Below are 60948 nucleotides of genomic sequence, written 5' to 3'. Positions count from 1 at the left end.
AAATCTTGTGGATTTCTTAGGATCTTATTGAAAGGGAGTACGGTATCAGTGACCACATTTCAGCTGTCAAATCTAGAGCATGTTGGAACCCATTGGTTTTAGGTTACCCACTCCAGCAACACAATCCCCCATATCTGTAGCCCGTACACAGGAGAGGCCACGAGAGAACTTAATTATTGAGGGTTTCTCATTGTTGAATAGCAGAACATCCTGCAAAGTCTGAAAGTGAAATATGTCTTGTCTTTTTACACCGATATCAGATTATTCAGCAATTCTCATTGAGCATTCCATTGTTGTTTGAGACGAGGCCCATAGCAACGTGGTGTCGAATGAATGCATTGTCGCAAATAATAAACATGACGTCATGCATTGTTCATGACGTCATGTTGATTTTATGTTCCACCAACAGAGCAACTCAACTATTGTCTGCATACTGTCACTTCAGAAAAAAGTGCTGAGTCATGCCTTTAACGCCCCCTACTGGCAAAATGGTCAGGATGTATTTTGTAAGAAATATGTTTTTGAATAGCCCAGACATAATGCAAATGTTACAAGTATTCAAACCATATGGACCTTTCGGGGTAAATAAACATACCCTATCTCTTGGACTAACCCTGGACATCAGGAAACCCTCGCCAAAGCTCGGGGCCCACAAAATAAATCCACTCCAGACAGATAATCCATAATTCCTTGACACGCGAGACCGGTCCCTCAATGGGTAAGTATGCTACAAACTTTCTTTTGGCTGTGTTGACCCTCTGGATCAAAGTTATCTTGTAATGTTAGGCGGCAACAACAAACTGTATTGCCCAATTTCATGCACAGAGCACAGGATATGGAATATGAACTGCTAGACGTATGGAACTTTACCGCTGTCAGCAACATGGCGAGGTAAGATTTCAATCCCCAAAGATTGGAGGTGGGATTGTGTTTCTTATTTTATTGATTGAATTATTTGTGTATATTTAGCAGTTATCAACTACCACGGGGAGTTATTCTAACGGTATGGATTGGATCAATTGAATTGGGTATAAAATGGTCACGAAATCATGTTTAGTCAATACAGAGCTGTTTTGTCCAAAAGGTGAAGGCAAGGATTTTTTGTTTATATCAGAATAAATCCCTCATTTAGTCATTCGGTTATATCTGTGTCATTGCTTTTGTTTTAGGACTGAAAATATCTTTATTGTATTGAAACATTTGTGAATAATTTGCACATAACCTTGGAAATGTTTTTGAAAAATAAATACAGGAACTACGGTTATAACGAACTCGATGGGACCACTAACTTTAGTTTGTTATAACCGTAGTTCGTTATAAGCATATATACAGCATAACTATAGCAACTAGTCGGGACCAAAAAATCAGTTCGTTATATCCGTCAGTTCGTTATAAGCGTGTTCGTTATAAACGTACATATATAGCCAAACTGTAAACAATTTTATTTTGTTCTCGGACCTACATCAAACTATCCAGAGGTCCGTCAAGAGAGGGTGCATTTTAATGACTTGATGTAGAGAGTTCAAAGTGAATTCACCCAGTAGGATTATTTCTTGCTACGTGATATCTTAACTGGATTGGCACAAATATTTCAGGCTGCCTGGGGGGTATTGAGATATAACATAGACGTTAATCCAGCGTTGGCTTAACGTAAGTAATAACGTTGGTCCAACGTCTGACTGCTTGCAGGGGCGGTCGGGTAGCCTAGTGGTTAAAGCGTTCGCTCGTCACGCCTAAGACCTGGGTTCGATTCCCGACATGGGTACAATGTGTGAAGCCCATTTCTGGTGTCCCCCGCCGTGATATTGCTGGAATATTGCTAAAAGCGGCGTAAAACCGTACACACTCACTCACTCTGACTGCTTGCTGATGTGTATCTGCAGATCATGTTATCAGAACACCAAATAATTCCCGGAATAAAAACTTGGAAACAATCATAAATTTGAAGAAAAGGTTTTTACATACCATTTATTGAACTTGAAACATACCATGCTATGACATAATAAGAAACAGGAACATTATATCAACAAACACGAATCCTGCCATTGTATTCTCTCTCCAGCATCCATGGACCATGTGACCCATGAAGATCTGGGGTAGAATAGGTCTTCAGCAATCCGTGCTTCCCCTAAAAGGCGACTGTGCTTGTCGTAAGAGGAATCGGGTGGTCAGGCTCTCTGACTTGGTTGATGCATGTCATCGATCCAAATTGCTGTTGACATGCTCTGCCACGTAAGCAAACATGTACAGGCAACAGCATACAAACATGTACAGGCAATAGCTTACAAACATGTACAGGCAACAGCATACAAACATGTAGTATACTGTACTACCTAGCAAAACGAGATATCTCATAATACATCATCAAGACTAATTGGTGTGCCTTCTTCAATAGCCATCTGGTTTACAATATTTAGAGAATAATAAACTAGACCTACGACTTAGCAATTGAAAGCTGATAGATTTTTAATAGCTCCGTGACCCGTGAAGATCGATATCCGGGTTAGAATAGGTCCTTAGCAATCCATGCTTTCCCTAAAAGGCGACTATGCTTGTTGTTAAAGGCGACTAACTGGATCGGGTGGTCAGGCTCTCTGACTAGGTTGATGCATGTCATCGATCCCAATTGCTGTTGATATGCTCTGCCACGTAAGCAAACATGTACAGGCAATAGCATACAAACATGCACAAAGAGTCAAGGAACCAAACATATGTAGGCTATTTTGGTAATAATTTCTTTTGTTTCATTGCTCTTCAAATCAAGCGTAACGAGTGAGTCCCAAATACTGATATACAGTTTGTTACCATAGTGAACCATGTCAAAAGTAGACTTTGACAAATGTGACACATATCGTGAAACGTTTGTTTGTAACGAAAATACACTAATTATCTTGTCATTGATATAGTAAAGAACATCTTGGTTTGGTTCCAAAGTCATTGTATTTACTTTTATAAGGTTTTTAACAATTGTATGCATGTTGTTACCCTCATAACTAACACTAATCATTACTTTTGTAAGAATAGAAATGTACAAGTTCTTTCTATTTTCATCAACAACAATGTCTGTGGCACCTTTATACTTTTTTGTATTGATAACCTGTGTAAGATTAGCACCCGTGGTTGTCATTCTATAAATGGTAACTCCATGTCCGATTACATTTATGAAAACAAGTTGTCTGCTCTCGTCGACATCCATATCTTTAACGCGCAGACGAAGCTTGAGAGTAGACAGTTTACCATCATCTAATGCACAGGCCTTCATGCTTTTTCTTTTTGGTATAGCAATTAGGACCGTTCTACGAATAGACAAATACAATAATGCTCTCACTTGACAACTGATCAAACAAGGGTAATAGGTGGAAAATGAGGAAGTGTTCAAATGTAGCTGTCTCAAGTGTGTCTGGCCTCTTCCACTTGGTTTGGAAATCAGTAGTCGAGACCTTGTTTCGTCTCCATCCTGAATGACTCTGAACTGTTCTGCAGTGTTATTGTATCGTCTCCCTTCAAAGGCTAAAAAAGAAGAAAAACAGAATCTGTGTTTGTATCAAATCCACGCCGGATGTGTGAAACTACATACGATGTATTTTCTGTAATTTACAATCCTCTAATGGAAACGCTTCCATATAGGTTTGGGTTATAAAAAATAGTATTGTTCTAAAAATAAAATAAATAAATAAAACAATGCTCCAGAATTGATTAAATTATTGTTCCAAGTGAGTTTCCAAGGGTGATGAGGTGTCTCTGAGACCAGTGGACTTGTCCTGATCTCTCTCCCGGCCCTGCCCGTGAGTGAGTGAGTTAGTATGGTTTTACGCCGCTTTTTAGCAATATCCCAGCAATATCACGGCGGGGAACACCAGAAATGGGCTTCACACATTGTACCCATGTCGGGAATCGAACCCGGGTCTTCGGCTTGACGTGCGAACGCTTTAACCACTGGGCTACCCGACCGCCCCGCCCTGCCCGTGTCAGATATCCATTGTGTTTCTGGATGCTCTTCATAAAAAGGGGGCGGTCGGGTAGCCTAGTGGTTAAAGCGTTCGCTTGTCACGCCAAAGACCCGGGATCGATTCCCGACATGGGTACAATGTGTGAAGGCTATTTCTGGTATCCCCCGCCGTGATGTTGCTGGAATATTGCTAAAAGTGGCGTAAATCCATACTCACTCACTCACTTTATAAAAGATGCCACACAGAACAGTGTTTATATTAAATACACATAATTATGAATACCAAATTTTTCAGGACATATTTGCTTAATAAATATTATGTCAATACAATTAGACATCAACACATCACATTGCTTCGGGACTAGCTATTGGCATTCTCTACTATACTGTTAATTAATCACTTCAACAGTCCTTGTAAAGAGCCACAGTGTTAAGTGTATTCGGGGATATGACACACGGGTAGTGCACCGTGTTAGCCATCGTACGAATAGGTCTTCAGCAACCAATGCTTGCCCTTAAAGGCGACTATGCTTGTCGTAAGAGGCGACTAACGGGATCGGGTGGTCGGGCTCGCTGACTTGGTTGATGCATGTCATCGTATCCCAATTGCGTGGATATAATCTGTGATAAATCTAGTTATTTTACTGTCCATCGTTGACAAGTTTTTATTTGGTTTAAATATATGCATTATTTATGTACTTCTCGTCACGACATAGCTTAAAATACTGCCGATGTGACGTTAAATATTAACTCACCCACTCACCCAATTGCGTGGTTCGATGCTCATGATGTCAATAACTGGATTGTCTTGTCCAGACTCTATATTTAACAGACCGCCGTCATATAGCTGGAATATTGCTGAGTGCGGCGTTAAACACCAAACAAACAAACCGTTGTTGCACACATGCTCTCTACTCTGGAATTCCATTGTCTTACCTTTGTGGTGCGAAGACGCTCTAAATGAGTCCATGTTAGTACCTTCGTCTGCAGTAATGACTATTTATGACAAGCATTGATTGTGGGGCGCTATATGACAATGTGAGCTAATATGGGGAGTAAGGTGAGTGAGTGAGTGAGTTGGGTTTAACGCCGCTTTTTTAACATTATTCCAGTTATATCACGGCGTGTCCGCTTAATTTGGGAGGAAAGCCCGAAGTGATGCAGGTCTCAGACGTGTACCACTTCGGTGAAACCCACGAGCACGGGTATGGTGCTGACAAACCTAGAAACATAATTGGGGCGAACCGGGATTCGAACCCACAATCATAGGTTTCTGGCGTGCCCAAGGGACGCAACTCTGCACAGCAAATCGCGGCGCCTTAGACGACTGGGCCACCCGTGCCCCCTGGGGGGTTAGGAAGGTTCGCTGTATCACAAGGATGTTTAAGATATTAAGACCATATTGGTCTTTTGTTGAGCTGTTTCAGGAAACAGAGTAGAGCTATTGTTATGAAACGGAAAAATCACTTACATGTCTGACACAAGATAATCTTGCTTTTGGTAATAAACCTTATCGACGTTCTTGGACAAGACGTGTCTGTCAAGTAGTATATAGTGGCCCAACACCCAGTAATAGGGGGGTCGTTTGCTTTTGGCTCCATACGAGCTTTACCAACAGAGCAAGCAGTGACCCACACGAGAAGCATGCAGAGAAGAGGAGACGCCCAAAGAGTACGACACTCCATTCTTCGTTGTTCTGAAATGCAAATTATACAATCGATAAATTGTCCCAAAGTGAAGATATTGCATGTCTTCTCCAAAATACATGTGCGCTTTGAACCCGTGAAGATCCGGGGCAGAATAGGTCTTCAGCAACCTATGCTTGCCGTAAATGGCGACTATGCTTGTCGTAAAAGGCGACTAGCGGGATTGGGTGGTCAGGCTCGCTGACTTGGTTGATGCATGTCATCGTATCCCAACTGCATGGATCGATGCTCATGTGTTAATCACTGGATTGTCTGGTCCTGACTCGATTATTTACAGACCGCCGTCATATAGCTGGAATATTGCTGAGTGCTGCGTAAAACAACAAACCAACCAACCAACATCTGCGCTTTGAAGAACGTGTATCACAGTTCAAGTAATGTGAACCATCGATGTTATATATAGAGCATCTCACCCGAGTGTCTTTTGAGCCTTGCCGAGGTTTTTTCCACTTTTATCAACGAGTGTTGATATATTTGATATCAAAGGGCACGAGGGTGAGATTTTATTTATCATCCAACATCATTCGTCCAACTTTTTAAGTTTATAGACAGTAATAAGCAGTGTAAGGGAGCGTCCGGGAGAATGATACTAAATAATAAAGTGTATTCTATATAATTGTGTTCTTGTATTAATTATTAAAAAAAATAACATATAGCTGGAAAATAATTACACACACCACTATTCTTTTTGAATGGTGAATCTGTGACGGAAATACGATTTTATTTAATTCGAACTGACGCGGTGGTCGTAACTGAGTCTTTGAAGGATACGATGATTAATATGATTTTATCATTTCCCTTATTTTTTGTCGGTAGTATATTTTTCATTTCAGACCTCCTAGCCAGAAGTACAAAAATAATATGTTCAAATTTCGAACAATTTCATAATTTTTCCGAATTCAAGCAATCTTCACTATTGGTGATTCGTTAGCACACGATTTGATATAGTCGGAATCACATAATTGTTATGGAAACGTTTTTATTGCTTTTATTTACATCACATTCAACGGGACGATTTCATGTTATGTGCAGTGCAGCGATCTGTGTAATATTTTTGAATCATTTGTTCCCGTGAAGGATATAATGGAACAATAAACAGAAAATGAAGCGACGAAACCCTTTCCATATCCAATAGATTGGTTCCGACTATAGCATGAACATGTTTATGAGGTGAGGTGAGGTGAAATGGGGTTTAACGTCGCGTCCAAGATTATTGCACTTATATAGCGACGTGCATGTACGTGTGTGTGTTTGTGTGGCTGCTTGTACTAGTCCGGACTGATGCCGATTTATAGTGCTAGCTCACTGAGATACCATGCTGCAGTTTAACACGAATACCCAACTCAGGCACAGTATACTGACTCCGAGCCAACCAGTCCTTGTTTTAGCCCCTTAATGCCGAGCGCCAGACAGGGTAACAACAAGTACCATCTTTTAACGTCTTTTGGTATGACGCGGCCCGGGATCGAACCCCGGACCTTCCGCTCTCCGGGCGGACGCTCTACCACTAGACCACGGAGGCGGTCGAACATGTTTATGAATCACAAACAAATAGTGATGATACCAGGTGTTCGTGAAAAGGTGGGCGTATCCTGCCCCACCGGTGGCACCCGTCATATAATCTTTGTGTAGTTCATATTAGAATAACAGGCAGTGGCTGTCAAATGCCACCAAAACCTTAACGCAGTCTTGAGTCATGGGGCGGAGAATTAGTACTACCATTATTCAATGGTAGTGAAAATTCAGTCGGAAGTGGTTGATAGTAATGTTATAATATTTGAGAACACGACGTCAACAAGCAACAAAATAGCTTTTAAACAGTCCCTGAATTGCAAACGGAACGAGGTCAGCACTTGCTTTGGAAAGGCAGAAAAGTTGGAGGTGTGTGTGTGTGTGTGTGTGTGTGTGTGTGTGTGTGCGTGCGTGCGTGCGTGCGTGCGTGCGTGCGTGCGTGCGTGCGTGCGTGCGTGCGTGTGTGTGTGTGTGTGTGTGTGTGTGTGTGTGTGTGTGTGTGTGTGTGTGTGTGTTTAAATCCTGATATGGTACTTGTTCAGCACCCGTGAAGATGTGAAGATCCGGGGTAGAACGGGTCCTCAGAAACCCATGCTTGCCGTAAAAGGCGATTATGCTTGTCGTACAGGCCGCCGTCATATAGCTGGAATATTGCTGCGTGCGGCGTTAAACATCAAACAAACAAACTTGTTCAGCGCTTGCCTGATTGTTTTGAAATTATAAACCTGAAACGAAACAGCACAAAGAGGGGGAGCAAGAACCTACCAACTGCAATTGGAGCTGCAATATTCTAGCTATATAACGTCTGCATGTCGAGTGTCGAGTGACCAAACGGAGAGGTGCACTGTTACCTTTAGTCTTCCTCGTGCACGGTCAGGATAACTACACAACGAGGTATCCTATTTAATACAGGTATTTGATATTGTATCGAAATAATACATGCATTAATGTGTTGAAAGGATTCAGGGCCCCGTTCCACAAAGCGATCTTAGAGCTAAGATTATCGTTACTCCCATACTTTAACACAGACTTACGACAGTCGTAACACTAAGATCGCTTTGTGGAACGGGCCCTAGAACAATAAATATACACATCATATGTCACGTGAACAATCTCGTAACACATTCCTCGTCGCAGTACTTACAATTTTGAACTTGATAATACACGTTAGAGTAGTCTCCCTTCGACCAACGGGTCAACTGTAGGGTAGTTCGTCCAAGGTCGACTCAGTGTCCTGAAAATCAGGCGTGCGAGCTCATGGAAAAGACCAAACTATTTTCCAAACTCTCAACACCAAGCGTTTGAGTAAAATCAATAGCCTATCGACACGTGTCTCGCGCTGATTCCCTTACTTTTAAACCCTTCTATCTCTGACGCTTTGGTTTCGTCCGAATGCATGTTTCGTCTCCTCATTACGCCGGTGACGTCTTTCATCAACCTTTTATTGGAAAACGTGAATCATTTACGTGTTAAATAACCAAATGGCGACAATCGCTGAGTTACGTCTTTCAAATACCAGACCGCCTCCGTCGTGTAGTGGGAGAGCGTCCGCCCGGAGAGCGGAAGAACCGGGGTTTGATCCCAGGCCGCGTCACACCAAAAGACGTTGACGTTGAAAGATGGTACTTGTTGTTACCCTGTCTGGCACTCGGCATTAATGGGCTAAAACAAGGACTGGGCGGCTCGGAGTCAGTATACTGTGTCTGAGTGGGGTATTCATGTTAAACTACAGCATGGTATCTCAGTCGGTTGGCACTATCAATCGTCAGTGAGACTGGTACAAGCAGCTCCCCCCTACACACACACACACACACACACACACACACACACACACACACATGTACAGATACACCTACGCGCTATATAAGTAATCTTGAACATAATTTCACCCTCATATCACTGATGGATTCATGATTTGATACAGGCGGAATCGCTAAAGAGAACTTTGCTTTCAGCGATTTCTTATGATTATTGAAAAGGTTTTGTCGCTATTATTTACATAACAATCAACAGGACGATTTCTTTGTGTGCAATGCAGCTATCGATTTGTCATTGTTAAATCAATTTGACCCGCGAATAATTTAACATGATAGAAGGATACTGTAAACACATTTCGTAGCTTCCTAAAATGGAACGTTTAACAGCAAATGAAAAGCATCCTCAACTGGATAATAATTACAGTGTGTACATAGCGGTTTTCTCGTCAAAACAGGGGAATTAGTCAAAAACACAAGCAGTCCATTCACCACCATGTCCTCAAAGCTTCTTGTGATCCAGTAGTCCAAGATGACCTTGACCTTTGACAGACAGCACCAGCAATATTTGTTTACTTGTTTGTTGTTTAACGCCGCACTTAGCAATATTCCAGCTTAATGTGGAAGGAAAGCACGAAGTGGTGCAAGTATCAGACGTTTACCCCTCACACGAGCAGGGGTATGGTGCTGACCAACCCAGAAACATAATGTGGGTGAACCAGGAATCGAAACCACAATCATAGGTTTCTAACCTGCCCAAAGGTTGTTGGTTGGTTGGTTTGTTGTTTAACGCCGCACTCAGCAATATTGAAGCTATATGACGGCGGTCTGTAAATAATCGAGTCTGGATCAGACAATCCGGTGATTTACATCATGAGCATCGATCCACGCAATTGGGATACGATGACAAGCATCAATCAAGTCAGCGAGCCTGATCACCCGATCCCGTTAGCCGCCTCTTAGGGCAAGCACAGTCGCCTTTTACAGCAAGCATGGGTTGCTGAAGACCTATTCTACCCCGGAATCTTCACGGGTCACTTTTCAAACTGAAAAGGTTGTAACACACAATCAGAATCAAACAAATCATGTATCAACACAGAGATATGAATCAAATGCTGAGAATAATAGTGACCATTTTTAAGAAGCTATTTTCGTTTTCCTTTCTTAGAGCAATAAATTTCTCGATTTAATACACACATGTGTTTTAGTACGAGATATGGCTCCTGGGTTTCTGCTCAAAATGTATTTTTGACCCTGCAGACATACTCTCATCTTCCCGAGGCAAGGGAGTTAACTACCTGGACTTATACAGTCAGTTAACTCCCTTGCCTCGGGAAGATGACATACTCTCCTCTGAAACAGCTTTGGACGTTGTGTGTATATCAGTTTGTCATATTATGAGGACTGTTGAGTGTTTTGTGAAACACTTGAAATGTATTGTATAGCAACGTCTATGGCATATATGAAGGTCAGGGTTGAATCTTGTGTAAAGGATATTCAGCTGTGTGTATTGAAACAATGTTCCACATATGATATTCACTCTTAAATATTATGATATTCGTTGCTTGGTTGGTTGGTTGGTTGTTTAACGCCGCACTCAGCAATATTCCAGCTATATGACGGCGGTCTGTAAATAATCGCGTCTGGACCAGACAATCCAGTGACTAATATTATGCGCATCGATCCACGCAATTGGGATCGATGACATGCATCAACCAAGTCAGCGAGCCTGACCATCTTTTATGAAATTCACTCCTACATACTTAGAAAGAGTGTGTTAATTTAATTACAGTTTATACATTTCTTAATTATTTTGTCTTCGTTATTTATTCCGCACCGTATTAGTTTTCTTATGCCTGTTTTGCCGTTCCGACAATAATTGTGACATTTCTCATGTATTCATTTAATTACTAGGGGTGGGAGCGGGGGTATAGGCTGGGCAGAAACATGTTTACGAAAGTGGATACAGTAAACTACGGTTATAACGAACTCAAAGGGACCACTTATTTTAGTTTGATATAACCGTAGTTCGTTATAAGCATATTAACAGCATATATACAGCAAATGGCCGAGACCAAAAATATGTAAGCGTGTTCGTATGAAACGTAGTCTACTGTATTGCTGACTAAACACTGAAATCTTACATGTATGAGTTAGCTTGCTTTTCCAAAATCCTCTGTCTAGTGCCTGTCTCAGCTTAATATCATGTCACACGGTTAAGTATTGATGCGTTTAAGGTATTTATATTAACATTAAGGAAGCTTAACACGGCATAAATACAGAATAAGGACATGCTAATAAATAAATAATAATATTAAGGAATTGCAGTTAATGACGCTATTAATAAGGAATCGTAATGTGCACAGACATACCTCGTTATATTAACGAATTTCATAATAATGAAGGCATTACATGAGCGAAATGTGGAAAATAACTCTCTGATAATACTGATATGATTTGAGTTTGTTTCAGCGCTACTTTGAACGGTATTGTCAACTTTCCAACCATACCAAACCTGAACAATACTTTCATTTAATTGAAGATCGCGTTGACTTCGATGACACTTCGGCTTCCAAATGTCACTTAAAGATTTAATAAGTTTGTTATATCATAGTTTGTCAACTTAACTTTACTTCCTATCCCAAACTACCACATAGTCATGAAATACTTAAATCTTGCGGTCTTGGAGGCTTGTCATTTATGTTCAGAAATTCATTTTAAAAAGATATGAACAATTAAAATAGCATCATAAAATAGAACAAATATACAGTATATACATGTATACAATATATATATTGAAAATACTATAAACCAGACTGGTAGGCCCAGTCGTGAGGCGCCGCGATTCGCTGTGCAGAGGTGCGTCCCTTCGGCACGCCAGAAACCTATGATTGTGGGTTCTAATTCCGGTTCGCCCCGATTATGTTTCTAGGTTTGTCAGCACCATACCCGTGCTCGTGGGTTTCACCGAAGTGGTAAACGTCTGACACCTGCATCACTTCGGGCTTTCCTCCCACATTTAGCTGACACGCCATGATATAACTAGAATATTGTTAAAAAAGCGGCGTTAAAACCCAAATCACTCACTCACTCATTAGAGAAACTTTTACGCACGGATGTTTTGTATATTTGTTTGTTGTTTAATGCCACAGTCCAAAATATTGCAGCGATGTAAACTGCCTTGTACTCGGCATTAACGGACAAAAGAACGACTAGTCGACGTGGAATTAATTTGGAGTTACTGAAATAAACCTAAAGTAACCAGAGTAAAAAAGAGATTTCCAGTTTTTGAAATAGCGAGAAAATAATTCAAGTAATAAGAAAAAATTGAAGCAACGAGAAAATAATCGCAAAAGCGAGATAATAATCGAAGCAATATGAAAAAAAATCGAAATTTCTTGTTATTGAGATAAACTTGAAATAACGAGAGAACATATTCGCAGTAACGAGAAAAAATCTCGTTATTTCAATTTTTTTAAATACAGATGAAAAAAACCCGAGAAAAGTATCGTAGTTACGAGAAAATAATCGAAGTAACGACATTGCTGAAGTATCGATGTGGCGTCAACTTTTAAATCACTCACTCACTCTTTAAAAATTCCTATGTTTGTAATGAGGATTCGGTGGTCACAATGTGTGACCTACTTCACCACCTGATTGTGTGTCGTCATTCTATGGCGTCGTATGTAGTTGCCCATCAGTCACTGTTTCGCCTGGGTTGCTGGTGTGATGAAGATGGCATATCGCAAACAGTCACATAAGACACGTTCACAAACGATAACGCTTTGTTGGCAGGACAGGCCGCCTCCTTGGTCGAGTTGATGGAAGTGGAGAGTGGAAGGTTTGTGGTTCGATACCCTGGCAGCGTCATTCCAAAAGACGTTCAAAAGTGGAACATGTTGTTACCCTGCCTGGAACTCGGCATAAATGAAATAAAACAAGTTCAAGTTGGCGGCATCTTCCCGAGAGAACTTTTATGGTCAGTTAACTCCCTTGCTTCGGGAAGATGAGTCGACTCGGTCTCAGTATGGTGAGGTAAAATGGGGTTTAACGTCGCGTCCAAGATTTGTTCACTTAAATAGCGACGTGCATTCACGTTATGTGTGTGTGTGTGACTGCTTGTACTAGTCCGTGCTGATGCCGATTTATAGTGCTCGTCCACTGAGATACTAACAGTTTAACATGTATACCCCACTCAGACAGAGTATACTGACTCCCAGCCCCTTAATGTCAAGCGCCAGACAGGGTAACAACAAGTACTATCTTTAAACGTCTTTTGGTATGACGCGGCCGGGGATCGAACCCCGGACCTTCCGCTCTGGTGGACGCTTTACCACTAGACCACGGAGGCGGTCCGGTATCAGTATGATGTGTCTGCGTGGAATACCCATGCTAACTGCAGCATGCAACACACACGTGGATGCTCGTTGCTATATAAGCGCAATAAACCCAATTTCACCTCAAATGTTAGCAAGACAACTTTGTGTTCGACCCGTGAAGATCCGGGGTAGAATAGGTCTTCAGCAACCCATGCCGAAAAGGCGACTGTGCTTGTCGTAAGAGGCGACTATATAACGGGATTGGGTGGTCAGGCTCGTTGACTTGGTTGATGCATGTCATCGTCATCGATGCTCATGATGTCAATCACTGGATTGTCTGATCCAGACTCGATTATTTACAGACCGCCGTCATATAGCTGGAATATTGCTGAGTGCGGCGTTAAACAACAAACAAACAAAAGCGCATTAACCGATCACCAAAACGCACCTGCGTATTATTTTGAAACAGACTTGGGAAAAGATCGTCACACAACACAAAGGTTTCAGCCTTAAAATAAGCACAACATGGCTGTGACAACATGACAAGAGTCTGTTTACAACAGCTGCCATGTTTCAGCAGATGCAGAATCGGAGAAAAACACAAACTTTAATAACATGCCACATTTAAGTGACGGTATCTTCAAACAACTGGTGACAAGAAGGGTGGTTTATTAAGCGATGTGTAAACAATCCCAACTCAACCCATGTCTCCACAACATGTCAGCGTCACGTGCTGTAATTAATGGACGCGCTCGTTAAGGTCCCGATGTTTTTTTATAACACGCCCTGATCGAGCATATAAAATAATTTTTCGGTTTTTATCAAAATCTTATTATTCGAAATAAGTGAAATGACATAGATCTGTTGGGGGTCATATTCCAAAACACGTATCAAATTGGGAAATCACATGGGACTGTGAAAATTCCATTAATGTTATCGAGAATTATGAAATTATTAATTGTGAAGTGTGAACAAGGAAGTTGATAAATATATTTGTGATGAGTGAGTACATGGTTGAAGCATATCGTTTATGTCACATTGAAACGTATCCATCTGCGGTTATTCCTAGTAGATTATTGCATTGAATCAATACCCATTGTCATTTTAAGCATACAGAGAGTGAACGTAAAATATTTTATTGGTGACTTTTCTTCAAAAGACAAAAACAAATTTTTAATATGGAGGTTTGAACAATGAAGTTGTTAAACATGATTACTGCATAAATACCTGGCTGAAGCATTTCTTAAACGAATACGCACGACATGCTCATCTGTTCGCGAACACCTGCCGTCATAATTATTTGATAGTGATTCATAACCACATTTTTTAAAGAAGAGTTGTTTTGGATTAGTAACAGTTAGGACAGTAACTGTTGTCTACACTTGTGGTCTACAGACAGGTGTCTACATGTGTGATCTACAGACAGGTGTCTACATGTGTGGTCTACAGACAGGTGTCTACATGTGTGATCTACAGACAGGTGGGGCGGTCGGGTAGCCTAGTGGTTAAAGCGTTCGCTCGTCACGCCGAAGACCCGGGTTCGATTCCCGACATGGGAACAATGTGTGTCTACATTTGTGGTCTACAGACAGGTGTCTACATTTGGGGTCTACAGACAGGTGTCTACATTTGTGGTCTACAGACAGGTGTCTACATTTGTGGTCTACATGCAGGTGTCTACATTTGTGGTCTACATACAGGTGTCTACATTTGTGGTCTACAGACAGGTGTCTACATTTGTGGTCTACAGACAGGTGGCTACATTTGGGGTCTACAGACAGGAGTCTACATATGGGGTCTACATACAGGTGTCTACATTTGGGTCTACAGACAGGAGTCTACATATGGGGTCTACATACAGGTGTCTACATTTGTGGTCTACAGACAGGTGGCTACATTTGTGGTCTACAGACACGGGTCTACATTTGTGGTCTACATGCAGGTGTCTACATTTGTGGTCTACATACAGGTGTCTACATTTGTGGTCTACAGACACGGGTCTACATTTGTGGTCTACAGACAGGTGTCTACATTTGTGGTCTACATACAGGTGTCTACATTTGTGGTCTACAGACACGGGCCTACATTTGTGGTCTACAGACAGGTGTCTACATTTGTGGTCTACAGACAGGTGTCTACATTTGTGGTCTACAGACAGGTGTCTACATTTGTGGTCTACAGACAGGGGTCTACATTTGTGGTTTACAGACAGGTGTCTACATTTGTGGTCTACAGACACGGGTCTACATTTGTGGTCTACAGACAGGTGTCTACATTTGGGGTCTACAGACACGGGTCTACATTTGTGGTCTACATACAGGTGTCTACATTTGTGGTCTACATACAGGGGTCTACATTTGGGGTCTACAGACAGGAGTCTACATATGGGGTCTACATACAGGTGTCTACATTTGTGGTCTACATACAGGTGTCTACATTTGGGGTCTACAGACAGGTGTCGACATGTGTGGTCTACATACAGGTGGCTACATATGGGGTCTACAGACAGGTGTCTACATTTGTGGTCTACAGACACGGGTCTACATTTGTGGTCTACATACAGGTGTCTACATTTGTGGTCTACAGACACGGGTCTACATGTGTGGTCTACATACAGGTGTCTACATTTGTGGTCTACATACAGGGGTCTACATTTGGGGTCTACAGACAGGAGTCTACATATGGGGTCTACATACAGGTGTCTACATTTGTGGTCTACATACAGGTGTCTACATTTGGGGTTTACAGACAGGTGTCTACATTTGGGGTCTACAGACAGGTGTCGACATGTGTGGTCTACATACAGGTGGCTACATATGGGGTCTACAGACAGGTGTCTACATTTGTGGTCTACAGACACGGGTCTACATTTGTGGTCTACATACAGGTGTCTACATTTGTGGTCTACAGACACGGGTCTACATGTGTGGTCTACATACAGGTGTCTACATTTGTGGTCTACATACAGGGGTCTACATTTGGGGTCTACAGACAGGAGTCTACATATGGGGTCTACATACAGGTGTCTACATTTGTGGTCTACATACAGGTGTCTACATTTGGGGTTTACAGACAGGTGTCTACATTTGGGGTCTACAGACAGGTGTCGACATGTGTGGTCTACATACAGGTGGCTACATATGGGGTCTACAGACAGATGTCTACATGTGTGGTCTACATACAGGTGGCTACATTTGTGGTTTACATACAGGTGTCGACATGTGTGGTCTACATACAGGTGGCTACATATGGGGTCTACAGACAGATGTCTACATGTGTGGTCTACATACAGGTGGCTACATTTGTGGTTTACATACAGGTGGCTACATATGGGGTCTACAGACAGGTGGCTACATTTGTGGTTTACATACAGGTGGCTACATAGGGGGTCTACATACAGGTGGCTACATTTGTGGTTTACATACAGGTGGCTACATTTGGGGTCTACAGACAGGTGGCTACATTTGTGGTCTACATACAGGTGGCTACATATGGGGTCTACATACAGGTGTCTACATTTGTGGTCTTCAGACAGGTGTCTACATTTGTGGTCTACAGACAGGTGTCTACATTTGTGGTCTACATACAGATGTCTACATTTGTGGTCTACAGACAGGAATCTACATGTGTGGTCTACATACAGGTGTCTACATTTGTGGTTTACATACAGGTGGCTACATTTGTGGTCTACAGACAGGTGTCTACATTTGTGGTCTACAGACAGGTGTCTACATTTGTGGTCTACATACAGGTGTCTACATTTGTGGTTTACATACAGGTGGCTACATTTGTGGTCTACAGACAGGTGTCTACATGTGTGGTCTACAGACAGGTGTCTACATTTGTGGTCTACATACAGGTGTCTACATGTGTGGTCTACATACAGGTGTCTACATGTGTGGTCTACAGACAGGTGTCTACATTTGGGGTCTACAGACAGTGTCTACATTTGGGGTCTACAGACAGGTGTCTATATTTGTGGTCTACAGACAGGTGTCTACATTTGTGGTCTACAGACAGGTGTCTACATTTGTAGTCTACATACAGGTGTCTACAATCTGTGGTCCACAGATCCCCTACACCACGGAGGCGGTCTCCGAACAGACGCTCTATCCACTACACCACGGAGGCGGTCTCCGAGCAGACGCTCTATCCACTACACCACGGGGGCGGTATCCAAACAGACGCTCTATCCACTACACCACGGAGGCGGTCTCCAAACAGACGCTCTATCCACTACACCACGGAGGCGGTCTCCGAACAGACGCTCTATCCACTACACCACGGAGGCGGTCTCCGACCAGACACTCTATCCACTACACCACGGAGGCGGTCCCCGAACAGACACTCTGTCCACGGAGGCGGTCTCCCTTATTTACTTTCATGGCAACAAAAGTTCATGCTTAGTTGCAATTAGGAAAAGAAAGAAGTCAAATATTGCAGCAACTGATTGTAAAGAAAATATTGAATGAAAGTAAATTTGGTAAATAATGTAAACATTAAATAAATTATATTATTTATATTTATAAAATATTTAGTTTAATATGTCCATGTCCCAATGCCGAATGCCACGTTTTCAAACTTTGAATTAAACAAAAAATAAGAAAAGTATTCTTACGCAGTGAACAATTTTGCAGGCTTCGAAAGACACATTTTTCAACCAATCTGTTTGAGCAATTTTATAATTGTTACAGAAATAGTAGCAGATATGTTTTGGTTTCTTTACGTTTTAATCATACTGTTTGTTAGCTCAGTTATTTCATCCATTAAAAAGTTAAAATACAGTCGTCATGCTGTGCAAAAATATAATATTTTTTGACAAATTGAAGGATTGGACCGTCCTCCTAGATGTAATAATTCATACATCGAATGAAGAGAAACGATAAGCAGACAAGAGTACTGTCCCTTTAGTGTACCGGAAGTTATAATAGTGTCAGCTGCCAGCTGTATTTGTGGAAGTGGTCCGTGTTTAGTATGGAAATTTAGCGTTTTGGTACCCTCTATTTACAGTTTTCACAATGATAAAGGCCATTCTTGTATTTAACAACCATGGGAAGCCTCGAATGAGCAGATTTTATCAGCACTACGTGAGTACATCGCTTCCGTCTTTACTCTATCATATTACACATGATTTCTGATTCTGATTTCAAATTTTCCACTCTGTAAACTGAAATGTTTTGTAGCAGTCGTTATCATTGACGGTTTGACGATTTAAGATGATTAGTATGTCATACAGATCATTTTTCAGTCGTCAATAGACTTCCTACTGTTAAAACTAGATCCTATTTATGAAATGACACACCCCTTTTTCAATATTTTCTATTCGAGTGTCATCTGAGTGTAAATAAATTTCGAAGAAACAGATTATTTTTCATTTTACTGATGATGATAGTGGTTAAATTTGTTTTATTTTGCATCTGAAGTGCATGCAACACATGCACTCTCCTTCCCGAGTTGATTGCGGACACAGATATCTGTACAGCAAGATGTGACAATATCTTACTCAGTCCATTCAAAAAAGTATACTGTTTTCTTCTATTTCATGTTTGCACAGTCTACACATTTAAATAAAATATGTTATGAAAATGGTAACTTTCATTGAAAAAATATCATTAAAAGTGAAAAATTATATCTCTTGTTTACAATGGTTGTACTGTTTTGACGTGCAGACATCGACCCGAGATTACCAGTTGTCAGACTTTCATTTTTGTGGAAGCCTCAGTGACTGAGTGGGTTAGATCCCTGACTTTGTGTGCTGGCAATTAAGTGCCTCACTCTGGCAGTGTGGGTTCAATTCCTGGATGTGACTCAACCCTAAAAAGTATTAGAATCTGTACATTACTAAGAAAGTGTTATCCCAAATTTAACATTTGTTACATTTGACCACTTTCTAAATGACATTTGTGTTCACAGCTTTCAACCGTGTTAGCCATGCAAATTTACACTCGTCGGAAGGGTACACAAAGTATGTGATCTAAACTATCAGTTGTCGGACTTACATTTGTGGAATCCTCCATGGCTGAGTGGGTTAAATCACTGACTTTGTGTGCCCGTGATTAGGTGCCCCGGACTAGCAGTGTGGGTTCGAATCCCAGATGGAACTCTACCCAAAACGTTACTAGAATATGTACTAAGAAAGTGTAATCCCAAATATGACATTTGTTACATTTGACCACTTTCTAAATGGCATTGTGTGTTTACTCCTGAATATCTGGTCTAATATTTGGAAATACAATTGTCTCATTTAATCAGTACTTTATTTCAGATAAAACTGGAGTGTCCAGTATTTGCTATTGTTAAATATATTAACAAAGTCCCTGTTTTCAAAAATACCTCAGACAGCTGACAAGGTAAGGATGTCATCTGTTTGATGAGTCCACGCCCTATGTTCTATGTTCTATGCTCTATGCTCTATGATTACAAAAAGAACATTCCTGGTACACTCTTATAATTTACAGGTCATGCTATTGCAGGCACTGGCTTGGAACAGTATTCACATCAGTTATAATTATAACACTGCATGTTGAATCTTCATGTTTATGTCCTGGTTGCCATGGTTACAGGCGGAAGACATTCAGCAGCAAATCATCAGGGAAACATTTCATCTCGTGTCAAAGAGGGACGACAATGTCTGCAACTTCCTGGAAGGGGGAACGTAAGGATGTCTTCAATGTCAATCTGACTTGACTTCAGATTATTCTTTCAATCAATGTACTAACACTGTCTTGTATGCTAGGTTAAAACTGACAGTTTCATGCTGAAATAATTACATGTTTATAAGGTGTCTGGGTTTCTACAAATTGGTTTTCAGATCCACTGTTGTTACCATTGTTTAACCATTTCCAGATTCTTTTGCTTTAACAGACCCCTGTGGGTATTCTAGGTTAGAATAGTATGAGGGTAACGCTATTTTTCAGGGCATTATCATTTGCAGAAGCCCGAGGTCTTCCATTAACTGCCTGACAAAGGAGGGCAGTTGAAAAGACCAAGGGCTTCTGCAAATGATAATGCCATGAAAAATAGCATTTCCGTTATTATTGCTAAAATGGATGGAATTTTTTATCAAATAAAAAGAAACAACAATCTACTGCAATCAACACGAATGTCACTGACCCCTTTTACAAATATGGAAACGTCATAGAAAAAAACAGATGACGTCACTATTGAACGTGATGTCACCTATCCTATCCTATGACGTCACCTTACAACGGGCTTGATAATGGCCCGGCTTTAAGCAATATGAGGGCATTGTCAAGTCACAGAGGCCCGCTCATTTCTGATAACATGCGGGCGGTTTAATGATAATTCTATCCATTTTAGCTATAATTCCCGAATAACCTATGTTAGTCGTAAGAAGCAACCAAGAGGATTGGGTGGTCACAGGCTCAGTGACTTGGTTGATAGTGTTTTATCAGACCCCAACAGGACCCCTGAAGATTTCGGGGTAGAATAGGTCTTCAGCAACCCATGCTTGCCGTAAAAGGCGACTAAAGTTGTAGTAAAAGGCGACTAACGGGATCTGGTGGTCAGACTCGCTGACTTGCTTGATGCATGTCATCGATCCCAATTGCACAGATCGATGCTCATGATGTCAATCACTGGATTGTCTGGTCCAGACTCAATTATTTACAGACCGCCATCATATAGCTGTAATATTGCGGCGTTAAACAACAAACAAACAAACAGACCCCGACAGTGTTGATCATTGCTCTCAATATCGACTACTGGATTGTCCAGACTTGATTATTTACAGGCCCAAGGATTTATGTAGTATTCCAAACAAAAAGCCCATGACTCACTCATCCTTGTCTTCTCCCCTGCAGGGGCGGTCGGGTAGCTTAGTGGTTAAAGCGTTCGCTCGTCACGCCGAAGACCCGGGTTCGATTCCCGACATGGTGAAGCCCATTTCTGGTGTCCCCCGCCGTGATATTGCTGGAATATTGCTAAAAGCGGCGTAAAACCACACTCACTCACTCTTCTCCCCTGCAGGCTCATCGGAGGCTCTGATTACAAGTTGATCTACCGTCACTACGCCACGCTGTACTTTGTGTTCTGTGTGGACTCCTCGGAAAGCGAGCTGGGGATTCTAGACTTGATACAGGTCAGTATACTGACTCCGAGATGACCAGGCCTTGTTTTATCCCAGTCGTCTGAGGCACCGCAGTTTGCTGTACAAAGTTGCGTCCCTTGGGCATGCAATGAACATGATTGTGGGTTCGAATACTGGTTCGCTCCGATTAATTTTTCTAGGTTTGTCATCACCATACCCTTGCTTTGTATTTCATCAAAATGGTAAAGGTTTGAGACCTGCATCACTTTTGGCTTTTCTCCCACACTGTTCAAAGCGGCCTTAAAACCAACTCACTTACTCGCTTAATGCCAAGCATCAGGCAGGGTAACAACAAGCACCATCTGTTAACATGTGTTAGTATTATGCAGCCAGGAGACTGAACCAGTGACTTTCAGACGCTCTATCCACTAAAGGTAATCACAATTTATGGATGACAACTTCTTTAATTATTGTAAAGGCGGGGTTCTCATGTGTTCTGTCCATCATGTTTCATGTGTTCTGTCCATCATGTTTCATGTGTTCTGTCCATCATGTTGCTACAGTATCATCTTTCTGTTGTCATTACTTAACCTGCTCATGTTATCCCACTCATGCATGCAATTGTTGTTTCTGTTAATCCTCTACTGTTAATCCTCTACTGTTAATCCTCTACTGTTAATCCTCCACCTACTGTATATATTCTGTACTTTGTCAATCATTCAGTCTTGCTTGACATCGGTACAAGGATCTATACCGAAACATCGCCTTCACCGTAATTAAGGAAGTTGTTATCCATAAATTGTGTCTACTTTGTCATCCGTCAACTTCTAAGTAATGTCTATCAAACTATTCAGCTCTATCCACAAGATCAGATTGAGGTTACTACTGGTATTATGGAGTTACATTTTGGCTGGACTGAGTCCATGCATAGTCCCATCAAAATCGTGCAACGAAATCGAAATCCGGTTTGTAAAACTGTCATGCAGATTTTGGTTGATTGAAAGATTTGCAAGACATGTGCACCGCCAACTCGTTGTCAATAGATCTTTTCTAAATCTCTGCATGTTTTAATCACGGTGCTTACATGATTTGATGCACTTCATGATGTAAGACACGTTTTATCACAATATAGATCTTGATTATCGCTCAGATCGTCTTGACTGGGCGCAGCCATTTTATTTGAAGCAAATGCAAGTGATACGAGAGGTGGCATCTGATTGGTCAATTGGAAAGGCATGGAAGGGACATAACTCGATATAGCCTCAGGTGGCGCTACGATCGAGCCCAGGAATTCCAGCCCAGTTCGGCAAGGGTGGAAACTGGACTTTTAAAGTCAGTTAACTCTATTGCCTTGGGAAGATGGACTCGCTTTCACTAATTTTAACTCATGTGATTATAAACTGAATTCAAGGCAATTGTGAATTTGACACATGCAGGTTTAAATAGTGATAAATATACTGTTTTGGCAAAACATTTGTATACAGATATCTCTATACAGTTATATCACGGTGTGTGAGCTTAATGTGGGAGGAAAGCCTGAAGTAATGCGAGTCTCAGACGTTTACCACTTCGGTGAAACCCACGAGCACGGGTATGGTGCTGACAAACCTAGAAACATAATCGGGGCGAACCAGGATTCGATCCCACAATGGTCACTGACCTCCAGTTTGTGAATGAATTTCTGTTTAGATTTTAGGTTAAAAGTTACAAATAATAACAGAATTTGTTTTGTTATTTTACCCAGTATACCAGAACTATTGCAATATGTATCCTTTGGAATAAATATTCCATTATACCAATATTCCGTGCAATCCTATAAATATCGTACTTTGCCAGGACTAAATTGTGAGTTCGACACAACTGGGGTTCGGCACATCCAAGTGCGTGAGAACTGGGGTTTGACTGTACGTCATAATTTGTGTAGGTGAAGGGTAGCCTAGTGGTTAAAGCATTCACTTGTCACGCCGAAGACCCGAGTTTGATTTATATTCCCACATGGTCGCAATGTGTAAAGCAGGAATATTGCTAAAAGCGTAAAACCCAAATCATAATTTGTGAGAGCAAAAGGACGAGGCAGGTGTAGGTGTAGCTCTCCTTTACTAATCTGACATAAACTTGAATATGTTGAACATGTTATTTGCAGGTATTTGTGGAGACGCTAGACAAGTGTTTTGAGAACGTCTGTGAGCTGGACTTGATCTTCCATGTAGACAAGGTATGTGTCCGCTTCCCTCTCAGCCAGTGGAATCTGTCCAAATCGGACTCTGTCAAATTCGGATTTCGGTGAACTCCAGACTTTTTCGCCAGTCCCCTCAGTTCCTTAACAAACTATCATTACTCAAACTGACCTAAAACTCTCTGATTCAGACTTATCATCAAATTGTACTCTGTCTGGCATATCCCGTGTAGACCTGGGTTAGAATTACAGTATTCGTCGTAATAAGCGCCCCGCTCTAATAACCACCCACAGCGATATTTGCTAATATATTGGCTAGTGAACAATCCCAATTAGCACCCCTTCCAATTGATCAATGTACATAAGACTTATTTATTCGTGTATAATACGCACTTGTGTGTTATATGCACCCTTAATTATGGGCAATTAAATTCTGGAAATATATATCTGTCGTATATAAACATTTCAGGCTGTCAGCATAAACAGCGAAATTTATCTTTCAACTCTGTTTTTTTCCACCAAAATACTATTCTAATAAGAGCCCCCAATTTCTAATTTTGAGAGCGCCCTGGGCGCTTATTACGTCAAATACAGTAACCTTCAACATGCCATGCTTGTCTTAAGACGTGACTAATGAGATCGGATGGTCAGGCTTGCTGACATTTGTTGATGCATGTCAATGTATCCCAATTGCGTCGACTGATGCTCATGATGTCAATCAGTGGATTGTATGGACCAGACTTCATCATTTACAGACGGCCATCATATAGCTGAAAAATTGTCCAAACAAACAAAACAAACCTTTTATTGTGGCTGTTTGCAACCTACTACACTCTAAATTAGACAGCTACAGCTACAAACGAACATTTTGATCCAATTCCTATGATCTGGGGATGCATCTACAAGACTCATAATTCTCATTGAGTAATCTCCTTTGATGTATGGACCTGTAAGTATAGCAGTATTGTCATGTCATTCAACATGTTCAAGGGAAGATGGGGTAGCCTAGTAGTTAAGGTGTTTGCTCATGTCGCCAAAAATCAGGGTTTGATTCCTTGCATGGATACAATGTGTGAAGCTCATATCCTATATCCCGACCTGTGAAGATCCGGGGTAGAATAGGTCTTCAGCAACCCATGCTTGCCATAAAAGGCGACTATGCTTGTCGAAAGAAGCTGGATCGGGGGGTCAGGCTCGCTGACTTGGTTGATGCATATATATCCCATTTGTGTGGATCAATGCTCATGATGTCAATCACTGGATTGTCTGGTCCAGACTTGATTATTTCCAGACCCCGTCATATTTCTGGAATGTTGCTGAGTGCAGCGTTGAACAACAAACAAACAAATCCTATGTCCCATGCCATAATATGGCTAAAATATGGCTGAAACTGATGTGAAAACTATGACCAGTCACTCGCGTATGAGTGATACATTGATTTGATAGTTAGTTCATTTGAAATTAGCTCCTTTGGAAATTGTTGACACTGCCAATAAAGTGGAAGAGGTGTTATTGCTTCGTTTCACATAATTGCAGAAATAAAGAAAATAAAAATAATCCCTATTATAGCAAAATATAACACTTGCTCCTCAATTTGCTTGCCAAGGGCACCAAGTTTTTGGATGCTTGATAAATCCCTACTCACTCACTCACTCACTCACTCACTCACTCACTCACTCACTCACTCACTCACCCACCCACCCTCTCACTCACTCACTCACTCTCACCCACCCACCCACTCTCTCACCCACTCTCTCACTCACTCACTCATTCACTCACTCACTCACTCACTCTCACCCACCCACCCTCTCACTCACTCACTCACTCACTCTCACCCACCCACCCACTCTCTCACTCACTCACTCACTCACTCTCACCCACCCACTCTCTCACCCACTCTCTCACTCACTCACTCACTCACTAACTCACTCTCACCCACCCACCCACCCACTCTCTCTCTCACTCACTCACTCACTCACACTCTCACCCACCCACCCACTCTCTCACCCACTCTCTCACTCACTCACTCATTCACTCACTCACTCACTCTCACCCACCCACCCACTCTCTCACTCACTCACTCACTCACTCACTCACTCACTCTCACCCACCCACCCTCTCACTCACTCACTCACTAACTCACTCTCACCCACCCACCCACCCACTCTCTCTCTCACTCACTCACTCACTTTCACCCACCCACCCACTCTCTCACTCTCTCACTCACTCACTCACTTTCACCCACCCACCCACTCTCTCACTCTCTCACTCACTCACTCACTCACTCACTTTCAGGTCCACTACATCCTGGCGGAGCTGGTGATGGGTGGGATGGTGCTGGAGACGAACATGACGGAGATTCTCACCCGCATCGAGGAGCAGAACAAGATGGAGAAGCAAGAGGTAGCCACACAAATATTGCTCAGTCACCCAAAACAGTCTGCTTTCACTGATCAGAGTGCCCCACACCTTTGCAAAAATAAGTGCAGAAACAATATTTAATTTCTTGTGTTTTATAAAATGATATTGTTAGTTTTAATATTGCTAAAAAGTTAGTCTTGGTTCTCAGGCACCGCCTGCATCATCATGAAGTTTGTTGCAAGTTTAGTATTTATTTCCATTGAAAAAAAATAAATTAAAATTAAAAAACCTTATGCTTGCATACTAGTTTGAACAAGCAACAACAAAAAAACACCACCCGCATACACAATATTTTCAAAAGTCATTGTCTGAGAACCAATTCTTTTATCTTTTCAAGCTGATCCCTTTGTTTTTATTTTTGCATCGTATGCATACATGTCGTTCCTCCAACACCAGGCAGGGCCATGTATAACTCACAGAAGTCAAATGAGCCTCTCTCTTTGACAATGTGTGGAAAATGTAAAACCTAGACTTTGATTTAGAAAAGTTGCCTCTCTTGCCTCAGCAGATGTGAAAACTAGACTTTGATACAGGTGAGTTTACTCCTGCTTCGGGAAAATGTCAAACCTAGACTTTGATTTAGAAAAGTTGCTCCTCTTGCTTCGGCAGATGTGAAAACTAGACTTTGATTTAGAAAAGTTGCCTCTCTTGCCTCAGCAGATGTAAAAACTAGACTTTGATACAGGTGAGTTTACTCCTGCCTCGGGGAAATGTCAAACCTAGACTTTGATTTAGAAAAGTTGCCTCTCTTGCCTAAGCAGATGTAAAAACTAGACTTTGATACAGGTGAGTTTACTCCTGCCTCGGGAAAATGTCAAACCTAGACTTTGATTTAGAAAAGTTGCTCCTCTTGCTTCGGCAGATGTGAAAACTAGACTTTGATTTAGAAAAGTTGCCTCTCTTGCCTCAGCAGATGTAAAAACTAGACTTTGATACAGGCGAGTTACTCCTGCCTCGGGGAAATGTCAAACCTAGACTTTGATTTAGAAAAGTTGCCCTCTCGCCTCAGCAGATGTAAAAGCTAGACTTTGATTTAGAAAAGTTGCCTCTCTTGTCTCAGCAGATGTAAATACTTGACTTTGATTTAGGCGAGTTGCCTCTCCTCCCCCGACCGATGTGAAAACTAGACTTTGATACAGGAGAGTTGCCTCTCTTGCTTCGGCCGATGTAAAAACTAGACTTTGAAGGGAGCTGCCTTTCTTGCCTCAGGAACATGGAGAAGTTAGACAATTGTGACTTCTTTAACACTCCTTTTTCACGACATCCAGCATCAGCAGTGAATAATTCCTTTTTCGTAAAACCTGGGGTTAGCAAATCATCTTTGCCAAACAAATCCTCCCTCCCACAATATCAAATGGTTGGTCCCCCAAACACAAGAGTTATTTTGTATGGTATTGACCATAAATGGACAACTCGGTGTTTCAGGCGGGCATTGCTGCAGCTCCAGCTCGAGCTGTGTCGGCCGTCAAGGACATGAACATTCCACAGAAGATCAAAGACATCAAGCTCCCGGACTTGCCATCAATAGGCAACCTCAAGTTCTAACCGACCACATCGTGTCTATGTACTTCACTCGTATAAGTCATGTTGTTGCTCTCAAGTTGAAAGTTCATCGATCATTGTCAGAAATTAAGGGGGTTCCGGTGTGCCTGGGTTCTTCTTGTATGGTGTCTAGGCAACCTCAAGAAGTTCTTTTATATAAGCTATTATATAATTATTTGTTGAATCACAGATGTCTTTTACAAAGCCAGATTTCAGAGGAAGGAATAAAATAGCTCTTCAGCTCTCTCTGATTTTAAACGGGATCACAAAATGCTTTTACATGTACTACCTGTTGGTGATAGAATGATCCACCATCTTTAGTGCCAGTATTTGCTGGAAGCTTCAAGTTTTTTCTCTGAAGACAAAGGGAGTTACTTTCGTCAAAGACTGTGTATCAAGACAAGGGACATAACTCTTTCGCTACGATTTGTTGACTGAACGATTTGGTGAAATATTATTAATTTTTTTCTAATTTTCAGCAAAAATATATTTCAACAAATAAAAAAAAAAGGGCCTAAAGGTTTTGAAAAGGACCCAGTGACTTTCATCCTTTATTCCGAACATGGATCAGGATGAAACTATCCTTATTTCTGACCTCGTTTCACTTGTCCATATCATGTGTTGTGCTGAAGTAGATCAGGACAGTTAATGACCAATTGTGAATCTTGAGAAACATGTATATTTGTGTATACTATGTGCAATCTACATTGTGTGTCAGTTGTCGAAAGTCATTTGGTGTGGAGTATGATCAGTAATGGGACTTGTTGTCACTTGACATAGCCAGGGCCAGATGCCAGGGCCTCCTGTGAGCAGGTGCCCTTGTGTGTTTCCATCAATTAAAGGCAGATCACATCTCCATCTTTTGTGTTCTTTTTTGGCTCACCTGACTGAACTTTTGTCTGGCATCTGTCAGACTGGTGAAGGTCCGGGGTAGAATAGGTCTTCATAAACCCATGCTTGCCGTAAAAGGCGACTATGCTTGTTGTAAGAGGCGATTAATGGGATCGGCTGGTCAGGTCGCTGACTTGGTTGAGACCCGTGAAGATCCGGGGGGAAAATGAGTGTTCAGCAACCCATGCTTGTCATAAAAGGCGACTAACGAGATCAGGTGGTCAGACTTGCTGACTTGGTTGATGCATGTCATCGTTTCACAAATGTGTGGATCAATGCTCATGTTATCAATTACTGGGTTGTCTTGTCAACAAACAAACACAAGCATACAAAGGTAGACTCCATGCCCTGTTTGATACTTACTGTCAAGTAAGATTTTGTTAGTTGTTTAACACTGCTCTCAGCAAAATTCCAATCAGTGGTCTGTAAAAAATTGTGTTTGGACTTTTGATCCATTGATCGATATTGTGAGCAACAATCTTGGCAGACAAATTGGGACTTAGACAACAATTACACACTTCAAGCGTGAAAGAGGGGCGATCGGGTGGCCCAGTGGTTAAAGCGTTCGCTCATCACACTGTAGACCCGGTTTGATTCCCGACATGGGTACAATGTGTGAAGCCCATTTCAAGTGTCCATCGCCCTGATATTGCTGGAATATTGCTGGAATATTGCTAAAAGCGGCATAAAACCATTCTCACTCAAGTGTGAAAAACACAATTGCTAAAGGTAGAGATGGCGAGTGATGCACACAATACTCACACGAATACAGCTTGAAATAGTTTGTTAAACCTTAAACTGCCACGAGGAATATCAGTGGGGAGCACTATCATTAGCCTGGACAAGTACAAGCATGCACACACTAACGTCTTTATATATAAGTATTCATTAAGTACAATGATCTTGAACGCGTGACGTTAAACACCATTTTACCTCGCCGCGAAACGTTAAGCATTGGAAGCGTAGTAAAATCATAGCACATTCATTGCAAACCATCGAGACGCAGTGGTATTTTATAATGCTTCGATAATGTCGTTACAGTCCTGAAGAAGCTTGGCGTTTATGTCCCTCGTCAGGATCCGCTGGTTATAATTCAAGTCTGTCGTACCATATCGATGCTCACAGTTTTCGCCTAGGCAGTAAACTATGCGATCTGCGTCAGTGTGTGTATTTCTCCAATATTAAGTTGCCAGAAGTAATACTGTTCGAAGCCGCACACAGCAATATTTCACCTACATTACTGCGGTTTGTAAATAATTGAGTCTGGACCAGACAACCCAGAGCAACACAATGAGCATCGGTCTATGCAATTGGGATACGAAGACACAAGACATGCATCAACCAAGTCAACGAGCCTGACCACCCGATCCCGTTAATGACCTCTTACTACAAGTTTAACCCGTGAAGATCCGGTGTAGAACAGGTCTTCAGAAACCCATGCTTGCCGTATAAAAGGCGACTATGCTTGTCGTAAGAGGTGACTAATGGATCGGGTGGTTGATGCATGTCATCGTTTCACAATTGTGTGGATTGATGCTCATGATGTCAATCACTAGATTGTGTGTTCCAGAGTCAAATACTTACAGACCGCCGTCATATATAGCTGGAATATTCCTGAGTGCTGCGTTAAACGACAAACAAACACATTTCAAGAGGTAACTAAAGGGATCAGGTGGTCAGGCTCGTGACTTGATTGATGGCATGTCATCGTACCCTGACGACATTGATCTTTGTTCTCATTGTCTATCACTGTCATGGTATCAGTCACTGGATTGACTGGTCCAGACTCGATTTTTTAACTGACCGTCGTCATATATCTGGAATATTGCTGAGTGCGGCATCACACAACAAACAAACAAACAAATAAACCCCTGCTCGTGGGTTTCAGCAAAGTGGGAAGTTTCAAACAAACAAACAAATACTACAAGCATGGGTTGCTAAGACCAATTCTAACCCGGATCTTCACGAGCCTTAGGGATACAGACAAACTGGGGATCAGGTGGTCACATTGTGTTGCCCGTTATGTTATGTTATCGACCTCTCACAAATGGTCTCGGGTGGTGGGGTAGCCTAGTGGTTGAAACATTTGCTCGTCACTCCAAAGACCCAGGGGGCATGGGTGGCCCAGTCGTCTAAGGCGCCGCGATTCGCTGTGCAGAGTTGCGTCCCTTGGGCACGCCAGAAACCTATGATTGAGGGTTCGAATCCCGGTTCCCCCCGATTATGTTTCTAGGTTTGTCAGCACCATACCCGTGCTCGTGGGTTTCACCGAAGTGGTAAACGTCTGAGACCTGCATCACTTCGGGCTTTCCTCCCACATTAAGCCGACACGCCGTGATATAACTGGAATACTGTTAAAAGCGGCGTTAAACCCAACTCACTCACTCACTCACTCGATTCTCCACAAGGGTACAATCTGTGAAACCCTTTTCTGGTGTCTCCCGTCGTGATATTGTTGGAATATTGTTCGAAGCGGTGTAAAAGTAAAACCATACTCACAAATGGCCAACACAGAAACCACCAGGAGAGGAAACATTAATGGCGTGTGTGTATCTTATGAGTGAGTGAGCATGCTTTGCCACTGCTGTGAACCGTATTTCAGTCAAACCATGGCGTGTCAGCGTGAGAATCACACTTCCAAAACAGCTGCAGTCCAACCCCCTTATCTCGAACCTAGCGGGACTGTGTTGTAACTTCGAGATATCCGGACATTTCTGTAGTAAGGTCAAATATTGGAACGACTCCAAGGTTCGAGATAGTGCCATGTATATTGTTATCTGGATTTCAAGATAAGCGCGCAAATGTACATGTAATTACATAGTGAGGCGGTCGGGACCGGAGAATAGGTTCAAGATATCGGTACATTCGAGATAAAGAGGTTCGACTGTATTTGTTTTTGTAAGGCCTAGGAAAACTCATTCTTTCACAAAGATGAGCGCCAACACACACATAATTTTTACAACTATAATGACTTGGTAGAGGTTACTTTTCTTTTTAATGATTAGTTTTACAAACTGCATTGATTGCATTGTTAACATGCCACTAAATTTTTAAAACAAAGTCCAAATTTTAACAAAATTACATTTTTCCCAACTTTCAGAACAAAGATAAACCCTACCCCCATATACATTTATTTTATCGGTCGTTGTCGGGTAGCAAGGTGGTTAAATCGTTGTCTCGTTGACGTCACCCCGAAGACCGGTTTCGACCCCCCGCATTGTACAGTGGTGTTGGTTTGGGATAGGGGGTGTTGTATCGAAAACATTCGAACCTGTGTCGAACTCTTGGGGACCTGGAAAAATGTTCGAGTTTTCCGGTGTTCGAGACTTAATTTGGATATTTGGGTTTCCCAAAGGGTTCGAGACAACCGGGAATTCGACACATCCAAGTTCGACACAAAGAGTTTCGACTGTACTTTTCAGGCATATTCATTCCGAACGCTAGATATCGTCAATAATATACAAATAAAAATGTGGACAATTTTACATAGAATAGGGCGGGGTATAGAGTAAGGGGGAGTTTTTTTTCAAGGAGGTGGATTTACACCGGGTGGAGAGGGCATTTAATTTGTGGAATCGGTCATTAATTTATTTGTGGAATCGGTCATTAATTTACGAAAAGAAATCGCCTTATATTAGCACTGTTTGCTTTAAGCCTTAGTGGATATGCTCCTGAAGTCTACATAGCGCCAATGAGTTAGTGGCAAGATATATATATATAACGTGTCTGAAAGTTATTTGAGGTAAATAAGGAGCACAAACTCAGGGACAAAATCCAGGACGGCACGGTTGAATAACAGTCGACACGTCGGTAGGCACGTGACAGAACGCACATCGGGACCGAGCAGCGATATCCCTGTTGCGGAGACCCCATCTGTGGCTGACTGCTGTCGGCTAGTATTCACCGTCGACGTGGTCGTTGGTCCTTTCGTCTGACCTGCGTCATTTCGGGATTTCCTCCCACATCATTCTGACACGCCGTGATATGACTGGAACATACCGTATTTCCTCTATTAGACGCCGGGCCTCTAATAGAAGCCGGGTCAATTGTTCAGTGCAAAAAATAGAAGCCGGGCCTCTAATAGACGCCGGATCGATCAATTGATACAATTAATGATCCCTTTTTGGATATCCCTACGGATATCTACGAACACAAAATATTTCTATTTCGTGACGATTCGGGACATTCGTGGTCATAGTGAAATGGGGGTATTAATAGAAGCCGGGCTTCCAATTGACGCCGGGTCAAAGGTAGTCCGAAATAAATAGAAGCCCGGGGGTCTACTAGAGGGAATACGGTACTGTTCAAAGCGGCGTTTAACCCATCTTACTCGCTTCTGTAGTTGTAAAGTGTGTAACGGTTAACTTGGGTTAGTTATGGTATCGCTCTGTATCCCACGGACTTCGATAAACGCCGGTCTGAACAGTATTTTAGTTATATCACGTTGTGTCAGATTAATTTGACAGGAAAGACCGTAGTGACGCAGTTCTTTGACGTTTACCACTTTGGTGAAACCCACGAGCAGGTATTGTGCTCACGAACCATGGATCATAATCGGGTGAATCTGGAATTCGAACCCAGGACCATATAGTCTTCTGGGACGTCTAACGGACCCAACTCTGCCCAGCGAAGGCACCGAAGACCAACATGCAAAGCATCCAATAGTTAGGGGAAACTGTGGAACTATGTTAGAATGTGTTTTTACTAATATATGGGGACTGATGATGATGATGATGATGATGATGATGGTGTTGGTGTTGGTGTTGGTGCTGGTGCTGGTGCTGGTGCTAGTGGTAATGAGTGAGTATGGTTTTTCGCCGCTTTGTGCAATTTCCCCGCAATATCACGGCTTCACACATTGTAACCATGTCAGGAATCGAACCTGCGTCTTCGGCGTGACGAGCGAACGTTTTAACCACTAGGCAACCCCACCTCCCTACAATACGAATGGACCCGTGTAGAATAGGTCTTCAGCAACCCATGCCTCTAAGAGGCGACTAACGGGATCGGGTGGTCAGGCTCGCTGACTTTGTTGATGCATGTCATCGTGTTCCAATTGCGTGGATCGATGTGCATGATGTCAATCACTGGATTGTCTGGTCCAGACTCGAATATATAGCTTGAATATTGCTGAGTGCGGTGTTAAACAACAAACAATATGGTTGACAAATGCGAGTTGTATGAAAAAGACAGAGATTTTATGCATTCATTCCTTTCTTGTAATATGTTTTATCAATCTCATCAAAATCTGAACTTGTACTCCGATTTCAATTAGATTGATATACTTTACTAGAATTTTAGAAATCCAAAGAATGACTGTTTAATTTGTTATGGCGTGGCAATAGCCACCTTTATATATTCAACATATCCGTACATTTTACAGACAATATTACATGACTCCCTGACCCGTGAAGATCTTGGTTGGAATAGCTAGGTCATCAGCAACACATGCTTATTGTAAGAGGTGTCTATGCGTGTCGTAAGAGGTGACTAACGGGATCGAATGATGCACGTCATCGTATCTCAGTTACATATATAGATCGATGCTTAATTATGTCAATCACAAGATTTTCTGATTCAGACTCGATTATTTACAGACCGCCGTCATAAAGCTGGAATATTGCCGAGTGTGGCGTTATACAACAAAGAAACAAAAGGCATGTCTAGTACATGTGGATTTAGTGACATAGAGATACAGCAAATTGTGTGAAAGATGAGTTTTACAGAGCTACTTTTAGACCGCCCTGGTAAAATGCCGCCGATCTAAAACAACTCTTTAAATGTCGATCATTGATAACGCTCACGCCGACGTATAAATGTTCACGCAACTATAATGTACTGGTACTAAATCTAAAATGTTTTATAGCATTTATCGACCACGTATTTTACATCACATGGCGTTCCGTTGTAAAGGATTTCAATACGACACACACAAATGTCATTTCAAAATTGTTTTAATGTATTATATATATATACGCTCTCTCTTATACTGTAAAACAAGTGACAGAAAGTTTATAGCTGTGTTTGTCAAAATACGACACGCCCTCCAACAATGACACTTATTGTATCCATAACATAATTATAGAACTGGCGTGTCTCCCTATATGCACAGACAATTGTAAATCAATATTCATCCTTCATGCAACCATCACCTGTTGCACTGGGAATATATTCCGACACCTCCCACCTGCCACGCGCTGACCCCTGTCACCTATGTCACATGACACAAGATTAACCAATCAGGTTTGTCCACTGACTGCTTCGTCTCTTCCGGAAGTGAGTGTACGGTTTGAGCAGAGAAGACTTGTTTATGTTTGAGGGCTGAACTTCGTCTTGGAATATTCTAAGCAGGTGGAATAGTCTAGCAGCACAAGTAGTAAGTGAATTCTTTGGACAAATTTCACTCATCATTTATTTTCAGCACGATTTACATGTCAGTTCCTCATTGAAATGCATACCGGCGTTTAACCACCTGTCAAACTGCTGTCGGTGAGTGTATTCAAGAGTCAATATTGTTGGCATGTACTTTTGTGCAGAAGAATGCAATATGGTAAATTCGCATGCACATTTCATGCAGTCAGTCTAATTCATATGTATAGATAGGTAAACGTATCTAAACACTATTTATGTCCAGGAGACGTTTCCCAGAGACGTTCGAAAGATTGTTTTCATGCTTGGTGATTTCCACGTGATTTTATCTAAAAATAACACTGACCTACTTTCCGTGTTCATTGAACCGTGAGTTGATAATTTAAGTTGCTAGTGACAAGACTTTTTTTTCACTCAGAACTATGTGACAGGTTGTTTTCAGAATACATTTAGGGTCCTTCACGTAAAAAAAATCAATTTGTCTGTTGCAGTTAAGAATACGTTTGCAATTAATTTGATCTTTCACGAAGGTAGACTTACTCTGTTTCACCAACAACTATTTTTCGTTTTCCAAGTGGGAGAACAGGTTTGCTATTCGTTTCGTAATGAGTTAGGATAACAAATTTTACACATGTGTAAGTTAACTATATATATATGTGTGTATATGTAAATTTACTATGCGTTCACATGAAAAGCATCTTAGGTGTGTAAATAAAGTATGTAAATTGTGTAAGGCACATTTATTGTATATTTGTCATCTTTTTCACAACTTTTGACAGAAAACAGGTTGTTTTCCAATCGAAGTTGAATGAGAAGAGAGTTACTTTACAATTTTTTTGGTCTCCTTGAAACCAAAAGGAAACACCGTCCGCCATACCCGGACAGCGGAAACACAAATACTAGACATATGTCATTACTCATATTCAAGAAATCTTAGATTGGTTCAACGCACAAATGAACATACTGGTATGCTGTGTAGACAGACGCTCATGAATGCATCACAAGTGATGTCCTAGATCCATTATTTGTGATGCACCATTTGTCTTGTGCAGGATTAGCTTGTAAAGTTTGGAAACACGTGCAGCATATCGTGATAAAAATGGAGACACTTTGTGGTAAAATTTGACTGATTGAAGTTTTGTCATTAAGTGGTACACATTAGAAACATCTCTTCTTAACGTACATACTTCTCTGTATGTTTCTGTGGTTCACGTTTCTTTTGGCTGTGAGTATATTAATTCAATCGTCCTATGACGTTGGCATTAACGTTCCCATTGCAACATATACACACAGTGCAAATTTACATTTGCTCCTGCTCCAGACGTATGTAATTTTGCTCGTGGTATAAATATACACAAATGAGTAAACACGTTCTAATGACAAGTATACACACACCTATGCAACTATGCACACATATGTATAGAGGTGCATGTGAACGGGGTATTAGTCATTCTGGAAACCCAGACAAACTGAATCACATGAAACTTATTGAAAAAAAAAGATGATTCCAACTCACATAGTTAGAATAGGGCTGGGACAGGTAACCATGGTAACTTTGGTACTCAGGTCGGTTGGGTACTGAGTAGGACCAGAGTACCCACTAGACTACCCAGACCCGTGGTTAGTCACGAGATTATGTTGTTTTTTATGGCAAAAAATATCTAGAACTCATTGTTACACTATAAATGACAAATCTTCACATTTCTTTCTGACAATGCACACATTTGCATAAAGATAAAACTTCAGTCAACTTCAGTGTATGCTAACAGAATGTGCTCATGCTTGCTGACTTGTTGATGCATGTCACCGTATCCAAATTGTGTTGATTGATGCTCATGATGTTGTCACTGTATTTTGTGGTCCAGACTCCATTATTTACAGACCGCTGTCATATAGCTGGAATATTGCTGAGTGCGGCGTTAAACAACAAACAAACAAGTAAACCCGTGCTCGTGGGTTTCAGCAAAGTGGTAAGTTTCTGAGACCTGCATCACTTCAGGCTTTCCTCCCACATCAAGCTGACACGCTGTGATATAACTGGAATACTGCTCAAAGAGGCTTTAAACCACACTTTCTCACCCACCAGCTGACAAGTAAGAGGCGACTTAAGGGATCAGGTGGTCCGGCTCGCTGACTTGTTGATGCATGTCACCGTATCCAAATTGTGTTGATTGATGCTCATGAGGTTAATCACTGGATTGTGTGGTCCAGACTCAATTATTTACAGACCACTGTCATATAGCTGGAATATTGCTGAGTGCGATTTAAACGACAAACAAAAAAAACACAGTTCAAGAGGTTACTAAAATGCGACTGTGCTTGTCGTTAAAGGCGACTAACAGCATCGGGTGGTCAGACTCGGTGATTGGTTGATGACATGTCATCATACCCTGACAGCGTGGATCTTTGTTCACATTGTCTATCACTGTCATTCATCCTTGACTCGATCATTTACAGGCTGCCGTCATATAGCTTGACTAATACTAATGCAGCGTTACACAGCAAGTACGGAAATGAATCAGGTCACTAGAGTAGACATAGACATGCACTTCTCGTAAGCAATACCACAATCATCAACTTCAGTTCAAAACCAAACAAATATCTGTTTACACCTTCAAAACCAGCTTTCGACTAACATGTTAAAATTCTGCAGTGTATTTGACAAGTTCTGTGGCAGATAAATGCAAAATTCAGCAAGATAGGTACATTTTTGCATTGAGTTTGCAAAATATTCTGCGACCACAGAATCGCGGAAGATAGGGAAGACTGATAAAATGCAGGTTTTATTTTTTTCATACAGATACTTACTGGAAATAGGTAAACTTGATCTTGTAGAATGTTTAGTGATCTTGACATTGCAGAAATTCTGCTTAGACATGTTGTTAGCTATAATAGTCATAATATAGTACGGTATGTTAATGATAATTAATCCTAAATCATCGAGTTTGTTCTTCCAGAGAATTAGAGGTCAAAATAGGTCTGTGTGCTTGTCAGAGCTAGGATGAGTGTCAAAGCGACTGATTCAAGACAACCATTGTTGGACAACCGTAAAATGTTTATCATGAATCTTAATTGCCATTACTTATAAGATGCCAATCCCAATTGCTAATCCCTGTTGTATTGTACGTTGGCTGTCAGCCATCCTGAACGAGACGCCTACTACGCCACTGATTAATTACTGTTGTTTCGATTTATGACTTAATCTGTGTCCAGTGACCTTGGAAATATAACTATTGGCCTTGGTCCCAGAGACGAAAATCAGAAGAGGTCTTACCCTTAGCCTAGGTAGGGATAGGCTAAGAGCTCCGAGGCACCAACACCATCACTACTATCATTATGTGGTGGCCTGACACACAGTGCTTCTTGTCTATATATCTACCTGGATAAAGTATACCGTATTCGACGTAATAAGCGCCCCGATCTAATAAGCGCCCACGGAGATATTTGCTAATATATTGGCTATTGAACAATTCCAATCAGCACCCCTTCTGATTGATCAATGTACACAAGACTTATGTATTCGTGTATAATACGCACTTATGTGTTATATGCACCCTTAATTATGAGCAATTAATTTCTGGAAAAATATATCTGTCGTATGTCAACATTTCAGGCTGTCAGCATAAACAAAATTTACGATCTTTCAGCTCTGTTTTTTCCACCAAAATAATATTCTAATTAGAGCCCCCTATTTCTAATTTTGAGAGCGCCCTGGGCGCTTATTACGTCGAATACGGTACTTGTATATTCCGCCTCAGTGTTCTTGTGGTAGAGCGTCCGTCCAGAGAGTAGAAGGTCGTGGGTTCTATCCCTGGCCATGTCATGCCAAAAGATGTTAAATATTGTACTTGTTGTTACCCTGCCTGGCGCTCGGCATTGAGGGACTAAATCAATGACTTGTCGGCTCGGACTCAGTATACTGTGTCTGATTGGAGTATTTAAATATATTTTGTTTATGTTAAACTGCGGCATCGTATCTCAGTGGGCTGGCACAATAAACTTGGCATTTGTACGGACTCGTACACAGTCACACACATACACATAAACACACGTGCATGCACGTTGCTATATAAGTGCAGTTATCTTGATGTTACGCCCCATTTCACCTCACCAAATTTGTATATACAACAGGCCATCAACACCATGTTGTCACTTCCTTCCAATAATCATACGCCGACAATGTATCCCGACAATACCACGCACCTCTATTGGTCCTACTATCGACCACTGGCTTGCCTATCAAAAACTTCATTCCTGAGACTATTCCAAACCATGATCTAAAAATAGGGTAGGTTATTTGTGTTTTAGTTTTAAAAAACCCAGTTATTTGCAGTATTTCAGTAAAAAGCATACTTTAAAGAGTGATAAAAGCTATGGTGCAACAAATACAAAAAAAACAAAGTTTAGAGTCCGCATGGAAAAACACCAGTCTGCAATTTTAGCCTCTAATCCGAAGCCTCAGTCCAGTAAAATTATGTTCGGTCTAAGCTTGTCTTCCCGGCGCAAGGGAGTTAACTGACTGTAAAAGTCCAGGTTTCCCCTTGTCGAACTAGGTTGGAATTTCTGGGCTCAATAGTAGCACCACCGGTGGCTATTACGACTTATGCCCCATCTATGTCCCGCCTATTGACCAATCAGATTCCACCTCTCATATCACTTGCATTTGCTTTAAAACAAAATGGCTGGGCCCAGTCAAGACAATCTGATCAATAATCAAATCTATTTTGTATTCTAAAGGGTCTTACATTGTGAAGTGCATCCGATTAAGTGAGCACCTTGATTAAAAACATGAACAGATTTTTAAAATATCTGTTGACGCCGAGTTGGTAGTGCATGTGCTTCGCTAATCCAGCAAATGACCGCAAATGGCAGTTTACAAACAGGATGTCTATTTCGTTAAGTGGACTTTTCATAGACTTGTTAGTCCAGCCAAAATGTATCTCCAATATTCCAGCTTAGTTTGGCAAGGGTGAAAACTGGACTTTTACAGTCAGTTAACTCCTTTGTCTCAGGAAAATGGGTAAGCCAATTTGAATAACATTCACAATTATAACATTAAATTCTACTGAAAATGATGCTAAGATCCAAGGGTAAGTAGTCTGAAAGTTTTTGACACAGACTGAAACAGATTTTGCCTTACAAATGAAGGGGCGGTGGGGTAGCCTAGTGGTTAAAGCATTCGCTCGTCACGCCGAAGACCTAGGTTTGATTCCCCGCATGGGTAAAATATGTCAAGCCCATTTCTGGTGTCCCCTGCCGTCATATAGTTGGAATTTTGCTAAAAGCGGCGCACTCACTCACTCACTCACTCACTCACTCACTCACTCACTCACAATTAAACCTTTTTGATTGTGTGGATCATTGCTCATGCTATCAATCACTGGCTTGTCTGGCCCACATTTATTTGTTTATAGGTCACTATTGCTGACAAAAAACTACATTCACGATTGCTCTCACGATGTCAAATAGATGCTGATACCGATCCCGCGGGAACAGACGTTTTGGTATTCTCCTGTTATCATGGTTACTGAACCAATTTCCGAAAAGTAATGGGTTTCATTGAGACCATCTTCATTTTGATGCCTGTCTTCGTCATGTTGAGGACTGTCTGCTACATCAATTTCTTTTGTTATTGAATCCAAATTATCCCTGAGGAAAAGCTAGTGCATTTCCATGGCAACACTTATTTTTACCAATGCTTATCAGAAGTAGGGATCATCTTGTTTGTTATGTTGTAATAAGATATCAGTTTCATAATGGAATCTAAAGATCTATGGCTGTATGTACAGCTAAACTGACAATGATGGCGTCTATTTGGTCTATTTCATATGGAATAATTAGGGATAAATCTAGCTGCAGCTTTTTCCCATCAGTGCAGCCATAAAGTACCAGTCTTGTTGGCATGGTAAGCTTGCCTGATTATGCTTTGATGGATCACTGTCAGTCTTGGCCCAAACTACCAGCCAGAAAGTATCTCTTGGCACCATTTTCGTTAGATTTTTGTGTTATTACCGTATCCACTGTATTTACTACCCTGCTGCAATAAGCGCCTAGGTCAACTTTTAGATCAGTCTGTAAGTAAATTTTCTATATGTTATAAGCATCCCAACAAAGCCTGAAAATTGATGTGACAGTTGGTGGCACAGATGGCCCAGTCGTCTTAGGCGCCGCGATTCGCTGTGCAGAATTGCGTCCTTTGGGCACGCCAGAAACCTATGATTGTGGGTTCGTATCCCAGTTCTCCCCGATTATGTTTCTAGGTTTGTCAGCACCATACCCGTGCTCGTGGGTGTCACCAAAGTGGTAAACGTCTGTGACCTGCATCACTTAGGGCTTTCCTCCCACATTAAGCTGACACGCCGCAATATAACTGGAATACTGTTCAAAGCGGCGTATAACCCATCTCACTCACTCACTCACATGACAGTCCATGTTTTCCTGAGTAAATTACAGGGTTTTTTTACAGAAAACAGCAGTGAAGAAGAGGAATATAATTGCCTTCGGATATAATTGAATATGTTTAGTTTGTTCACCACCGCTCCATCTCTGAAAATAAATTTCCCTCGTCATGCTATTCGCAGGGATTATCCTGGAAATCTTTATTTATGAGAGAAAATCTCTCCTGGCCGAAAATCAATGCGATTCTTTGGCATGTGGGGATATTTTTTGTCCCTAATCAGTTGAAACTATTTGATTATCGTTATTTGTGATGCGATTAATGTTACTAGATTACACAGATGTATCCTCACGTCCTATTTCTTGAACACTTAATTATTCAACTGCGAATATTTAAAAATGTGTATATTATTGGATAATGAACATTGTCAACTGAAATATAAATGAATAATAATTGCATTAATATTTCTGTATTTCTGTTCATTGTCAACTTTAGGAGGAATTATTTACGAGTACAACTGTAGATCGTTTGAAAGACTTGTCCACCACGTAAATCTGGATATTTTTGAATCTATAAAGATGTGACATTTCAGTATAGATCCTTACATGATTGTCAAGCAAGAGTAGAGTCATAGACATGATACTTGCTTGTGCTCTCATCTGTGGTGGGCGGTCGGGTAGCCTAGTGGTTAAAGCGTTTGCTCGTCTCACCGAAGACCTGGGTTCCATTCCCGACATGGGTACAGTGTGTAAAGCCCATTTCTGGTGTCCCCCGCCGTGATATTGCTGGAATATTGCTAAATGCGGCGTAAAACCATACTCACTCACTCTTATCTGTGGTCCTTAAGCCATTTTTTTCAATGCACACTGCCGATTTACTGTTGGCAGTGTCGATGGATAAAAATATTTACGTTTTCACTACTAATTTTATATACTAATTTGGGTTTGGTTTAACAGTTATTAAGCAAACATTTAAGATAAGATTCAAAATTTTTACTTGGTGTGAGACTGATCAGTACTTTTATCGGGAAGCAAAAAATAGCGATCCATCGATGCACTAGTGCATCCTCCCACCACTACTACATAGAGCCTTGGTGGTTCAGTCCCCCAGCCACGTCTTACCAAAGGACGTTAAAAGATGGTTCTTGTTGTTACCCTGCCTGGCTCTGGCATTAGGGGCTAGAACAAGGATAGGGCAGCTCGGAGTCAGTATACTGTGTCTGAGTGGGTTATTTATGTTAAACTGTAACGCAATGAAAGTAAAGAGTAAAGTAACATAAAGAATAAAATAATAAATAATATATGTTTGTGCAAATTTGATTTTATCTAACTTAACAATGTTAGGATTTGTAAGAAATCTGTGCTATAATATACCACTCAAACTTAACATAGGGATCATCAAAGATGTCATTCTGTTTAAATATATACCGTATTTGACGTAATTAGCGCCCAGTGGGCTCTCAAAATTAGAAATAGGGGTTTCTTATTAGAATATGGTTTTGGTAAGAAAAATAGAAAGATTGAAAGATTGTAAATTTCGTGGTTTATGCTGAGAGCCTGAAATTATACAAAAGAAAAGTCTGTGTGTATTATACACGACAGATATATTTTCCAGAATTTAATTGTCCATAATTAAGGGTGCATATAACACACAAGTGCGTATTATACACGAATAGATAAGTCTTGTGTACCTTGATCAATCGGAAGGGGTGCTAATTGGGATTGTTCACTAGCCAATATATTGGCAAATATCGCCGTGGGTGGTTATTAGAGCAAGGCGCTTATTACGTCTAATACGGTAAACACTTGACATGATCAGTGTTACCATTTACCGGTAATCATTGTAATTACCAGTTTTTTACCAGTCAAATTAGCCTTGGAGACGTAATTCATGTGACTGCCAGTCCCTGTGGACTGGCAAATAAGGTACCTTATAAATCTTTGTTGTTAAACAAAACATTGGCGATAATCTGTAAAGTATATTTTTCTAACAAGGTCAGCTTGTCTGTTATGATCAAGGTTTCCTGTTGTCTATTTTTAGTGCAGGGAAATAACATTACTCTTTGCTTCAAGGTTAAATATCCACTTGGAGAGATTTAGTCTCGAACCAAAGTGAAATATTTCAGGGAAAACGAAAACTGTGACTGAACTTTGTGTGAATGACATGAAGATCTAAGTTACTTCAGAGATGACGTCATGTCACCCATGAACGTACACTCCATTGACCATGATGTTGAAAGAATTGAAACCAGGTAATTTTTATGGATTTTTTATTTGTTAAAAGTTCGGGCTGACCAAAATTTAAGGGGGGACTGGTAATTTTTAGAGTTGCCAGTCCACTGCCACTGGCAGTATCAAACACAGATTAGGGAAAGATAACAATATCCCTATCAATAATGGACCACTGTATTAGCAATGTACTGAAAGATATGTTTGAGAGGTGTGATATTGAGGGAACATGGTGAAGTGCGCATGGATTCTTGTAGTGAGAAGCCATTGTGACATTTGTTGTTAGGAGCACTAGGCTATTATCTGTACCAACATGGAGACGTGATTGTGGAGTGTTGATTGAGGGAATACTGTATCAAGTCCATTGCGGAAATTGCCCAGCTCACTATGCCAACATGGATACCATGTATGTACAGCTAGTATACAGGGTTTTAAGTCCCGAGTAAATTTGTTCACGTTCTCATTTCAGCATTGTGTTGTAATAGTGTATAGAAGATTAGAACTGTATTTATTTAACCTTAAAGTTAGTGCAACAAAAGCCACGTTGGACAATTTATATTGTGTAGCTGTCGGGAGGGATATAGATAAACATGTTGTCAATGATTTTGTGTCCAAATGTTTGATATGATCATGCTGACTTTCCATACTGGTCGTTTATTGGGAGTGGGCTGGGCTGGGGTGGGGTTTGGTGGGCAGGGGTTTGGTTGGAAGGGGTTTGGTGGGCTTGGGGTTTGGTGGGCTTGGGGTTTGGTAGGGTGGGGTGGGGGGATTTTAGGACTGTATTATTTTGCTGACACCTCACCACCCACCACCCATTTTGTGTAACCTTTCTTTTGATGCCACACACCATGCACACCAAATATATTGTAGTATTTTTTGTTGTTATTTTCAAGTCTACCACGGGACTCCAGAGGTACAGATAAGCTGCGTATTTGTATTTGCGTAAAATACCCCCAAAAATATTCAAAACCCAATTACTTTCAATTAACTTGTGTACAGAAACACAACATTAAATGAAAAGCTCCAATGAATAAAAACAGCATGCGTACATACCCAATGAAGCTTTTTCAGCATGTGTCCAGCTAATTTCTGGAACACAATTACGAGTCAAGTCAAGTCAAGCCTACCGGGATAAATTTAGAACAGTTATATACATTTAAAACATTATTTCATTTTTTTTTTAAATCTTTAAATGTTCATTGACTTTGGGAAAAACCGAATAGAGTGATGAAATAATGGATAAGTGAAAAATTATTGGTTACCCAATGAAAAACGTAATAACCCAATTAAAATAGAAACCCTAGAGTAAAAACTCAATTGCTCAAAAGGGTATCTGGAGCTCTGCACCTTCAGAAACAGTGAACTTCATTTCACAATGAGCTGTGTGAGAATTACATGAATTAAGCAGTTATAAATTTGAAACTTTGCCCCTTCCATTTCATCGGGATTGGACCTGCGAAGATCTGGGTAGAAGATAGGTCTTCAGCAACCCATACTTGTCTTTAGATGACTAACGGGATCGGGTGGTCAAGCTTGCTGACTTGTTTGATGCATGTCATTGTATCCCAATTGTGTGGAATGACTGTCAATGTCATATAGCTTGATGGTGAGGTGATTTATGGACTGGGATAATACTGACAGGCCTGCCGATTTGCCCGAGGTAGTGGCTCTTTTTTCATGCATCTATGCTGCCTGTTCCGGTAGAGTCTTTCACTGGTGAAGCAAGTGCCTACAGCACCCTTGAAAACTTGGTGTATAATTTACTATACTGCCCCATAAGCCTAAGGCAAGTAAATGCTGCAATAAACTATCCTTGTTGTCAAGACTAGTGTCAATTGAGATTGTTAATCTCTGTGTCTATTCTAGCTTGTTCAAATTAATTGACAAATAGCATGTACATATTATATGTGTGTGTCGCTGTCATTTCCTGCTCTTAAACAATGGCAGATTAACATGGATGTCTATAATATGCCTTCCATAGCTATCGTATGAAGCTCCCTGCTCAAATAAGCGCCCCGACCAACTTCTAGACCAATCTGTAAGCAATATTTGTTCGCAGCACCCCTGTATCAACGCTGTATGAGACTGACAATTTACAGGACAGTCTGTTTTTTTCTTTTGTATATTACATGTCCCGTGAAGATTCCGGGGTAGAATAGGTCTTCAGCAACCCATGCTTGCCGTAAAAGGCGATATGCTTGTCGTAAAAGGCAACTAACAGGTGGGTGGTCAGGCTGGCTGACTTGTTGATGCATGTCATCGATTCCAATTGCGTGGATCGATGCTCATGATATTAATCACTGGATTGTCTGGTCCAGACTCGATTTTTTGCTGAGTGCGGCGTTAAAAACAGACAAACAAACAACATAATTTAATCATGTTATGTAATTTTCTTCACCAATTTTAGAGTGAAATGGCATCATAAAAATATGTACACAGAAACAATTATGAACATGATAAACCGATTTCTTCGTCATGTTAATCATTTATGCCCAAAACAAGAATACTTATGTTTATAGTAACCCAGGTTACCAACCATCCTATCATTTCATTGGTAACTCTGAAGTTTTTGTCACAGGTCGTGATTAGTTGTCAGGAAGGTACAATTTCATTCTGTTCTACCTAAGGGGCGGTCGGGTAGCCTAGTGGATAAAGCGTTGCTTGTCACGCCGAAGACCCAGGTTCGATTCCCGACATGGGTACAATGTGTGAAGCCCATTTCTGGTGTCCCCCGCCGTGATATTGCTGGAATATTGCTAAAAACAGTGTAAAACCATACTTACTCACTCACGCACTCACTGTTCTACCTGACCTGCACCAGGTGCAACCAAGTAAATTCAGGTTGCACCACTTAAATATTGGCTGCACCAGTTTATCATAAATTGAAAGACTATTTTCAGTTTTTTTGCATAATAAACAAATTCAAAGAGAAAATAAACTTGAGCATGTTTAGCATGTGTGACTGTTCTAGTGGTAATTGTGAAGAATTAGTTCTGCAAGTTCAATGCATTCAGACCTGTGTATTTCACTATTTTCATTAACTTTTGTTTCTTTGATTCTAAAATATTTGCAACCAGTTCTAAAAGAATTCAGTTTTCCACTTTTTTTTATCAAATGTACCTGCTGCCATGCACTTGTGGTGGGAAATGTTGCCTGCACCCAGCAACCTGGCAATAAAACAGAGCTACAGATAAGCTGCGTATTTGCGTAAAATACGCCCCCAAAATATTCAAAACCCAATTACTTTCCATGATCTTGCGTACAAAAACGAGTGCATTAAAGGAAAAACTCAAATTTATAAAAACAGCATGCGTAAATACCCAATAAAGCTTTTGTATCATGCATACAATGGAGCTAATTTCAGAAACACAGTTGTGAGCTAATATAATTTCAAAGTCAAGCCTATATATTTAGAACAGTTATATACAAGTAAAACATTATTTCATTTTTTTAAATCTTAAAATGTTTACTAATTTTGGGAAAAACACAATAGAGTGATGAATGGATAAGTGAAATAATATTGGTTACTCAGAAAGAAAAATGTTATAACCCAATTAAAATAGAAACCCTAGAGTAAAAATTCAATTGCTCAAAAAGTTATCTGGAGCTCTGATAAAAGTAACCTGCACTTGCAGAGCTCCAGAAAAATGCATGGGTAAAATACCCACAACACCAAAACCTTATCTGGAGCTCTGCAAGTGCAGGTTACTTTTATCAGAGCTCCAGATAAGGTTTTGGTGTTGTGGGTATTTTACCCATGCATTTCTAAAATCATTGGGTATCAGTAATTCTATCTGGGTATTCAAATTTCTGTAACCCACTAGTTTTTACACATGTGGGTATTTAAGTTAAATATTTAACAACACCATTCATCTAGTCCCTGCAAACTGGGGTCGTGTGGGTTAGAGAGCTTAATAGGACTCACAAATACCACGCTACTTCCACAAGAAAGTGTGATGGCAAATGATCATGATGTAATTGTCATCGTGGAGTTTGGCAAGGTTGATGGAATGCCCATTTTTAATTTCAAAATAATTAAGTTGCTGATTCACTAATCGAATACGCAGGATTACTTCACAATATTTTTATATTCAAGTTTTATTTTTGTAGCGTATCTGTAATGTTCATTGTGTATGTGATACGCTTGGATTTCTGATGCGTATTTTACGCAGATACGCAGCTTATCTGGAGTTCTGACTTGCAATGTTTCACCTGCACTGGTGCAGTTTGGATATAGCGAAATCGATTCTTGGTCAGGAAGATGAGTACTTTTCATCAATGTTAAACCCTGTAAAATATTGTTATTTTTTTACATATTATTATAACCAGTACATATTTGTATTGGCGTGTTTCAAGACTCAATAATAGAATCTCCTCATGATATCACTCAAGGCGACTAAATTTAAACAACTAAGAATGATTCACTGCTTGATCTAAAAGTTCACACCCACAAACCAGCGGGAAGACAGGAGAGTTTCCTGGCTCTCTGGCTATTCCACCTGTCGCCAGCTGTGAGCTGTCCCTCAATGGTGGAGCTGCTGGTTTATCAAGCGGTCAGGGCCATCGACCTATAACCTACAGGCTTATTGCCATTTAATGTGAACCTGTTACGTAATATGTCAGAGCTCTTTCAAAGGCTGGAGTGTTTTGATGGACAAGCGTATGGAGTACATTGTGAATATTGATGGGGAGAGTTCTGATGAATTGACAGCCAGTGTGTGTGGGTGGTTACATTTGATTGTATATTTACCAGCTGGATATGTCGTGGTTAGCTTACTGTAGACTTTGAGTAATCAATTGTGACGGTTTGGAGTTGAGAACGGATCACTACAAGTTCAACTGGATAGACTGATTTTCAGGTATGTTTTTTCTGTGTATGTAGCTGTCTGTGACTTTGGCCACTAGTCCAAGCCAGAGTCTAGTAAAAGTCTAACTGGTCTGGTCAGCTCACTTGATAATCACACAGTCCATATGGTAGCACTGAGATGTACTCTTATTAAATGATGCTGAGAGCCAGTAGACATAAATGTACTTGGCACAGACAGATGTAGAAAGTCGAGATTTGAACGGAGCTCGAGCAACCACGGAGATTCAAGTATGTGTTCTTACAGATACTTTGCATTATTTCTAAGTTTTCTTTTACCATGTTTACCATTTACAGACAAAATAGTATTGTTTTCAAAATGAGTTTGTTCATTGGGTTTCAGATTACCGTATTCGACATATTAAGCGACCTGGGCGCTCTCAAAATTAGAAATGGGCTATTATTAGAATATTATTTTGGTGAAAAAAACAGATGAAAGATAAATTTCGTGGTTTATGCTGACAGCCTGAAATGTTTATCTGAAACAGATATATTTTTCCAGAATTTAATTCCCCATAATTAAAGGTGCATATAACACACAAGTGCGTATTATACGCGAATAAATAAGTCTTGTGTACATTGATCAATCGGAAGGTGTGCTAATTGGGGTTGTTCACTAGCCAATATATTTGCAATTATGGCCGTGGGCGCTTATTAGCGCGAGGCGCTTATTGTGTCGAATACGGTAGTTCATATTATAGGACATTGACTGATTGTTGTCCAAAATGTCCTGTAGTTACTTTGAAAAATAACAGAATCTTAGCATGCTAATATCTACAGAGAAAATAGTCAGATTAACGTGTTCACAGAGGTTCAGATCGGTTCATTTTTAAGAATATTTACTGATTGTAATCCATAATATCCAATAGATATTTTCAAATTTGGTAGAGATATGGAAGAATGTCATATCAAACGTTGATTAAATCTTTAAAATGGCCAAATGTCATATTCCTGCACGAAATTCTTAGGGTCTTGGTGTCCTTGAGCTCTGCTGCTATAGTGTGTTTGTTTGTTTGTTTGTTGGTTTGTTGTTTAACGCTGCACTAAGCAATATTCCAGCTTTATGACCGCGGTCTGTAAATATTCAAGTCTGGACCAGACAATCAAGTGTTTGATATCCTAAGCATCAATCCACACAATTGGGATACGATGACATGCATCAACCAAGTCAGCGAGCCTGACCAGTAAGTTGCCTCTTACGACAAGCATATTCAGACCTGTGGCACATTGGCCAAACCTGTGCCTAAGGTTGTCAAAGAAGTGGAGATCTTTATGTTCAATGCCAAGGCTGTCACACTGTCCTCTTCTAGAGTTGTGTCCTTGGGTAGAAAAGTCTTTTGAAGATTTTGTGATTTAATTTACAAAGATGGCTATCATTAGCCAGGTGACATTGTCAGTTCGACATGAAGATTCTGACAGGGATGCATTGAATTTCATCCTGATTTTGTGGGGCACGGTCGTGTTAGGTGCCGCAATTCATTCTGTAAACATGGTAAAGTTGTGTCCGTTGGGCGCGCCAGAAACCTGTGATTGTGGGTTTGACTCCTGGTTCGCCCTGATTATGATTTAAGGCTTGTCAGCACAATACTCGTGCTCGTGCATTTCACCGAAGTGGTAAACGTCTGAGACCAGTGCTTTCCTCCCACATGAAGCTTACACGTCGTGATATAACTGGAATACTGTTCAACATGTTCAAAGCTGCGTTAAACCAAACTCACTCATTCTTTTTTTGAAACATGAGGACAAATAACATTCGAAAGCTTCATGGTTAGTGTTAAACATGTAAATAGGCTCCGAACATAATTTACCATCCTACTTTGTAAAAGAAATGCCTCTGATAACAGCTTAAAAGAAAACATGACAAATAGCACCCATTTAACTCATTTGGCGTGTCGTAATTGTAAGCATGGATGTTCTTGGTGTAATGGCATTGTGGGGAAGACAGACACTTGCAGAGTGGAGGTCGCACCTTTAGGGTGAAATGTCAAGCCATCTGCATTGTAAACATCGTTCAGTTTAGTGAATACACTCTGGGAGGACAAAGAGATTCATGACGAAATGCTGACATTTCCTGACATTTCCTGCTCATTGTACGCTTGTGTCCAGACAGCAGTGAGTTGAGTGAGTTAAGATTTTAAGTCACATCGGCAATATTTCAGCCATATCGTGACTTTCAGAAGTTATATATAATAAATACAGGTAAACCATAAAAACCTGTCAACAAGGGACAGTAAAATAACTAGACTTATCACAGATTATTATTTAAAACTAGCAGGGAACCATAAAAATACATCACTAGACAGGACAATACATTATAAAATGGGCTATAGATCGCCAGCAACTGACGGTAGATCACCATACTGGGGACCATGGGGACTTACAGTACCTTTGCTACCTGCATGGACCCCAGCAGTATTTACATCATCCCTTCAGTTGTTGGCGACGATTAGGGAATTTAGCTAAATTTAAAAGAACATATATTCTACGATTAAAACTATGATAGGAATAACAGACTTCGAATGATATGGACTTACTATGCCCTCTCAGGGGGACAATAATTTTACAGTACTTTAACCCCCGTCAAGGGCACAGCCAATAACAATCTCAGTTCACAATTAGACACTATCAAATTAAGAAACAATTATGTACATCAAAATTTATTTATCAGTTCAATTTCTTTTAAAAATGCAATAATTAAATGAGGACTAATATTGGTAAAAAGATCCTTAAGCGATGATGATTTGAAATATTTATCTCTTGTGATGGAAAAATTAACACAGTCAAGCAGGACATGCAGACGTAGAGGTGAAAACATAGATTACAGAGACAGCTGTTTTTGTTCATTTTTTTAAGTCCACCTTATATACAGCAGTGTACAGTGTTCCCTCGCTATTGCACCTTTCAATATTGTGCTAACTTGGTTATAGCGTGGCAACGCATGCATCCCAAAATTTGCTTACATTTTTTATATACTCAGGTTTGTGCCACAAACAACATGAAATGTATTACATAATGCAGTTGAGTGACTTGCGACAATGAAGAAAGTAGCCTCGTGCGGGGCTGCAGGGTTAATAAAGGTAAACACTGTGACGTCATGTCCGTCTTACTGGGCATGCGCAGACTGTTTAGAAGTGCATTGTGGGATGTAATTACTGTAACATGATCCAGACAGCATAAAAAGCACATTCAGGTGACAGAGTTAAGAAATCGTGTTGAATATAAACGTAATGAGGTGATTGACCTGTAATTGGTATATTAAATATGAACGCGTAAGTACTGTTGTTGTTGCACAAACTATAATATCCAATTACCATTTTTACACTGATACAATATTTTTCCCTATCTCAACACTGGAAATACCCGTCAACAAATCCGAACTGAAGTACGCAATTAATCCATTATTGTACTATCTGGTTATACAAACGTGTTCGTTGTATATCTGGACTTTTGTTTGTGATATATTTCATTTATTTTATTCATAATTTCATTTAATATTGTTTCCATTAATTTTGGAGAAATCGTGTGTGAAGTGATCAGTAGATCGGACAACTCACCATTATGCATATACAGCATTAGAAACTGGCACTAGTCCTATAGTCCTTGCCAAACTGCCCAATGGTAAAGGTATCATAAGGACTAGTAGAAATTTGCCCTATTTAAGGGTTATCATTATAAGGACTAGTGGACGAAAACTGTTAGTTTCTAACCCTGCATATACATTAAAACAGAAATATGTGTACACAAGTTGTTACATGTGGAACTACTAGAGACTATTTATGTACATAATGACATAAAATATTAAGAATATGACAATCGATATATCTCTATTTGCAAAGGTTATCTTGACAAACACATTAAATGAACATGCAAATACTAGTTGTGGGAGCATATGCCGACGCATCGATGGAATGCGATTTTTTACTTCTTGATACAAGTATTGATCATAGTCACACACTATATTTGTTTGTTTGTTTGTTTGTTTGTTTGTTTGTTTGTTGTTTAACGCCGCACTCAGCAATATTCCAGCTATATGACGGCGGTCTGTAAAATAATCGCATCTGGACCAGACAATCCAGACATCATGAGCATCGATCCACGCAATTGGGATCGATGACATGCATCAAACCAAGTCAGCGAGCCTGACCACCCGATCCCGTTAGTTGCCTTTTACGACAAGCATAGTCACCTTTAACGGCAAGCATGGCAAGTATGGGTTGCTGAAGACCTATTCTACCCCGGAATCTTCACGGGTCTCTCCAAATTTGAAGATGGATCAGAAGTAATCTTGTTGGCACACATTGTTTCCACATGACACATGTAAACATCTCAAGTGCCCTGTAGGATGTCGGGCAGACTGTGTATGAGTGAGTTGATGCTGATTGCGCGATTGTGAGTCCAGACAGATGGGACCCGTGAAGATCCGGGGTAGAAAAGATCTTCAGCAACCCATGTTTGCCGTAAAAGGCGTAACCAAAGTTCTTGGTTCTTTGGAAACCCAAATAACTAGTCCGTAATAAATTTGGGCAAGTTAAATTCAAGTTGATTCAACTCTTAATGTCTACCATTGCCGATAATAGACATCTTCCCGAGGCAAGGGAGTTAACTGACTCTTAAGGTCCAGTTTCCACCCTTGCCGAACTAGGCTGTTATTCCAGAGTTACATTTTGGCTGGACTAACGAGTCTATTCATAGTCCAATCAAAATCACATAACAAACTAGACATCGGGTATGTAAACAACATGGATTTCAATGTGTAGAATTTGGTCGACTGTTGGATTTGCAAAGCATGTGTACCGTCAACTGGGGGTCGACAGATATTTTGCAAATCTTTTCATGTTTTTAATCAAGGTGCTCACGTGATTTGATGCACTTTAGGAAGTAAGATCTATTTTATTACAATATAGATCTTGATTATTGATCAGATCGTCTTGACTGGGCACCGACATTTTGTTTGAAGCAAATGCAAGTGATATGAGAGATGGAATTGGTCAATAGGTGGATCATGGAAGGAACATGACTCGTAATAACCACTGTGGTGCTACGATCGAACCATGAAATTCCAGCCTGGTTCGGCAACTGGACTTTTATAGTCAGTTAACTCCCTTGCCTCGGGAAGATGATAACTAGGGCTGGGACGGGTAACTCGGGTACTCGGTTCGGGTGGGTACTGAGTAGGACCCGGGTACCCACAGGACTACCCGGACCCGTAGTTAATCACGTGATATGTGGTTTAATGACAAAAATTATCTAGAACTCTATGGTTACACTATAAGTGACTAATGTTTGCATTCCTTCTGACTTATTATGTTTGATTAAAGATAAAACTTCAGTCAACTTCAGCTTATGCATGACCAGATCGTTTTTATTTGTGTATCTAAATACGTTTTGCCAGGGCTACGGTCAGACTATTCCCAGTCGGACATTTGACGTATCTCTTGAGACCTACAGTGGGTACCCGGGTAGGGTTGGGTAATAGGGGTGTGGGTACCCTGGTAGTAAATTTGGACTTGTCCCAGCCCTAATGATAACAGGTTGTATTACACAGGCAACAGACTACGAAAAGACCTCTACAATAATCTCCACACTGTCAATATAGGCACAATCTGTAACCGTACGAAATTATCCATTATGATGAAGGGTCAGTTCAAATGGACGATAATGTCCCTCGGGTGCCATTAATGCCTGACCAGGGTTTGTACAACACTGTGTCCCTCTCCTTCCCACCGACATAATCGCTTTATGATAGCTCTTCAGTGCTGGACATTCTACTCCACTGCCATATAATAGGCTGTAGTAATTCCACAGGAATGTGTCTGTAGGCTGTGTGGTGGTCGTCTGTACAGTGAGAAAATCCACCAGTTGTCCTGTAAATGACACATAGATGATCTAGGTCTGATTTCTCATTGGTCCAAAGGGACAATATATTTTGGGGGTTTTAGTTTGACAAATTCGTGTTTGGGCGGTTTTTTTCACAACCTAACATTTTTTAGACTAACCCAGGCGGACATTTTTTTTACTTTGTGAAACGTTGTGTGGTGCGGCGTTAAACAACAAACAAACAAACAAACAAACAAACAAACAAACAAACGTTATTGTTAGGGAGGGAAACACTGAGCATGCTGTGTTGAGAAAAGAATTACCTGAATAATTGAGTGGTGTTTTTCGTGTGTGTCATATACCTGCGTATTCATGTGAGCTAGACTGCCTCATGTTTCATAACATGTTGAATACATTCTCATAACTGGTATTTCGACTCAGTGCCATCATTAAGGGATAGCAGTGTTGTTGTACATACTATTCAGGGTTAGAAACAACAGCTTTTGTCCACTAGTCCTTATATAATAATGATAACATATAGCAAAACCCTTAAAAAGGGCCAATTTCTACTAGTCCTTATGATACCTTTACCATTGGGCCGTTTGGCTTGGACTATAGGACTAGTGCCAATTTCTAACGCTGCTATTATCTGAGTGCTATTACCATTGATGACCAGTTGTTGTTAATGTTAATCTGTTGCTTATCTCAACATATCATGTATAGGTATATACCGTATTCGACGTAATAAGCGCCCAGGGCGCTCTCAAAATTAGAAATAGGGGGCTCTTATTAGAATATTATTTTGGTGGAAAAAAAGAGAGTTGAAAGATAAATTTCGTGGTTTATGGTGACAGCCTGAAATGTTTATGTACGACAGATATATTTTTCCAGAATTTAATTGCCCATAATTAAAATATGCTTATAACACACGAGTGTGCATATGCGCGAATAAAAAATCTTGTGTACATTGATCAATCGGAAGGGGTGCTAATTAGGATTGTTTACTAGCCAATATATCAGCAAATATCGCCGTGGGCGCTTATTAGAGCGGGGCGCTTATTACGTCGAATACGGTACCTCTCATTCAGAGCTATAGACATGATAGATAACCTGTTGGCTATTTGGGTATTTTACCCAGGGGTTTTATTTTGATTGGGTATCCACATGTTTTAGCATGTTTAGAGGGTATTCAAATTGTTTTTACCCACCTGTTTCTTGATATTTCGGTATTTAACTTAAAACCTATTTTGTAACAACTTCTGTAAATCATTATAACTATATGAATAATAGTATACCAGTCTGCGTCTGCTTGCGTTCCTTCTCCGGAAAGCAATTTTTTGTTTTTAAAACATAGCATTGTGAGAAAGGCGTTATTGTTTTAATTACCAATTCGGACTAATTAAAATACAACATGTACATTGACTAGGCACGATGTGCTTTTCAATTGACATAGATCTATCAGTATGTTTGTTGCAGAAGCTTTTCCGAATGTAACTGTAGGTAAATAAATTCATCTAACAGTTGTCTTATACGCAATCGTTTTATCTAATTGTTGTAATATACACATTGATTCTATTTCAATAGCAGATTTATAGTTTTTGTTGCATATTTGATACGCTAGGATGTGATTTGTCTGTGTGTTTTAGTTTATTTAATGCACAATTTATGCAAATATGCAGCTTATCTTGATCTCTGCTCTCATCACTTGGTTGTGGTCACTCTAGCTTGATGACGGTGTTAGGGGCGGTAGTGTAGCCTAGTGGTTAAAGTGTTCGCTAGTCACGCCGAAGACCCGGGTTCGACTCCCGACATGGGTACAATGTGTGAAGCCCATTTCTGGTGTCCCCCGCCTTGATATTGCTGGAATATTGCTAAAAGCAGCGTAAAACCATACTCATCCATCATCATGATGACGGTGTTAGAATCTAGATCAAAACGTTGCTGAATACAATAAACCGGAAGTTGTTACCCATAAAGTTGAACGATGTCTTAGTAACTTGAGTTGGTTTATTCTTGCAAAATTCATCACTTTAGAGTTTCTTACCACATTAAGCTTATGTGTTGTGATATACCATATTCGACGTAATAAGCGGCCCGCTCTAATAAGCGCCCACGATGATATTTGCTAATATTTTGGCTAGTGAACAATCCCAATTAGCACCCCTTCCGATTGATTAATGTACACAAGACTTATTTATTCGTGTATAATACGCACTCGTTATATGCACACTTAATTATGGGCAATTAAATTCTGGAAAAATATATCTGTCGTACATAAACATTTCAGGCTGTCAGCATAAACCACGAAATTTATCTTTCAACTCAACTTTTTTTTTAATATTCTAATTTTGAGAGCGCCCTGGTCGCTTATTACGTCGAATACAGTAACTTAAATACAGTTTAACGTGATGCTAAACACAACTCACTCACTCACACTATGACCATCATCATTGGTGTATATGCAAGTTTATTTAGCAGTTTTAATACAGTTACCATGGTAACCTGTGTTATCTTACCCAAATTACAGGTTATTAAGATCTCAAAATGGTCAAATTTTCTTGTCAAGTTTGGAACACATTTACATCGTGGAGAAGTCAGTGCCATCTACCAGAAAACAGGACCAATTTGTACCTAAAAATATATCAAAATGGCTTGTTTGTGAAACTGTTGCTATGGGAATCGGGTTATTACCAGAATCTTAACCTATTTATTATGAGGAAGTGGCGTCTGATTCCCTCATCTTTTGAGTGGCAAAGTTTAAGGACCAGTGTTCCACACTGACACTGGTCCGCTGATCAAATCCAGAATATTTTCTTAACCACAACAAATTAAAAGGTGGTCCAGTGTTTTTTGTTTTTATGACAAATTGATGTCAGGGTTAGAACTAAAATCAAAAGTTTTACTTACCCGCGTAAAGCTAAAATGACCTTGGAATGTTAAAAACATTGGGAATAATTGGAAATTTATAGCCCACAGGAAATTGTACTAGCCCCGGGCTAACAGGCTGGTGTTGACTTCTGGCCCTGGATCTGTTACATACATACACTATTTGGGAAAAGTTGACCTGTTGCAAACAAGTAAACCTCGAAAGTTAACATGGAGCATTAACTTGTCTTTTATTACTGTAATTTGGTTAACATGGAGCTTGTTTGCTTTTTTGTATGTTGTTTAACGCCGCACTCAGCAATATTCCAGCTTCATGACAGCGGTCTGTAAATAATCGAGTCGGGTCCAGACAATCCAGTATTTGACATCATGAGCATTGATCCACGTAATTGGGATTTGATGACATACATCAACTAAGTCAGCCAGCCTGACCACCTTATCCCCTTAGTTGCCTCTTACGATAAGCATAGTCGCCTTTTACAGCAAGCATGGGTTGCTGGACACCTATTCTACCCCGGATCTTTATGGGTCTCATGGAGCTTGTATAATTAGAATAATGTAATACCATTTAAAACTTGTGTCTAGGACAGATCCAACAGGACCTGTAGATTTTTCAATATGCTAATCCTTTGGACCATGTGCAATTCTTTGTCAGCGTCAAACACTGATTTGAAATGTGATTTGGATCACAGGTATAAATTAAGGTAGGATTTTGCTGGTGGAGAAAATATGGAATGTGAACATGACTAAGGCAGCATTTAACAAAATAATTATAAAGTTTTATGTTCCACAATTTTGTATTCATGACAATAAATATAATGTTAACAGCTATCTGGCTATAGTAACCGTATTACCACCATCTTTTATTATAATTTCTCCATCATGCTTGTTTGTTTGTTTTTTAACATCGCACTCAGTAATATTCCAGCTGTATGATAGTGGTCCGTAAATAATCAAGTCAGCAAGCCTGACCACCTCTTACTACAAGCATAGTCTCTTTTTACGGCCTTTTCTAAACCGGATCTTGACTTGTGTACTTACTTTATTAAATTTTAACAAGGCCGAACATGCTCTAGTTGCATGGCAATATGGGATTAACATTTGTATGACGCCATCTCCTAGCAACCAATCACACACGTTCAGGTCCCCCACTCAGAATATCCCTATCAAAGATTGGGTAGAATTTATTGTGGCCTTACCGACCTGCCACAAAACATGCAAAATGAACACTGGTTTTGAAAACAAGGTTACCCCAAACAAAAAACAGAATATTCTACAAATAATCAAGTCAGCGAGCCTGACCACCTGTTCCTCTTAGTCGCCTCTTACGACAAGCATAGTTTGCTGAACCTGGATCTTCACTGGTCCCATCCTATTATGAATATGTGAGTGAGTGAGTGAGTTGGGTTTAACGCCAGTATTAACAGTATTTTAGTCATATCACGGCGTGTCAGCTTAATGTGGGAGGAAAGCCCCAAGTGATGCAGGTCTTAGACGTTTACCATTTAGGTGAAACCCACGAGCATGGGTATGGTGTTGACAAACCTAGAAATATAATCGGGGCGAACCGGGATTCAACCCACAATCATAGGTTTCTGGCGTTTCCAAGGGACGCAACTCTGCACAGCAAATCGCGGCGCCTTAGACGACTGCGCCACCTGTGTCCCCTGTTATGAATATAATATTATTAGATAGGGATATATGTACCGTAGCTCAGGTTTTAGATTGGTTCTTTTTGAGAACATTGACTGATTGTCATTCAAAATGCCCTGAAGATATTTTTCAGTTTTGGTAACGATATGGTAGAATGTCCTATCAAGATGGTCGAGGCTCATGAAAATTTCCTTATGACTTTTGTGTCAAAATCACTCTAGCTTCGTTTGAGTCTAAAACAGACGTCCAGTCAATTTACACTGTTCTTTTGGGACTGAATCAAGTGACGACATCACCTGAGTATTCAACTCAAGTTTTGATTGCCTCTCACATACAAATGAAAAAATCTTCTCCAGCTTAAAGGTCATATATGACATTTGCTTTGAGTAAATATATTGATGGCTTTCTCGCTTAATGTCATGTCATTGAATTTAAATCTTTTACAAATTCTCTCCTGAGCGAGAGAAATCCTGTTCTAAGTGATAAGATTATTTTTGTTTGTCTGTTGTTTAATGCTGCACTCAGCAATATTCCAGCTATATGACGGCGGTCTGCAAATAATCGAGTCTGGACCAGACAATCCAGTGATTAATATCATGAGCATCGATCTACGCAATTGGGATACGATGACATGCATCACCCAAGTCAGTGAGCCAGACCACCTGATCCTGTTAGTCGCCTCTTACGACAAGCATAGTCACCTTTTACAGCAAGCATGGGTTGCTGAAGAACTATTCTACCCCGGATCTTCACAGGTCCTAAGTAATAAGAGTGATGGATGTTTGTACTAGTCTGGACAAATGCCGTTTGTACAGCTAGCACTGAGACACCATGCCACTGTATAACATACCCCACTCCACTCAGACACAGTATACTGCCTCCGAGTCCACCGCCAGGCAGGGTAACAACAAGTACCATCTCTTAACGGCTTTTGGTATGACACAGTCAGGGATTGAACCCCGACCTTCAGTTCTCCGAGCAGATGCTCTACCACTAGACCACAGAGGTGGTCTGTTACAAAAGAAGCGGGTCGGGGGTATTAGTGAGCCATGCTCACTTTTGCCCTTGTTCTTTCTGTTTTGAGAAGGACAGTTCCCCTGACTGTGTTGTTAATAGAGAATCTCACCCTCGTGTCGTTTGATATCAAATATATCGATGAGTGTTCATACATTTGATATCAAAAGACACGAGGGTGAGATTTTATTTATCATCCAACATCATTCTCCCACCTTTTTCAGTTTGTAGACTGTAATAAGCAGTGTCTTAAGTGTAAAAAGTACTGCTCACAGCTTCAGTAGCAGAGCCATTAGTGATGTCATTTGATTGTGACGTCATGGTAACCGATGTGAAGGTGGTGCAATTTCATTGCAGTGATATAGATCTATAATGTAGATATCGCTTGATCTCACCCAAGCGATATCTCCTGTGGGAGCCAGTTTTGGATGATAAAGATATGTGTTAATATTCAGCGAATAATGACCTCAATAAGCTGTTTGTTTTTTATTGCTGCACTCGACAATATTCCAATTATTTGATACCGGGCTGTAAATAATCAAGACAGTCCAGTGGTTGACATCATGAGCATCAATATACACAATTGTAGAGCCCTTGGCCTGAATATTACAATAGTTAATCGGTCAAGCCATAATAACAAAGAATCGGGTGTTCTTTAACTCTATACATTGATACATAGTATATATATATATCCTGTTTGAGGAAAGATTAAGCTTCAGTGTGTGCATGATCTGATCGTTTTATACGTGTCTCAATAGTTTTTACAAGAGCTACGGTAAAACAATTCTCAATCGGAAATTTTGTACCCAACTCTGGAGACCCACAGCAGGTTTGTTTGTTTGTTTGTTTGTTTGTTTGTTTGTTTGTTGTTTAACACTGCACTCAGCAATATTCAAACTATATGACGTCTGGGCATCGATCCACGCTACTGGGCGACACATGCATCAGCCAAGTCAGTGAGCCTGACCACCCAATCCCATTAGTCGCCTCATAAGACAAACATAGTCGCCTTTTACGGCAGGCATGGGTTGCTGAAGAACTATTCAAGCCAGGATCTTCATGGGTCATATAATTTAGTATCGATACAAAACCTCACTATGCAATACCTACATTGTGGCACAAATCTTTGCATTATGGCCCTTTTCCCACTTGCAAATCGAAATCTCAGCACTACGGTTATCGTAAGTCTGTGTTAAGGTGTGGGTGCTACGATCGTTGTAGCCTAGAGCACTAGTCTTGTTCCACAATGTGATATCAGCACTACGGTTATCATAAGTCTGTGTTAAGGTGCGGGTGCTACGATCGTTGTAGCCTAGAGCACTAGTCCTGTTCCACAATGTGATCTCAGCACTACAGTTATCGTAAGTCTGTGTTATGGTATGGGTGCAAAGATCGTTGTA

General features: G+C 40.5%; 2 protein-coding genes across 2 annotated transcripts in view; both read left to right on the top strand.

Moving 5' to 3' along the window:
* The first annotated feature begins 18151 nt into the window (after positions 1–18151).
* On the top strand, positions 18152–28287 carry LOC124115425 (AP-3 complex subunit sigma-1-like). The gene is made up of 6 exons (XM_048393892.1): positions 18152–18327; positions 19804–19895; positions 21230–21341; positions 23434–23505; positions 25762–25869; positions 27313–28287. Exons 1-6 carry the CDS (start codon positions 18259–18261, stop codon positions 27430–27432), a joined length of 573 nt encoding a protein of 190 aa, XP_048249849.1. The 5' UTR covers positions 18152–18258; the 3' UTR covers positions 27433–28287.
* A 6290-nt stretch (positions 28288–34577) lies between these two features.
* The window catches only part of LOC124115424 (ras-related protein Rab-27A-like), a 76098-nt gene continuing 49727 nt past the window's right edge, over positions 34578–60948 (top strand). The window contains exon 1 of the mRNA XM_048393891.1: positions 34578–34696. The gene's annotated coding sequence lies outside the window, so the exon portion shown is untranslated. The remainder of the gene's footprint in view (positions 34697–60948) is intronic.

Source organism: Haliotis rufescens, unplaced genomic scaffold (assembly GCF_023055435.1).
Source record: "Haliotis rufescens isolate VD_foot unplaced genomic scaffold, xgHalRufe1.0.p SCAF_120, whole genome shotgun sequence".
Lineage (NCBI taxonomy): Eukaryota > Metazoa > Mollusca > Gastropoda > Lepetellida > Haliotidae > Haliotis > Haliotis rufescens.
The sequence above is the reverse complement of the archived record's forward strand: the minus strand, read 5'-3'. Positions and strand labels throughout refer to the sequence as shown.

Excerpts from the sequence above, each read along its gene's own strand:
- LOC124115425 (XM_048393892.1), top strand. The coding sequence starts at position 18,259 with ATGATAAAGGCCATTCTTGTATTTAACAACCATGGGAAGCCTCGAATG. Across the intron at positions 19,896-21,229 it reads AACTTCCTGGAAGGGGGAAC|GCTCATCGGAGGCTCTGATT; the intron begins GTAAGGATGTCT and ends TCTCCCCTGCAG. Across the intron at positions 21,342-23,433 it reads GGATTCTAGACTTGATACAG|GTATTTGTGGAGACGCTAGA; the intron begins GTCAGTATACTG and ends TGTTATTTGCAG.